This window comes from Mangifera indica, chromosome 10 (genome assembly GCF_011075055.1).
Source record: "Mangifera indica cultivar Alphonso chromosome 10, CATAS_Mindica_2.1, whole genome shotgun sequence".
NCBI classification, from domain to species: domain Eukaryota; kingdom Viridiplantae; phylum Streptophyta; class Magnoliopsida; order Sapindales; family Anacardiaceae; genus Mangifera; species Mangifera indica.
Genome location: NC_058146.1, coordinates 13,359,837 through 13,412,905, shown reverse-complemented (window position 1 = coordinate 13,412,905; position 53,069 = coordinate 13,359,837). Strand labels below are relative to the sequence as shown.

At 31.2% G+C, this 53,069-nt stretch overlaps 1 protein-coding gene, 1 long non-coding RNA gene, 1 other non-coding gene and 1 pseudogene across 4 annotated transcripts; all 4 read right to left on the bottom strand.

Moving 5' to 3' along the window:
* Positions 1-6,094: 6,094 nt before the first annotated feature.
* On the bottom strand, positions 6,095-6,196 carry LOC123228489. The gene has a single exon (XR_006504715.1). It is a non-coding gene; the product is annotated as a U6 spliceosomal RNA (small nuclear RNA).
* Positions 6,197-9,394: 3,198 nt separating this feature from the next.
* On the bottom strand, positions 9,395-10,805 carry LOC123227483. The gene is made up of 2 exons (XR_006504482.1): positions 10,299-10,805; positions 9,395-9,722 (listed from the first exon to the last, which is right to left on the bottom strand). It is a non-coding gene; the product is annotated as an uncharacterized LOC123227483 (long non-coding RNA).
* Positions 10,806-13,674: 2,869 nt separating this feature from the next.
* Positions 13,675-13,768, bottom strand: LOC123228490 (annotated as a pseudogene).
* A 7,212-nt stretch (positions 13,769-20,980) lies between these two features.
* LOC123227015 (ADP-ribosylation factor GTPase-activating protein AGD12-like) lies at positions 20,981-34,679 on the bottom strand. 2 transcript variants are annotated; one of them, XM_044651624.1, is made up of 10 exons: positions 34,554-34,655; positions 34,242-34,276; positions 33,871-33,957; positions 31,880-31,961; positions 31,032-31,107; positions 23,927-24,090; positions 23,448-23,583; positions 23,002-23,118; positions 22,050-22,145; positions 20,981-21,533 (listed from the first exon to the last, which is right to left on the bottom strand). In XM_044651624.1, exons 3-10 carry the CDS (start codon positions 33,893-33,895, stop codon positions 21,252-21,254), a joined length of 978 nt encoding a protein of 325 aa, XP_044507559.1. In that variant the 5' UTR covers positions 33,896-33,957; positions 34,242-34,276; positions 34,554-34,655; the 3' UTR covers positions 20,981-21,251. The 2 variants fall into 2 exon arrangements, with proteins under 2 accessions (XP_044507559.1, XP_044507558.1); XM_044651623.1 differs by lacking the exon at positions 34,242-34,276 and having other exon boundaries at positions 34,554-34,679.
* Between the last annotated feature and the right edge of the window lie 18,390 nt (positions 34,680-53,069).

The window sequence follows — 53,069 nt, the reverse complement described above, 5'->3', positions numbered from 1 at the left end:
GCAACTAACAATAATCCTCCAAAAAAATGTCTTTGGACTTCGCTCTAACGTTTTAAACCTTATGGTTGTCGGATGCTATAGCTCTGATGTACCACGTGAGGAAAAATTCCTCACGCTCTACAGTAGAGGATGGAATGGTCCAAATTTGTCACTTCCTGTTTGGTTTGATTGGATTTAATATGGGGTATGAACGAACGAACCCTTCTGGAGACCCTACAATGAGCAATCCGCACTAATTGAAAAATCACATAAAATTGTTAATTCAATATTTAATTTTAATTAACGAATACAATTAAATCGTTAATGTTACCTTATCGATGTACGACAGAGGAGGTTTAGCGAGGGAATCCACCATTCTTGTCAAGTCAACCGTCTGTATCCCCGAGATGGACTAAGAAAGTAATTTTATATTATCAGTGATAAATATATATATGAAAATATACAAATTATAATAGATATATTTTATCTTCCTCTCTATGTGAAATAACCTTTAATAACTCGTCCCTCTGTGAACTAATGTCAACGACCCTTTTACTGAAGTTGGGGATCCCAACAATTAACCACAACTGCTCATCTTAAAAAGAAAAAAAACATTTTAAATATACATAATAATATTAATAGCAAATTGATCAATAACATTTTATATAAAATATAATAACAACAATAATTTACAAACCTCAAGTAGGGGATGTGATGTAACCGAAGTGCCAACTGAAACCCCCTTATGATCAGTACCCTATACAAATATATAAAATAAATTGATGAATAACAGTTCAAAAAAATATAGTAACAACGATAAATAACAAACCTTGGATGAAGGAGATAATGTAACCGAAGAGCTAATTGATACCCTCTCATATCAGTACCTTATACGAATAATAATAATAATAATAATTTGATCAATAACATTTTATATAAAATATAATAACAATATTTTATATAAAATATCATTAAAACAATTAATTACAAACCTCAAATGGGAACATGATGGAATCGAAAGGTTAATAGATGAGACCCTCCTAACACTATCGTAAGTACCCTATACGAAATTAATATACAAGTTAGAGAAACAGGTAAATAAAACTTATAAGAGAAATAAATGAGATGTAGCTTGGTCACCTGATCAATTAGAGCTGTTCATGTATGCATGACGATATCTTCCAAACAAGTCTTACAATCCTCTAATCGAGACATTTGAGAAAAATCTGCTCCCACAAGATAGACATCTTATCTCGTAAACAGGATATCTCACTTAATATCATATTATCCCAACAAGACAATGTAGTATCTAATAAAGATAGATAGGTGATGCAATGAGTGGACACTCATGTGTGGGGTAATCGATAGCATGCTTCTGAACCTAAAGAAGATGTGTAGTCTCAGCGGCTAAGGTCTCAACAACAAGACATATGGTATGCTCTATGATAGGGGGTTGAATAAGTTTATTAGGTGTCTTAGGACTAACAGTTTGTATATCAATAGGTGGCATCACTGGAGATGTTTTATTTCCTACTAAATGTGGCGTCGAAAAAGATGAGGAGGAATACAGTTCCAACATACCTATGTACACAAAAATGTTGGCATACCGTGCTCTAGCCTCCTCAATCGATGACAATTGAGCAAGAAAGTAATATCATCATATTCATTCAGATATATAATTCAACTTATTTGCAATAATCATAGTATCAATTAACTAATTAATTAACAATTACATATCTTATCATCAGTGAAACACAGTTCCCATATGACTCCAACTAGAATCATCTCACATATGTCCCCTGAACATCCATAGAGATACATGGACATCAACCAAGTCCATCCAATTATACAGGGTGTCGATCGTTTCATTTTTCCAATACTGCAATGTAAATATTAATGATTAAATTTAATTAAAATTTTTCCTTGCCAATCAATATAGATAATTAACAAATATACATTTATCTAGAATGCAAGGGGGAATTCGTAGATGTCATATTTATGCATGTTAGGCATTTGGCCGAAGCAAATTTTGTCACTCACTTGAGACATTAACTAGGATGTCATTTCCCACACCGGAACACCCCACGGATAGGAATCAAACCTATCCAAGTGATTAACCAACTAGAGATATTATGCAAATATCTTCTTTTGTCGATCATTCCCTAGTAACACCATATGCAAACAATACAATATGGTCATTTTGACAGCGTTAATGTCATCATCCCCATGGCCTAGTCAAGAAAACATGCTCTACACCTTGATACTGCACCTTCTGACATCCCCAAAAATAAGTAACTCTAATCCTATGTTCGAATTTGTGTAGAATATATGATGAAAGTGTAATAATCTGACTGAATGATAACCTAATCATAAGTGCAAACTCGAATCAACTGAATCTCACGTCAACCCCATTTATCTTGAATCAAAACTCATCTCTGTCTAAGCCTCGATATAACTGTCATAGCAGAAATGCGTGCATCAACACTCCACTAAACCTGGTGTCTAGTAATTGAAGGATATGCGCAAAGCACATCCTCTCAAACAACTATAGCTACTCTAATGTCAATGTAGATCTAATCTTTGATACTGTGGTTCGTTGGACACAACATGTCACCATTACTCAAAAGTGTCATGACTTATCCGGTATTCTTAATTCCTCAACACCACATTTTCTTTTATGAGAAATATTCTGTTAAATAATTAAAATTTATCAAAATTTAATAAAAAACAAATATAAAAACAGAAATAAAAATGATAAATATAGTAAAAAACCGACCTAAAATTTGAAAACTACATGTTGAGAGATCCTAAAATGACAAAAACTGAAAAATCGAACGAAAATTCAAACATTACATGTGAAAAGACCCTTGATTTAAAAAAAAAACCAAAAACTGTAGTAAAATTGAAACTACACGTCCAAAAACTTTATAATGACAAATATCAAAAAACAAAACTAAAATTTGAAAACTACACACTAAAATATCCTAAAATATCAAAAACTAAAAAATCGTTCGAAAATTACAAGTCAAAATACTCTAGAATGACAAAAATAAAAAAACAGACTTGAATTTTGAAAACTAAATTTTGAAATATCCTTGAATGATAAAAACCAAAAAATCAATCTGAAATTCGAAAATACATGTCCAAATATCTTAGAATGACAACAATACAAAACAGGACTAAAATTTAAAAACTACATGTCTAGAAAACTTAAAATTACAAATATCAGAAAACAAAACTCAAATTCGAAAACTACACGTTAAAATTTTCTACAATGTCAAAAATAGAAAAATCACTTAGAAATTCAAAAATTACAAATCAAAATATCGTAGAATGACAAAAAATAAAAAAAGGGACCTGAATTTTAAAAACTAGACGTTGAAATACCTTCAAATGATAAAAACAAAAAAAATCGATTTGAAATTTGAAAAGTACATATCGAAATGCCTTAGAATAACAACATTCAAAAAATGACTAAAATTTGAAAACTATACATCCAAAAGCCTTAGAATGACAAATACCAAAAAATGAAATTGAAATTCGAAAATTACACGTTAAAATACTTTTGAATGTCAAAAACTTAAAAATCACTCAAAAATTCGAAAAATACGAGTTGAAATACCCTAAAATGACAAAAATTAAAAAAACAAATCTAAATTTCGAAAACTAAATGTTAAGATTCTTTGGAATAGAAAAACCTAAAAAATCAATCTGAAATTTGAAAAGTATATGTTGAAATACCCTAGAATGACAACAAACGAAATATTGGATTAAAATTTGGAAACTATACGTCCAAAAACCTTAAAATGATAAATATCAAAAAACAAAACTAAAATTCAAAAACGATACATTGAAATACCCTAGATTGTCAAAAACTGAAAAATCGCTCGAAAATTTAAAAATTACAAGTTGAAATATCCTAGAATGACAAAAATAAAAAAGGACCTGAATTTTGAAAATTAAATGTTGAAATACCCTAAAATAATAAAAATTGAAAAATAGATTTGAAATTCAAAAGCTACATATCAAATAACCCAAGTATGAGAGCTATTGAAAAACCAATATAAAATTCGAAAACTATATTTTGAAAAACCCTATAATAATAAAAATTAAAAAACAGAGTTGAAATTTGAAAACATCTCCAAAAATTCTAAAATGAAAATATCAAAAAATGGATTGAAAATTCTAAAACTATACGTTCAATTATGTTATAATGACAAATACCGAAAAGTTGATCTGAAAATCAAAAAATGCATGTCAAAAACCCTAGAAATCACAAAAATCGAAAAATAGATGTGATATTCGAAAACTATATGTCCAAAAACTCAAGATTTAGAAAAATATCAATTTGCCTCCTTAACATTTTCATTCTCTCTCATAGGTCCTAAATGTTTAGAACAATATCAATTTGCCCCAAACATTTTCTCATTCTCCCACATGTCCAAAATGTTGAAAAAATTACTATTTCTCCCCCACGAGGGTTCCTATTGGTCTAACTGTTTAAAAAATCAACATTTCCCCCCTCCCCCATGGTTCCCTCCTGTCGTTCCGTGGGAAATTGTTTCAAATCTTGCAATTTCCCCTTCCCCCATGGTTCCCGCATATATCTCCTAGCATACCTGCTGTTTAAAAACTCGCATTTGCCCCCCTCTCTCATGTCATCGATTCAATCCAAGGGATATTTCTCAAACTCGAGATCCCCAAGTTGACTTTCAACTTCAAAATCGATCGATTATTTAATCAAAACAATAGTTTTTGGCTACCGTTTTAATAAAAAATGATTGTATAATAATCATAAACTAATTCATCTAAAACAACTAAGAATCAATTATTTAAATCGAAGAACATTAACTAAAATCGCCTAAATGTTACTCTAATCTATCAAATCTAAACATAAAAATAATTTAAACAAGGTAAGAGATAATTTACTCACCTTTTTGGTCATTTTCATCATCATAAAATGTCAACAATTCGATCAAAATTTCAAAGTTGCCATGCCATGGGAGACCTCTGGAAATGTATGTGGGAATTCAATTTTTGTGAACAGTGAGTTGGGAAAATTTTGGATGAGAATTTAATTTTTTTAGGTTTATATATAAACGTAGTTGGGTAATTTCAGAGAAATAAGGTATATTTTTTAAGTACAATAAAATGAGATAATTTCACTTAAACCCCTTATGGTTAAGTGTTTATTTTAATATCTCTTTATAATTATATGATTATTTTTTTAATTTTTAATTATTTAATTATATAATAATATATTATTATTATTTATACGTAAAATTAAAGTCTTTTGAAAAGAATTTAGTAGAGGTTGAAAGAGCGGTACTGTTATGTGGATATTGAATCTTGTCTGTTAGGTAGACGTACTTGTGATAGAATTTGATTGGAGGATTCGATTTCTACTTATCTTTCCCCAATTATTTGCCGACAATTGAATGAAGGTTGAGGTACGGATCTATTTCCCACCCAAGGTTTGGGAAAATCACAATGTCCACCAAAAATCTAACTAAATTAGTCAAAAAGGGCCCTGAGCCCTGTCACAGTTACAAACAGGTAAATGAAATTTAATTATTTTGAAATTATGATATTACCCTTACCTGCAGTCACCAACAATTAGATCAGACTTTATTATCATAAAAGTAGTATTATGTACATCACTTTTATGTATAATTTTATATATAAATAATAATATATCATCATATAATTAAATATAAAATAATACTCAATTATATAATAATATATCATTATTTGTATATAAAATTATATACATAATTTTATTATTATCATAATCGTATAAAAAAGATGTGTATCTTAAGGGATCGCACTAGCCAAGGCGTTATCTCATTAGATATAGTCATACTATATCTGAAAAGGTGCAATTGACAACCCATACCACTGGAATAACATTAAATAGGTGATTCAATTTCTAAATACCGCAACAGCTTCTGCAAATTGGCTACGCAAAAAATTCATGAGAAATAAGCACATTAAATCAACAATCAATATTCATAAACCCAGCAAAGACAGTGCAAAAATTCAAACTTAAGTAAGAGAAATTTATACCCATAACAGCCACCGATTAGAAGAGAAAATCCAACCGCGGAAATTAAAAAAAAATTTGGACCATTTCTCAACTCGTGCGTGTCATCCTTGCGTGGGGGTCATGCTAATCCTTTCTGTATCGTTCCAATTTTATTGAATGTCTCCAAGAGACATTCTCTTGCTGCATCGCCTTTGTTTATAAACCATTGCACTGTTTCTTAACTGAACAACGTGGGATAGTTCGTTTCCAACTAAATGACTCATTCATTTTTCATGTAATGTGACCTTTTGACTTTTAAATGAATGGCCAAAAGACTTGTTCTCATCCAAGGTATAGTAAAATTCTAAAATATTATTTTTCAATTTTCAAAAACTCAAATATCTATCCATGAGACAAAATTCTTTTAAAAATATCAATTAAGATTAAAGGTAATATTGTTATTTACTAAAAAAATTTTAAAAATTAAAGTTTTATCATATTTGAAAAATCTCGTAATTTCCCCTTACTCAAAGTTTAAAAAGTAATAATTTCCCCCCTCAAGTTTTTTAGTCTTCTCTCTAATAACAATCTACTATCTCCAATTGTCGATCATCCTCCATCCACCTTATCTCCCCTCCCAATTTTTCTCCCTTTGCTCTTCGGTGACTTTTCAGACGAAAATCATATGGAAATCCACGTGTTTTAAAACACCGATATGTGTTTTCAAGAGTCAGAATGTTGTATTACATGTTTCTACCTGTCATAAGACCCATAGAATATATTCCATGTGCAGATTCGTGCATCACATAGTTGCCACATGCCGGAAAATGGGTTTCACACGTCGAAAATAGTGTCTCACGCGTTGTCACCAAAACACAGTACTATGCACCAAAACACGCCAAGTTGACATCACACATGCTTTCACACCCCAAAACGATGACGCATATGCCTCCACATGTTGAAACAATGCATGCACAGACATTCAAGCACTAGGGATGAGCCACAAGTGCCAACACGCGTCTAGAGAAGTTTCTCATATGGGAGAAGTATCTCACGCGCCTCCACGTGCTCACAATCGCCAGAAGACCTCTATTTACCATTGATCGTTGTTGACCTATCAACAATGATGGGTCAAACTTTGACCAATTGACTCAGGTGATTGTTGGCTGGTTTGGGTCAACCCAATTGACCACAAGTTGATCTATTGACCAACTAGTTTGGACAACCCATTGACTAAACGGGTCGGGCAATGGGTTTTCCCAATCTGATTGCAACCAGACTCAATGAAGAACCCTAGATCTTTGACTGTTCAAATCGTCGTCTTTTGATCATCTTTCGATGACAAGACTATAGGGCTTTTGAAGCTCTTTCGACAACGAGTCTCCTCATATCAACTTCTAATGCCAATGTCACCGAAATCCAGCGAAACAACGAGAAGAAAGTCACATCATGGGTCATGATTTTTGGCTTTAAATTCATCGATTCCAACGTTATTTTTGAGCAATTTTCAATCCCAATCATGTAACACAATTCCAAGATTTATTCTAACATGTTTCCAAGCATAATTTCATGCAATTTGGCCAAATTTAATTCGTCTCCAAAATCCGAATTTGAATAAATATTCATGTAAAAATCAATATTCAGATTATACAATTCACAACATCTAGAATTTAATTCACAGAAAGCATGATATATAAACAACCTAAGTTCTAATACCAATGTTGGAAAACATTTAAACATACCAAATCGAATTCTGTAAATTCTATAAATAGAGATGTGTACACGTATTCAATTTTTGTTCAACTGGTTTGTTCGATTATGCTTTGAGAGTCTGACGTAAGTCATTTCCACAACCTCATTTGCCTGAGTATTGCAATCTTTCAGGGACATGGTCTCTGTATTTTCTGTGCTTTTTTTTCTGGAAGAAGAAGAAGACTTTCTCCTTATGAAAAATGAATTAGGTTTCCCCTCTATTGGGTGCAGTTTTGGACATATATATGGTAGTCCAACTGCCACCCAACTACCATGTAATTGCCCTTTGGTAGTTTTAATGAAACCGGGTCACGTCGACCCGTCATAGGTAAACTCAGACCCAATATGAATAATAGATCAAAAATAAGAAAACTTGTACCTAAAGTGAAGCATATAATAACAGCACCCTCAGGTGCCTAGGAATAATTCAGTGGTGGAGATGTTAGACAGTGCTCCCTAATCATATCAGTAGTTAAAACTGGCAAAATGAAGAAAACAACAATGACATTATTAGAAGTAAATTGCTGAAAGGTTAGTTATTATATTAATTGAATACTTAGGTAAATATATGATCTATAGATTGCTGGAAACTACATACTGCTCCATGTTTTCATGAAATCAGAGCAAGGGGAGCCCAGAGACCCGTGCCACTGCAGAGAAGGCATGTCACTACTCTGCTGTTCCGAGTACCAATGATTACAACTCTCATCAGTAACCAGCATTACTGGTCTTATAGTTGTCATTGCCAACCTTACTTCTTTGAAACTTTGCAAGTTGATGAGGAGCTGATATTAGATATACAGTAACATACAAGGTTATTCTTATGCAAATTTCACTTTTGTACCATCTCATATCATGTTAGACAAATACAATGTGTAATAATATATGCATTTCTCTAATGGCCAGTTTAACTTCACAGAAGTTTGACATGCTTCTGACTTTATATTTACTCTATTTAATTCAGTTAGCCAAACCTAGATATCATTTCCTGTTTCCTAGCTTAAATGAATTTCATTTCATCCTCATCTAAATAAATTAAAATGTTGTGATGAATATGTCACATAAGTATGCCATGTACAATTCCAGAAAAGAGTTTTAAATGGATTTGGACCATATAATTATGGCATAAATAAGATTATGTATATGTTAATAATAAATACAAACGCTATAACATGGAAGCTTTATTAAACAAAATTCAAATATTAAAATATGCACAAATATACTGACTTAAAAGTTTATCAGATTCTCCTTGCTAAATTGAACAAAGCTTCTTGTTCTGAATATTTGGATGGAATTTTCTTTCTGGGTTCCCAAAAATGGAATTCTCTTGAAATTGGGTCAGTAACATACATTAATCCCTATAGTTCAACCGTTAAATTGGTTGGCACTTGCTCCATACATATGCTTATTAATTGGCAAGAAACCTCTAAACTTAATTCTGCGCAGATTCAGCATTTTTTTCATTTTAAGAACTGTAACTACACAGAAAATATTAGAATTACTAAGTCAATCTGTAAATCAAGGAATCAAACTGCAATAAACAGATTAATTTTTGAACCATGCACTTTCTGAAATGTGAAATGAAAAATTACTGAATTCAAGCCTCATAAAAATATTCTAAGTTCAGTGCTATGGATCTAACTTAACAGGTAGGATATTATATAGAATAGCAGTTGAAAAAAACTGGCTAATTCTAATTGTCCCAAGGAATCCAGGAAAAATATTTTCTAAACAAATTCTACAGGGAGAAAAAAAAAAAAAAAAAACCTCTAGGAAATAGGCAATCAAGAAAATTTTCAAATATTTACATATAACTCCCCAGGTTCTAAATATCACTGCCATAGGAGCAAACTAATACTTACCCATCAATAATTTAAAGGAGCAGCTATGCATTCAATGTATGCAACAGCAAGTAACCACTCCAAATACAAGTCACTGGAAAACCACAGTTTATGTTCATCAGCAACTGTCAACAAAATGAGAAAATTATTAGGCAATCATTACCATAAAATGAAAGGGCAACCACTGAAGTGACAAACTGATGAGCTTAAAAGAAGTAGATCTGATCAATATATTATTGCGTTCATCAGCAATTAGGAACAAAATGAGAAAATTATTAGGCAATCATTACCATAAAATGAAAGGGCAGCCACTGAAGTGACAAACTGATAAGCTTGAAATAAATAGATCTGATCAATATATTATTGCTTATGCTTCAAAATTTATTCACTCCAATGAAGATGATTTATGGTGAATTTGGAAAATTCTAGAACACAATAAAAGCTAAATATAAAAAGAAAAATACAGGCTTCCAAATTAGCAAAAGCACTTTGAATTCTGTTCTGAAATATTTTGCTCCAGGAACACAGGACTTTGGAAAGAAATGGCCATAATAACAAATGTTTAAAGATCTTTAATGAAAAAATAATAATAATAAAGGCATTTGAAATTGTTTCAGAGAAGCAATTAATATACTTTTTTTCCTCTCAAAGCACTCTCAAATGTTAGTATATTATATAAACATTTAAATTAGAAAACGCACCATGAAAAAACACTTCCAAAAGGCAGCTCTAGTCCTTGATCTCCTCCTGAGAACGCAGAACTTATTAAATGTCCTTTAAACATTACTCTATCAACTTAAACCTCGAGTTTCGATTTCCAAAACGGAAAACTTTTTACACTAGTTCACCATTGTGAAACTTCTGATCATTCTACTTTATCGTTTCAGAAAAGAGCTATTTCCAAAAACATGTTTCTGGAAATTGAGTCGCTAGAATTGGACGTGGACCCGTTAAAAGCGGAGACAGCTACAATGTCACCGGAGCGGAGGCCTAGCCGAAGGAGTCCACGCGACAAACTCAACACGCCATGAACGAACTGCTCACCGGTTCCGCGGCGGTTGCCGAAGACGGTAACGACGGAATTCCGCTTGCGGGGGCAAGGCCACTTAAACAGTTGCAAATGTGAGCCTGAGAGTAATTAACGGAGGTAAATCAGGAAATTAGGAATTTTTTTTAAAGAAAAGAAGTGTAGAATTTTGGTGTTGTTTTTTTTTTTCTAAATAATAAATTCATGTTAACAATTTTCATCTATAATTTTATACGGAAATAATAATATATTTCTTTTATATTTTATAATTGAGAAAATTAATTAAAATAGGTAGTCAATTCATCACTTAATTCTTTTTTGGCAATAATTACTAATTTTTACCTTTTTAAGTAAATGATATTTTTCATTCCAAAAATACTCTTCATCTTATTTCTCTCCGTTTACAATAACTCTTACAGCAGCTTTCACAGATTAATCTCTTATATTTCAGAGGATATGCGTTAAATTTAATTTTTCTATAATAAATAAGATTTGTAGATGAAAATAAGATATAATAATAGATACTTACATACTTTTACACATTTATAAAATGATTGATATAACTAATATAGGATGTGTGGGTTGTGTCGAATGAAAAAGGGTGCGTGTCTCTTTGGAACGATTGGAAACGATGCGAAAATGAGTGAAAGGGTGGGCGTATCCTCAAAACGGTACATTTTTTTGAACAAGTACAAAAGTGTAAAGAGGTACGTGAAACTATGAAGGGGTGCGAAAAAATATGAAGAAGTACGTAAAAATATAAATGGGTACGTAAAATTGTGAAGGAGTGCCGAAAAATGTGAAATAGTGCATACCAATAATATATATTATATATATTACTAATATAATATATATTTATATATATATAATATATTATATTATTAATATAATATATATTTATAATATATATCCCGCACCCATTTTATATTTTACGTATTCATTTGTATTTTCACACACCACTTTACATTTTCATACACCATTTTACATTTTCACGTATCCCTTTGTATTTTCAAGTATCCGTTTGTATTTTTACACATCCGATTATATTTTCATACACCCGTTTTGTATTTTCAAATATCCGTTTGTATTTTTACACACCCGTTTGTATTTTCATGCACCCGTTTTGTATTTTCATGCATCTTGGAAAGAATAACGCACCGTCCATGCACCCATGGATAGAATGGCGCACCTTTTAGGGTGCGTCATAACCTGAAAGGATGCGTGAAAGGTTGTATGAAAGTGTAAAGGGGTGAGTGAAAATATAATGGACGCGTGAAAATACAAACGGGTGCGTGAAAATACAAATGGGGTTTAAAAATAAAAACGGATAGGTGAAAATACAAACGGGTGCAAAAAATATAAAACGGGTGCCTAAAAATATAAATGGGTGCATGAAAATGTGAAGAGATGCATGAAAATACAAACAGGTGTATGAAAATATAAAACAGGTGCGTAAAAATACAAATAAGTGCATGAAAATACAAAAGATACATGAAAATATAAAAGGGTGTATGAAAATATAAAGAGATGTGTAAAAATACAAATAAATGTATAAAATATAAAAAATGTGCGTGAATTATAAAAATGGTGCGAAAATTATAAAAGGGGTGCAGAGATTATTATCTCCCACACCTTTTATAATATATATTATTCATATATATTATATTAATAATATAATATATTATATATATATAAATATATATTATATTATATATATTATAATATATAATATAATATATTATAATTTTTTTTCAGCATTTTGCACATTTTCACATCCTTTCAAAAAAATACACACTCATTTGCACATTTTCACATCATTTTAAAAAAATACGCACCTCTAGCATCTGTGTACAACCCACACACACTCTCTGTGTAGCTATGTTCATCATTTTTCTAAAGGTATTTAAATATCAACTATTACATCAAAAATTAATTTGTTTTTTATATGTAAATCTTAATAATTATGAAAAAACTAAACTTAATCTGTCTACTCTCAAAAATAAAATATTTTTTGATAAAAACTAATCTGGATAAGAAAAAACCGGATAAAGGATATTATTAGAATAAAAAATTAGGTGTACTTAAAAAGGTAAAACCATAAAAATTTTGTCAAAAAAAGTTTATACAACAAATTTTATACCTATTTTAATTAATTTTTTTATAATTGTATGATTCTTTTTATTTTTAATTATTTAATTATATAATAATATATTATTATTTATATATATAATTATATACACGATTACTTATACGAAAGGAATTTTGTACTGCATCTTATCTGTTAGACAGCGATGTGATCCAGTCACATTCTTGTGACAGAATTTGATTGGACGATTTGATTTCTACTTATCTTTTCCCAATCACGCCGCACCCAAGGTTTGGGAAAATTACAATGTCCACCAAAAATCTAACTAAATTAGTCAAAAAGGGCCCTGAGCCCTGACACAGCTACAAACAGATAAATGGACATATTAATCTTAACTATTTAATTATTTTAAAATTATAATATTAGCTTGATTGAGATCACCAATAATTTGATCAGACTCATAATAATAATAATAATATTATTATGTATATAATTTTTATATATAATTTATATATAAATAATAATATATCATTATATAATAAGATAATTAAAAATTAAAAATAAAATAACATTCAATCATATAATAATATATTATTATTTATATATATAATTATATATATAATTTTATTAATATTATAATCGCATAAAAACATATCAACCTTGATAAATCACACTAGCCAAGGTACTACCTTAATAGATTTAATCACATTACATCTGAAAAGGTGCAAGTTGACAACCAATACCACTGGAATAACATTAGATAGGTGATTCTATTTCTTAATACGGCAGCAACTTCTACGTATTGGCTATTAGAAAAATTCATGAGAAATAAGTAGATTGAATCAACAATCAATATTCCCAAACCCAGCAAAGACAGTTCAAAAATTCAAACCCAGGTAAGAGAAATTTTTACCCAGAAGAGCCACCGATTAGAAGAGAAAATTCAAACCCAAAAAGAAGAAAAAAAAATTTAGACCATTTCTCAATTTGTGTGTGTTATCCGTCATACTAATCTTCTCTGTATCGTTCCAAATTTATCGGATGAATCCGAAAGAGACATTCTCTTGCTGCTTGTCTTTGTTTATAAGCCATTGCACTGTCACTAAATTGCAAGTCTTCCGCTGTCCCACATCACTCAAGAGAAAGCAAACTAAAGCTAACTGGCTAAGCAATAAAAACGGCGTCGTTCTAAAACCTTACTCGTTAATCACATATATTATTTTCATTGAACTCAACGTAGACTTAAAGCACTCACTAAGAAGAAAACAACGGAGATGGTTTACTCTTCGTCAAGAACCGTCTCCATGATAATCAGTTTCCACGTACCGTTGATCACGATCCTGATAATCAAATCAGCTGTGGCGAGAGAGCTACGGCCGTCCGAACACGGCCTGGAGTACCAGAGTCCACCACCGGAGACGGCGGCGGGAACACCACCGGAGATGCTGTCCTTTTTCAAAGGATCGTCGTCGCCGTCAACGAGTAATTCTTCGAGCAGTGTCGCATTGCCAAGAGCTATGAATTCAAACGATACGTCATGGTGGAACGCCGACGTACATGATGGTGGTGGAGGTAGGGACCACGTGAGGCACGTGATGTTGGTGGTCAGCTTAGTGTGTGGAGTCACAGGTCTGGCTTTGTTAATTGCTTGCACTTTCATTTATGTTTTGAAGTATCAAAATCGTCAATCATCAGCATCATCATGCGCCAATAACAATTTTAATACTAATAATAACAACAATAATAAAATTCAATAATGATTATTCATAGAAATTGAAGTTGTTTTGTTAAGATCTGATTCTTTTAAAGTTTGTATTTTGGTTTGTATTTTTTATTTCATTTTATCTTGTGTTTTTCTTTCTTCTACATTTTGAAATTTGAATCCTTGTAAGGATTGCTTGTAACTTTTTTTTTGAATTTGAGGAATGGAACGATTTTTTCTTTTTTTTTTTTTGAAAGAATTTTCATAGCACAAACGTTTTAAATGAGTTTATCATGTGGAATAATCATATTTTGTAATGAATTATCTGATGAACTTAATTAGCGCTGGTTTCGAATCTAGTTGAATCGAACAAGGTTGAGCTCAATATCAAATTAAATAAAAAACAGTCAGTTTAAGATTAATAAACGAAGACTCAAATTTAAATGAAAATACTTTAATTTTAAAATTGATCTAAAATAGTTTAAACTCAAATATTTGAATTGACTTGAATTTAGCTCATTTATGAAAATAAGTCTAATAATTAGATTCAACATTAGCTTATTTGATCTGAATTTAAATTCAATTTAAAACAATTTAGATTGAATCTAACCCTAAATATAGTATCCTATTACTTCTTAAATTGTGGTTGGCACAGGGAACTTTTCTTGTATTGTTAGGTATAGAATAAGAAAGAAGTTAGTGTTGGAGCTAACTAGATGGGCACAGGGAACTTTTCTTGTATTGTTAGGTATAGAAGAAGACAGAAGTTAGTGTTGGAGCTAACTAGATGGACGAATTGTCGGCTGGTATGATTAGAGCAGCTCAATGTTTGCATATAAATGAAGGCAGATGGACGAGATTAGGTAGTCGAGATTGAATATTGATACAATTTATGCACGATAGTCAACAATATCACAAGATTTTAGTTAGCTACCTAGTGTTGGGATTATTTAACCTTTTGAAATTATGTAGCTCCTCTGTGTGAGGTCCACCTTAATTTCCCTACCTTGGGAGTTTGGATGCCTTCAATTTCTCAGAAAGGATTCAAAGGGAAGATAATATTATTTATCTTTAAAAAATTTTAGGAATAGGGTCCACCATCTGAGTGTATTTAATGAGTTTAGGCTAGCTAACAACCAAAGCAAATTGCTTTTATTTTTGTAAATGGGTGCTGGGTAGAGTGATTTTTGCAACGGCAGCTATGGTTTCAAAGTGCTAACAATGTCGATAACAAATTGGTTCGAAAGCCTCCTTTGGCAAGACGATTAGTGGCACTAAATAAGCCAGTATGTACACTGGTAAATGTCTTTTCTGATTATCGTTTTGTCTTCTTATTTTTGTAGGTAAGAACCTTGTTGTACAAAGGAATCGCGTCTTTTAAGGGTTAAACTCTCAGATTCCGTACCCCTATATCGCATGAGTATTTGTTAGACAACCTGTACGCTAGATCTAAAAATAAAATTTAGAATAGTTAATAGGGAAAAGAACTGTTTTCCACCCAAATTTTAAGTTATTCTCAAACCTATATTCACGGAAGATAAAAAACTCTTTCTCCCACCCGTGGCCAAACTACCATCCAAAATTTCAGTTAGAGACAGGGATAAAATTGTTATTTTACTTATAAACTTTGAAACTTTAAATTTTATCATTCCCCCTTCATGTTTTAAAAACTAACACCTCAACTCATTCTCAAAGTTTAGATTTCACCTCTAGGATTTGCTTTCTTCTCTGGCCACCATCGATGATCGATGCATTCCATCGATCTCTCATCTCTGACTACAAAAGACGATCTTTCGTCACCCAGATTTGAAAGAATAGACGAAGGACGACACTTCATCGTCCTTTGTCATCACGTTTGGACGACAAGACAAGTGACAAAGGACAACGAAGCGTTGTCTTTCGTCGTCTAGGTGGTGCGACGAAGACATCTTTATCTCTTCATCGCACCGTGCGACAAGAAGATAAAGATCTCTTCATCGCACCACCTTGTTGCACCAAGAGAAGGAGGAGGTCGAAGACGACGTCGAAAGATGAAGTTGAAAAATGGAGGTGAAACTACTATTTTTGAAAGTTATGAGGGGCGACGAGTTTTTAAAAAATATGGAAACCCTAGGTTAGGAGTGAAAATGTTATTTTTTAAAATTTGAAAACTTTAGGTAAAGGTGAAATGTTAGTTTCTAAAACCTAGGGGGCGGAGAGTAATAAACTTTATAATTTTTTAATATAAATAGTAAAATAACTATTTTACCCCTTCCTTTAACAGAAAAAATTAACAGAAGTTTGGCTATGAATAAGAGAAGGAGTTTTTCATCTTTCATGAGTATGGGTTTGAGAATGACATAAAATTTAGATGGGAAATAGTTCTTTTCCCTAATTAATATTAGGATAATATAAATAAATTTTAAATAAATATAAATATAAATATTTATTTTAATAAAAATTTATTTGCTATAATAGTTGTACTCAATGTGATTTTAATTTTTTAAAATATTATAAAATAATTTCATTATTTATACCATTTAATGCATCATTTTCTATATAAATTGGTTAAATTCGAATCAGTTTCATTAGATTTTATAAATTGGTTTAGCTCAAATTTATTTAGTTGAAATTGAAGTCAAATTCAAATAGGAAGATTCTTTATATAAACAATACTATTTAATATATCATTATCTATATAAATGTAAACTGTATTCTTTTAACACACATTTATATACTAATATATGAGAAAGTTTTCTTAATAAGCACTTAGATGTACAACTGTTTTTTTAATTTATTTTGTTATTTTTTTACTTTTATATTGTATATATTTTTATATTTATTTCACATATTTATATTATGTTTTAGAAAATTATGATTTAATTAATTTTATTAAATAATATATATTTAGAAGTGAATGATTTTAATATGTTCAAATCTTAATCTAAATTAGACTAAAATGTTTTTGTTTTAATTTTGATTTAGTTTGGTTCGAAAAATTCTAAAACTATTTTTTATCAATTTGATTTGAAAAAGTCGTTAAAAACAACCTTGTCGTGATTTTATTTTTATAGTGTATTTTAAAAATTATTTTATTAAAATTTTTGATAAAAATATATTGAAATTTTTAACACTTTTATTTTGAATTAAAAAAGTGGGAGTAGAACACTTCTTTTCAAAATGCAAAGAGAACATATTATATTATATTATACAATTAAAATTCAAACTAATATAAAAGATAAATTTTAATTTTTTTATACTTAAAACTAATGTTAAGGGTAAATTTTGACTTAAAACTAATACAATTACGGTTAATATCATACAATAAAAATAGTGGGCACACTTTGAAATTTTTTTTAAAGTCATGAGGGCCCGCCTGCGTCCGCCAGTGAATACCAATATAATAGTGTCAGTGTCTCCGTATTGTTTTCACGTGGCATGCTTGTGAATATAGATTAGATCATCTTATGTGACAGACCTTTTAAAATATATATATATATATATATATACACATATATATACATACATATTAAATGAAAATATTTTAAACAATAGTTAAATAGACAGTTAACATAATTAAATAATTTTAAATAATTAATAAAATAATATTTAATTATAAAAAGATATATTTATATCTAATTATATTTAGAAGTGTATATATATAATTTTATTATTAAAAAAAGTTAAATTTTAAAAAAACTTAAACATTTATCAATCTGTTAATTTTTGTAATTATTATCAAAGTTAAATTGTTATTTATTAAACTAAAAATTTATTATATGTCCTTCCACTAGGTGTAAAAATTTAACTATTCTCCCCCCGTCAACCCTACCCCAACTTAAAGTTTGAAAAATAATAAATTTCTCTCAAGGGTTTTCTTTTCCTTCTTCGATGAGCGTCTCGATTTCAACCGACAACCAATCTTCACTATATCTTTCTTTCCCTCTGATGAATAGGCAACAACCTACAATTTTATCAAAGGAAGACGCTTCAAGCAGATGAAGACGATTTGTCTTCGTCTGATGAAACCACATGTTGTTACCTAATCACCGAAGGGAAAGAAAGATACAGTGAAAGTTGGTTGTTGACTGAAACCGAGATGGTCACCTAAAAAGGGAAAGAAAACCCTAAGAGGAAATTTATCACTTATGAAACCTTGGGTGAGGGAAATAGTTGGCTTTTTAAATCTATAGGGAAAATATGATGAATTTTTAATTTTTTTTATATTTTTATTAAATAACGATTTCACCTCTATCAATAACAATAAAAATTAATAGATAAGTTGTAATATCAGGATGGGAATAAGTCCTTTGGGCTTAAAAAAATAAGTACCTTGAATTCTATGCCATTATGAAAAGGTAATGTACCATGGCTTTGTCTACATAATCCATAGACATTACTTATGCATTTGCTCTTTTGTTGTGCTTCGCAGCAAAATCTAGCATTTTCTTGTGTCTTCTTCATCCCTCCTATCATTATCATAATTCCTGCCATCATTTTTCTATCTGCCTAAAATACTTCTAAGATCAAATCTATGAAAAATAGATTTAAGCATGCCTAAAAATTCTCTTGCAGCAACAACTGGGTTGGCTTCCCCGGATTTGGTGCACCCAATATTATTAGGTTCTCATTGACCCTTAAAAAATCAATTAATGGCTCAAAAGGATCAAGTTAAGTTGATAAGCATTTTAAGTGTTTTCGATCTTGACCGATCTAATCCAATTAAAACACTGTTAATTTCCCTTTTTATAAAGAAGTTTTTTTTTAAATTTTTTAAGTAAAATATTTATAAAATATATTATTATGTTATTTCGAAGCGTTTTTCAAGTGATAAATGATGCCAATTAATCGCTTTTGATTCATGTTATGTCTAACTAGAAAAGAATTAACTTTCGGTTGGTGGCGATGTACTAATGGCAGTCACATCTACACTAAATGTCTTTGCAAATTTAACAGCAACACGCCCTAATTCACCCAGACCAACCCATGTGCATTCCTGCATCGTCAAGTGCTTAGAAGGTCATGGCACTAAAAACCGTAATTACTGCACAGTGCAACAGGGCAAGCAAGGTAGGGGTGGATCTTATCCGAACTGACTTGAACTGAATTCACAATTTGACTTGTATGAGTCGATCTCAAATTGAAATTCTAATTTGGTTTGAAATCAACTTTTTTATTTATCTGATAATATTGTTCATTTTATCAACGATACAATTTATCCTTTTAATGATATTGTTTATCTGATTTATAATCTTTTAATAATATTATACTCTAATTTGAATAAACTTTAAATAGGTGTTATGAGTTCGATCTAAGTTTTTGTTCACTGTAAAATCAACTTGATCTGAATTGAGTCAACCCTAAAGTAACTCCGCAACTCCCTCTAATGGCAAAATTTTAGGGACATTGCACAACAAAATCTTACCCATTTGGCTGATCATTCTATATTGGTAAGGGATTAAGCACAATTCATTTCAATTTTTCAAAGATAAAAATGTGATCAAGAATTCTTGAAGAGTTGGAAGTTGCCCATGTCGAATTATATCAGTAAATTTTGTATCTTCTCCTGCATCATTTATCTTAACTGAAAAGAAGTTTAAATCATAATGATTATGCCAAAGGACAAGATTAATTATACTGTTTTTATTTTGTTTTTAGAAATGAATCAAGATTATATTCTAATAGTAACTAATAGAGATAAAAAATTATTTATCTTCTAGTATAAAACTAGCAAAATAATAAATTTTAACAATAAAATTATGTGTACCCATTTTTGGTATACAATTTATATACACAGATGAGATATTATCATGTGATTGAATATTTTTTTATCATATGATGATACATGTTTTAAAATCATCTAATTTCATAATGACACATCACTGTGTACATGAATTATGTATAAAAAATGGGTACACATAGCATTGCTCAAATTTTAATATCTTATACCTTGAACGGATCATCGGTGTGGATTTTTTTTTTTTCGGTATCAACAAATTAAATGATAAATTGATGATGAGAAATAAAAATAAAAAAATAAAAAATATTAAAATACATAATAATAAGTTATTATATTATTAGATATTATTTTATCTTTAATTTTCAATTATTTAATCATATGATAATATATATTATTTATATACAAAATTATACACATGATACTACTTATACACATGATTTCTGCGGATGCCCGATTAGATTTTGGGCCAATTTTTCCCAAGCACATGGTTTCATAAACCTCCATTAATTTGTTGCCGTATTAGTTAAATCTACAGTTAACCTGTTGAGAGCCTCCATCCTTACTATTATTGGATACACTTGACTTATAATCACTTCTCCAAAAAGATATATCAATTGATCTATATCAATAATTTTACCAATACAAACTGATATATATTGGATTATATAATATGCTCATCATATTGTATATGATTTCGATAAGTCTTAAAATGTGTATTATTTTTCATTTATATTATATCATATAATACATATTATATGTTGTGCAATACTAATACCCGTAACACAGATGCACTCGCAATTTGCAGAAAAGAGCCCAGATATCTGTCAAAGCCCAGATATCCAGTACTCATGCAAAACTGTTTAACTAGCGTTGAGAAGAAAAATATGTACAAACTGTATCAACAAACTGTTCTGTTTGTCACCAGAGCTAGAACATCAAACAAATGGACATACAGGCATCAAACAAGCAAATTCCAGTACACGGGCGAACTTAAACTTGAAAGTTAAATGAATAAATACAATAGAAAAGGTCAAAAGTATGGTGCCATTTCATAAGAATGAATCAATAACAGGACTTATTAAAATGGGGTACAAAATCATCAAACATATTTATATATTACCTATTGGGCAAGAGGCATCCACTCGAGTTCTAGCTCCATTTCTCCAGATTCCACATTCTGGAGCTTCAGTAATATATTCTGCTTCACCTTCCCATCGACAATGTTAATGATGCTGTCTTCAATGAGTGCATTGTCGTCTGATTTCAACCATTTTCCGATCTGCATATTTGAAAACAATTCTGGGTTGCCATATGCCAAGGCTGATGTTAGCAAAGGCTGGATATCAAGCTCTGCTTCCCCCATTATGTCGTCCGCCGAAAATGTGTCGTGATCAAACACTCTCTTCAATTTGCAAATTCAGAAGGTTAAAAAACAGCAATGAAAGATATAGCCTTCTTCACAAAGATTTTATTCTATGATAAATGAATTCCTTTAGCTTCTGTCCATGCGATGAAAAATAAATCATCCCAACAACAGTTATCGGATTTATAATGGAAATGTCCCTTGCACAATTTATTTTCCTCTAAGCCCCTTGCGAAATGAATAATTTAAATGGCTCATCTTCTTGTCGAAACATCTTGGAAATTGGTCCACTTCCATTTTTATTTAAGCAATGCTATGAAAGTTTTAACTATCTAACTGAGTACTCAGATGATGTGTCATCATATGATTAAATATTATTTTATCCGTAATTCAAAATTATTTAATCACATCATAACACATCACCTAAATACTCAATTGAGTATGCATAGTATTTTTTTTATTTACCATACAATGGTAGTGCATTTACAGGGCATAAAAAGGATTATTTTCATCATTGAATAAATACAGCTGTAATGATATAGATAAGCAGCTCACCAACTTTACAGGTCCATAATCCTGAGGAACTGAGAGCATGAGTTCCTCATTCCAAACTGGATTTAAGTTGCTCGCCATTACAGTCGTCTGAACAGTCTAATAACAAAAATTCCAGTATTGTCACCACACAAGAAAAATAAAATAAAAACTATTAAAATATGAATCAAATAGCAATCATCCAAGAAATAATCAACACAAAAGAATGGACACAACAAAATGAAGATATATATGTTTGAATACGAATCGAACCGAGCCAAGTCTAAACATCCCTCGACTAAAGTTCAGCTCAAATGAAAAAAGGGGCAGCTTTGAGTCGGTTCAAGTTTGTCGAGCCAAAGTTAAAGGTAGTTTGAGTTCAACTCAATCCCTAAGTTTGAAGTTTGAAGCTTGAAGCTCGGCTCAGGTTCATAACTCGGATTCATAGCTTGGATATATGGTTCATTAACAAAATAACATCAATTTACTCAATAATGGGCAAAATGACATAGTTTGAAAATAATGGAATCGAGTCGCAAGCCAAACTCAAACCACTTTGAACCATCCGTCCATCTTGCAACTCAAACTAAGCTGAACATCCTCCAACTTGAGTTCAACTCCATTTCATAAATGAAACAACCCTTCCAGCTCCAATTCAACTTAAATGAACTTAATTTGAACTAAACTAAACCAAATCAACTCAATTCAGGTCTAACCCTAGATATATGTGTTCACCATGGTGGTAGAACATACACATGGAACAACGACAAAAGGAAAATAAATAATACAAGCGGCCTAAAAAGGTGAAGTTCTAGCAGTGTTATGGTGAATCCTCAAAATGAGTACTTTTATCCATACTTTTTTGACAAATACATGCAACCTAACGTTCTAAAGAGACAGAAGGTCTGAAGTTTGTATACAACCCAAAGCTTCAGTCCCAAGCATAATGAACTTAAACACAGAGAGAGAAGCTAACCTGCTGTCCAAGATTCAGAACAACATAAGGATCGCTCGACATCATATCTCTGATAGCTAAATTTATGCCTTTTATCACTTTGACTTTCAATAAGCCGATAAACTCTATCATACCTACCTGTTACAATGATTCGAAGTTAATCGTGGTACCACCATATAACTAATGACAACATCAGGACAGTCACATTGTTACTACGAACAAATTATGAAACATGAGCCAGTGTCCTATAGAAAATTAGTGTACAGAATATTGTACAAGGAATAATATAGGATTAGAACACATGAATGTGCATGTATACACCAACATGTACAATAAATTATCATTATAGATAAATGGTTCATGTATGGCTGTATTTCACCTAAAAAATTTGCCTTCCAAGACTGTTAACAATATGATGATTTATTTTGAAGAACAGGCGGGAAATAATTAAAGGCACAAAACTTAACTGTTTCATTCTGTGACGAATTACTTCGAAGGCTATCTAAAATTTTCCGGGAAAAACTGGTTTTGAGTGAAGCATTAGTCTTTGCCGATGAAATCCGCAAGCTAGGTTTTAGAAATTCTTGAAGTTCATACTTTGACCTACATAGAAAATCGAAGTTACATAATTAAATACTTCAACACTGAAGCTATTCCGAATAAGTCAGACCAGGTACAATTTGACCAATGCATGATCTGAAATCACAATGCCAGTTAGTCATACAAGTTTAGTAGCAAAAATTAGGAGTGCAAATGGTAAATGTTTGTATAATAGATTTCTAGGTAAGTTTAAAGAAAAACTATGAATAGTTTCATATAAGTTTCCAGCCGAATTGTGATCCATGATTTGGAAGAGGTCTGAACTAAGTTAAATAAAACATACATACAGAATTAGAGCTACAAATATGCACATTCATCGATGTAAAGCTTTAAAGAATTGACTAACCTGATAAACTTTGCACGTGCCTCGTGGCTGGAAGTAGGTCCAGGCTTTATAACTCCATCTGGTATATGAGCCTCATAAATTGAATTAGCTGAGGCATTTCCTCCAACTTCAATCATGGCTTCAATTTCTTCCTCAGACCACTCATCTAATGTCACAGACAAAACCTGGGGGTGGAAGGACAAGAACAAATGAAATTCAAGCTGGTAAACAAAACTGTCATTCACCACTGAGCAGATAACCCTGGGAAAATCCACTCTATTGATACTCGGAGTCAAAGGCAAAAAAAAATGTAAGACAGGCCAGCCAGAAGCATGACTATAAATACAGTTTGGTAGAAAAAAATTAAATTATTCCATTTTTTAACTTCTTAAAATGTGTTTTACAAGTCAATTATTAAATCTCAATCATCAAAATAATTACCATAAAAATCAACCAATTGATCAGAGTTAAAAATAATGCTTTTATGAGGTGAAGCTGTGATATACAAAAATTTAGATAACTACCTAAATCGACAAGGTACTCAGAAAAACTTGGCAAAGCATGAAAAAGGAGTTGATAAAAAAAATGTAATCATGTATTTAATGGGAAAAACAATATTAAATCAAGAACATAAATGATTTTTTTATCTTCATCCAGATCCCTATATCTATCCGTAATTTTAGTTAACCTCAAAGACTTCCAAAAGAAGGATATTAATAGAACACCAAAATTTTATTCTGAACAATATCAAAGATCACTTTGATATATAAGGAGATGAGGCGCACTACACTTTGTGTTCTTTAAATATTGTTATTTTATTTCCCTTGAAAAAAACAGTTTGATTCATCAATCACATAGATGTAGCAAACATGCAAACATGTTATGACATATTACATGCACAAGCCACTAAATTAAAACTATTTTAAATCATCAACCAGATGGTGATTACAGATATATAAAGACTTCCCCAGTATGCTAATCCACATAGCAACAGGGGCGGAGGGAGCGGGGTCAAGCAGGGTCACTTGACCCCCTTTGACTCATCAAAAAAATTAATTTTATATGTATACACTCACACACCATTTTACCACTTTATATTATATGCATGATATATTATGCTATCAAGTGTATTTTCAATTATTGAATAAGCAAATAAGTAGAGTTGAATTTGAGTTGAGCTTGTTTAAACTCGAAAAAAAGTTTGATTCGAACAAGCCCAAAACAAGTTCGATTCAAATGAATTTAAGCTCGAGCTCAAGTTCAAATTTGAAAATTAAAAATTTTTTAGTTTGAACTCGAGCTCAAGATTAGGGAGGTGTTTGACTCACTAAGTTCACAAGCCTAAAAAAATTGATACAAATCAATTAAAACAATATTGTTTTGACCAGTATGCATCAAAACAATGTAATTTTAGTTATTTTTTGCTTGATTATAGTATCGAGCTGAGCTCAAAGCTTGACTTGATTCCATTTGAGCTCTTTTTCTTTCAAGTGAGCCGAACTTGAACAACTTTAAGGGGAGTTTGGTGAGCTAAAGCTTAAGTTTAACTCCCCCAAAATCAAGTCGAGCTCAAGTTTAGCTTAACTCGAATCTAACTCTATAAACAAATAATAGAGTCAAACTATGTGAGAGAGAGTCATTTGTGTTTCTTACTTACTTACCCCTTTCCCCTTGTTGTAGAATCTATAAATTAGTAAATAAGGCTTAATTATAGGAATCAAATATAGGAATCAAATATTCATATTCCTAATACGGAATACCTAATATGTATATAAATGTATCTCTGTAACAGTAAAGATTAAGGAAAATAAACTATTAATTTCAGTATTTTACATGGTATCAGAGCACGGTTTGCCCTAGTGTGCGAATTCGGAAATTTCTTCTAGCCTGAGTGAGCAATTTCGTAGCCCTTGAGAGCAATTTCGTAGTTTATTGGTGTAGACTGACCATTAGTTTTCACCGCCGTCCTAGAAAGGAGCGCGCTTCGTCGATCGTCAGTTGTCTAGAATCCGGCCACCGGAAGCTCAGCGCGTGACCCACACGCGCCGCCTGTTCCTTCTGAAAACGAACACTCAGTTCTCCTTGTTTTGTGTCGTGTTGATTCTCACCGCCAGCACAGAGAGACTCAGACGACGCCGATCATTCAGATCGCTAATCTTCCGTCACAGTTCTCCGTCGGACGCGTCGTCGACGTCGCCAGAACAGTCGCCGTCGACGAATCTCTCTCTCTGACTAGGTTTCCGCTTCCTTTTCACTGTTCTGTGTCGCTTGTGCAGTGTTTTCAGATCTTAGTTACTGCAGAAATCAATTTGTGCAAGGGTTTTTTCGCTATTGATTTTATTCGGCTGTGTTGAGTACTATTATGGCAGATATTAAACCGATAACCATGGCAGAGATGGTTCCTGTAATGTCAAAAATCACTGAACATAAGCTTAATGGTTCTAATTATCTGGAATGGAGTAAAATGGTTCGATTGTATCTGTTGAGTCTAGAGAAAGATGATCACCTTACGCAAGCTCCTCCTGTGGATGGTACTAGACAAGCATGGCTGCGAGATGATGCTCGATTATTTTTACAGATCCGGAATTCTATTGAAAGTGAGGTAGTAAGTTTAATTAATCACTGTGAATTGGTTAAGGAGCTAATGGAATATTTAGATTTTTTGTATTCTGGAAGAGGTAATCTTTCTCGTATATATGAGGTGTGCAAAGCTTTCTATCGTGCAGAAAAACAAGACAGGACTATCACTTCTTATTTCATGGATTTCAAACGGACTTATGAAGAACTTAATATGTTGTTACCTTTTAGTCCAGATGTAAAGGTTCAACAAGTTCAGCGAGAACAAATGGCCATCATGAGCTTCCTAGCGGGTCTTCCATCTGAGTTCGAAACTGCCAAGTCTCAAATTCTTGCGAGTCCTGAGATTTCATCTTTGCATGACACTTTTACTAGGGTACTTCGCACAGAAAGCACCCCATCATTTCAGAATAATAACGCTCTTGTTAGTCGAAGTGCTGAAACTGGACGTCCATATCATAGAACTGGTAATAGAGGAGGGAGCAGTGGTAACCATGACAGGGCGATTGATCGGAGTCAAGAATCTGGAGGGATTGTGTGCTATTATTGCCATGAGCCAGGCCATACAAAGCGCACTTGTAGAAAATTGCTAAATCGTGCTTCAAAATCTCAATCAGCACATGTTGCAGCAACTAACACTGCTACCAGTTCATTGTCTGGAGAGGCTATTATGATTTCTACAGAAGAATATGCCAAGTTCTCTCAGTACCAAGACTCACTAAAGTCTTCATCGACTTCTATCACTGCCAGTGCTGAGTCAGGTAAATCAAATACATGTCTTGTTTCCTCCTCCTCCAAATGGGTCATTGATTCTGGTGCTACAGATCACATGACAGGTAATCCTAGTGTCTTTTCAACCTTTCAGTCATTTACATCCCCTTCTAGTGTTACTTTAGCAGACGGATCAATGTCATCTGTTCTTGGTTCTGGCACTGTTAATCCAACTCCATCAATTTCATTGTCATCTGTTTTGAGTTTACCACAGTTTTCATTTAATTTACTCTCTGTGAGTAAACTCACTCGTGCTCTTAATTGTTGTGTCTCATTTTTCCCTAATCATTGTTTATTTCAGGATCTTACGACGAAGCAGATTATTGGTAGAGGACATGAATCTGGGGGTCTTTATATCCTAGATATGCAAACACCAAGGTCTACTACCTGTTCTAGTGTTTTGACCCCATTCGAAGCTCACTGTCGGTTGGGACATCCTTCTCTACCAGTGTTGAAGACTTTATGTCCACAGTTTCGTCATATATCTTCATTTAATTGCGAGTCATGTCAGTTTGCCAAACATCATCGTCTGTCTTCAGGGTCTAGAGTCAATAAACGAGCTAACTCTCCTTTTGAGTTAGTTCATTCAGATGTTTGGGGTCATTGTCCTATGGTTTCTAAAGTTGGATTTAAATACTTTGTTACTTTTGTTGATGATTATTCTCGTATGACTTGGCTTTACTTAATGAAAAATCGTTCTGAAGTGTTTTCGCATTTTTGTGTCTTTCATGCTGAAATAAAAACACAATTCAATGTTTTTATTCAGACTTTACGTAGTGATAATGCCAAGGAATACTTTTCTGAATCCTTTCAGTCATATTTGAAAAATAATGGCATTCTTCATCAATCTTCTTATGCTGCCACCCCATCTCAAAATGGAGTAGCTGAAAGAAAAAATAGACATCTGCTTGAAACAGCTCGACCACTCTTGTTTCAAATGCAAGTTCCCAAACAGTTTTGGGCTGATGCTGTTTCAACATCTTGTTTTTTGATTAATCGCATGCCATCTTCAGTTCTTCAAGGTCAGACTCCTTATAATGTTCTTTTTCCAAATAAATCTTTATTCCCTATTGAACCTAAAATATTTGGCAGTACTTGTTTTGTTCGTGATATTCATCCTGATGTCACCAAACTAGACCCCAAGTCTTTAAAATGTGTGTTTCTTGGCTACTCTCGTCTTCAAAAGGGTTATAGGTGCTTTTGTCTGACCTTAAACAAATATCTGGTGTCTGCTGATGTTATCTTTTTGGAGAATATTCCTTTCTTCTCCACTTCTCCTGCTTACACCATTCCGAGGGAGGATGATGATTTGTTGGTGTATACTGTTACCTCATCTCGCCCTATAACTGTTAGTTCTTCAGAACCTTCTTTACCTGAAGAATCAAACCCTGTCAGACCACCCATTACACAAGTCTATTCCCGACATCAACAAACCCCAGATGCATGTCCTGAACCAGTCTCTTCGTCAGATCCAGTTTCTACTGACATTGATCTACCAATCGCCCTTCGCAAAGGTAAAAGACAGTGTACTTATCCTATTTCTTCTTTTGTTTCTTATGGTCATTTATCCCCTATTTCATGTTCCTTTGTTGCATCACTTGATTCTATTTCTATTCCTACTACCACTCATGAAGTTATATCTCATCCTGGTTGGCGTAGGGCTATGATAGATGAAATGCATGCTTTAGCTGATAATGGTACTTGGGACTTGGTCAATCTCCCTATAGGCAAGAAAGCCATTGGATGCAAATGGGTGTTTATAGTTAAGGTTAATCCGGATGGATCAGTGACTCGTCTTAAGGCTCGTCTGGTTGCTAAAGGATATGCACAAACTTATGGGGTGGATTACTCTGATACTTTCTCACCTGTTGCTAAGCTAACATCTGTTCGTTTATTTATTTCTCTGGCAGCTACTTATAATTGGCCTTTACACCAGCTAGATATCAAGAATGCATTCTTGCATGGTGATCTTCAAGAGGAAGTATATATGGAGCAACCACCTGGGTTTGTTGCTCAGGGGGAGTATGGAAAGGTTTGTCGTCTTCGCAAATCCCTGTATGGTTTGAAACAAAGTCCTCGTGCTTGGTTTGGGAAATTTAGTGAGGTTGTTCAAAAGTTTGGCATGATAAAAAGCAAATGTGATCATTCAGTTTTCTATAGACAGTCTGAAGCTGGTAGTATTCTTTTAGTTGTTTATGTTGATGATATCATCATTACTGGAAGCGATACTGTGGGGATTTCCTCTCTCAAATCATTCCTTCATACTCAGTTTCAAACAAAAGATTTAGGAGGGTTGAAATATTTCTTGGGTATTAAAGTGACGAGAAGTAAGAAAGGTATCTTTCTATCTCAGAGAAAATATGTGCTTGATTTATTGACTGAGACAGGTAAATTGGCAGCTAAACCATGTAGCACTCCGATGACTCCTAATCTCCAACTTACAAAAGATGGTGAACCGTTTGAAGAACCTGAGAAGTATAGAAGATTGGTGGGAAAGTTAAATTATCTTACAGTGACTCGTCCTGACATTGCATACTCTATCAGTGTTGTAAGTCAATTCATGTCATCTCCGACGGTTGATCATTGGGTAACTTTAGAGCAAATTCTATGCTACTTGAAAGGGGCTCCTGGACGTGGCATACTGTATGGAAATCATGGTCACACTAATATTGAATGTTTCTCAGATGCAGATTGGGCAGGTTCCAAGATAGATAGAAGGTCTACCACTGGTTATTGTGTTTTCGTGGGAGGGAATTTGGTATCATGGAAGAGCAAGAAGCAAAATGTTGTGTCCCGATCTAGTGCAGAATCAGAATATAGAGCTATGGCTCAGTCCGTGTGTGAAATAATGTGGGTATATCAACTTTTGACTGAAGTGGGTTTCCAGATATCGTTACCAGCGCAATTATGGTGCGATAATCAAGCTGCTCTTCATATTGCCTCTAATCTTGTGTTTCATGAACGAACTAAACATATTGAGATTGACTGTCATTTCGTTCGAGAGAAGATTCAGCAGAATTTTATTTCTACAGGATATGTGAAGACTGGAGAACAGTTAGGAGATATTTTCACTAAGGCTATAAATGGGGTTCGAATTGATTATCTTTGTAACAAGCTGGGCATGATTAATATTTATGCTCCAGCTTGAGGGGGAGTGTTGCAGAATCTGTAAATTAGTAAATAAGGCTTAATTATAGGAATCAAATATAGGAATTAAATATTCATATTCCTAATACGGAATACCTAATATGTATATAAATGTATCTCTGTAACAGTAAAGATTAAGGAAAATAAACTATTAATTTCAGTATTTTACACCCCTAAACATTATCAACCCTCTTCCAATATAAATATTTATGTTAATATTTGTGAGCTGCACTGTGTATATTAATATAAATATTTGTGTTTATTTTAATTTAAAATATATTTATGTTTCTATAACATTGAACCCCTTAAATATCATTTATGGGTCTGCCACTGCATAGCATAGGCTTATTGAACAAGCATTTTACTTTATAACTAAACCTTTCTGGCTCCACTCTGTTACATCAATATTTAAAAGGAAAGAACTAAGTTTGCTAGTTAAATACCCAAACATAATGATAACTTCGAAAATAATTATAGCAAAAATGAGATACATAGAGTCCTTTTTTTCAGAGTACACTTAATCCACATCTGTACTATGAGAATACATGCAAATCATCATACATGTTACTACCCCTATGAAACAATGCTTTCTCTGTTCAAGGAAATCTTAATAGAAGCAAGCAAGAGTTACCTTAGAAACATGTGTACCGAGGCTTCGGTGCACACCGCAACATTTTAAGCATATAAAGACTCCAATATTTGCCGACCTGCAAATGCATAGGTCAATTGATTTCTCCACACTTTACCGGAACATATGAAAGCAAATAACATGAATTTACGGTTACTTATGCTTCTTTATGACATAGTCACTTCACGGGCTCAGCAACTATTATAAAATCATTCTGAACATGTCCATTAGTTGATTTTGGAAGAAAATGTTCCAGAAGACACCATCTCAATGTATTATGGAAAAAGTTTTCTACTTATCAATGGTGTCATTAAGTCACAAAATTAGGTGTAGCTTACACCTCCCATGCCCCTCCCTGATGCTGTTTAAAACTCAATGGAATCATTCATAATAACATTTATAAGACATTTAAATCTGATATCATGAAAAATGGGAATCATCTTCAAGGAAGTTATCAGTATGCAATCTTAGACAATTTACTCACACAAGCTTCACTGTATCAACCATTATATTCTGAGACATATTTGAAACTAGTTTATCCTGACCATAAGAAGTAGTCGACTTAATACTATATGTCTAATAATTTTTTTCTTTTTGTAAGTAAAAGTATACAACAAAGCAACGCAACCTCCAAGAAAAGGCCAGAAGAATAACCTAAGCTCGACCTTCCAAAGGAAGAACAACAAGAAACACCATATAAATTTACCATATAAATCTCATCTGTTAGGTAATAAATTAAGCTACTCGCTATATACTATTAACACTTAATGCCATCAACAATTTTAAGTGTACTAGACAATCTCAAAACTGAATACTATATACTATAATTGAACTGAAGATTTATAACTTACGCCCATTTAGGATCTGGAGCACCACAATCAGCACAGATGCGGTTATCACTTTGATGCAGTAAATCCCTTAACCTTCTTTTACCTGTATAGAAAGAAGCACATAAAAAAATGTTTTAAGTACATTTAAAAGAATGAAAAAACTACTTTGTTTGCAGTCTTTCACTAGAACTATTTACAATCTCAGTTATGAAAAAGCATCAGCTATAAAGAATGAGTAAACAGACTATGTTATCCAATTTCATGCTTTTCCTCAAACCATAGAACATTGACATTTTCTTCTCTTGTGTATCCCCCCAAACCACATACTATTTAATATTTAAACTTTGTGTATTCTTTTCCTTTCCACGACCTAAACCTTTAATAAGAATTTCCTTAGGCAACTATCACCATAGTTTTCAAAAACCAGCCTGGGCCAGCTGGTCGGACCGTCTCACCCACAAGGAAAAATAGAAAGAATTTGTTGAAAAACAGTTTTGGGAATTAGATTGGATTGGACTGTGGTCCAACCGCCCGATTTGCAGTTTGACCTGGTCAAACCCTGTATCAACAGACAAAAAAACATTCTTGGGTCTTGAGCCTAAGACCATAACCATCAATTTAGAGCATGACACCATCAACCTAAGGTTTTTTTTTTTGTTTATGTTAAAACAATTCAGATTATATATTTAATGATTAACTACACAAAATTGTTTTAAATTTTTTTTAATATTTATTAAAACTGTTAACCAGTTCGACCACTGGTTAAACGGTCCAATCACCACCGGTTGATCCGAACTGCCCCCTTACTGGGTTTACATTCCATCTAGCTCTGAAAACATTGACTACTCTAGGGATGACTATTATGAAAGTGGCAAAAGTTGGAAAAGGATTTGAATAAGGATATACAATGAGTAGTTTCCAGTTCACATAATCTACAGAATCCTATTATTGCTTATAATAAAACAACTTATAAGAATCAAGAAAAAATTTCTTCAAAAAGTGCCACATATACAGTAATTGTTCCAAGAAAGCAAATCATAAATTTAATGCCTCAACAATTCTGCATTCCATGCAGCCTACAAGTAGATTACATGGATGATTAAATGCAAACCTCTTACAATTATAAAATAAAGGCCAAAGGACTATTTTCCACCCAAAGTATGTTATTTTCCCAAGTTTCTTCCCTTCAACTTTGAAAATCCCAAATACATACTCATGACTTGTTAAAATTAACGATAATAAGGGTAAAATAGTCATTTTATCTATAATATTAAAAATAAACTAAAATATAATCTATATTTGCCCCCCTAAACTTTAAGAACTAAAAGTTTCTCTAACCTAAGTTTTTTTAAAAATCACAGTTTCCCCTTAAGGTTTAGTTTTCAATATCTGACGTTGTTACTGACAGCCTCTCCCTCTCAAAGTTTTCTCTTCTTTTAACGATCTCTCTCCACCCATTTGGACGTCTGATCGATGTCGAAAGAGGCGTGGAAGACAAAAAGCTTCGTCGGGGAAGATGAAACCAAACGAAGAAGAAGTTCTCGTCTTCATTTGGGAAGACGAAGAGTTTTGTCTTCCTCGATGAAGCTCTTTGTCTTCCACGTCTTCTCCGACACTGATCGAACGTCCAAATGGGTGGAGAGAGACTATCGGAGGGAGAGGCCGCCGGCAACGGCGTCGAAGATTTGGAAACTAAACCCTAGAGGGAAATTGTCATTTTTTAAAATTTAGGTTGGGGGAAACCTTTAGTTTTTAAAGTTTAAGAGGGCAAACAGAGATTATATTTTAGTTTATTTTTAATATTATAAATAAAATGACTATTTTACCCCTATTATCGTTAATTTTAACCAGTCATAAGTAGGTATTTAGGATTTTCAAAGTTAAATGGGAGAAACTTGGAAAAGTAGCATACTTTGGGTGGGAAATAGTCCTTTGGCCTAAAATAAAATATAAACAAATAAATCAAATAAAACTATTAGATCACTGTTATCACTTGAATAGAATAAAAATACCTGAATTAGCTTTCCCACGATCCATTTGATTAATAGCTGTAATTTGGAACCACAGTCATCCAACAAATACGACACTCACCAAGAAGTCTGCAAAAAAGTGACCCCAAAAAATATACAAAAAAAAAAAAAGCTCAGCAAAAGGGATGCTAAAGCCTAAACAATCAACACCTCCATAAAAAATAAAACAACTTTTGAAAAGTTAAACACTTTAGACAAAATCATCAACTCACTTTGACCCTTTTCTTTTACCCGGGAACAAAATCAACCCCATTCAAAGTTACACAAATTAAACTGTTTGACATGATTAAAACAATTCAATCCAATTCAAAAGGCACAGGTAGGTGCATGATATCATTGAAAATGAAACCTACCATCATAACATCAAATTTTCATCTGATTTTGATATCTGTCAGCCCAAAACATAATATTAGAAGGGAAAAAACCCGGATGACTAAATTACAAAACAATGATAAAAACAAGTCATAACAACAAGCCAGCCTCAAATCATAACAAGAGAAATGATTTTTACAATACATGTTGACAAACATTGAGATTAAAAAACGTGTTGAAGCTATTTCCATGGATGCAGAACTGTGAAATAAACAAATGCAATCATGCAAAGATGAATAACAAAGCAAAATAAGATTTTTAAGAGGGTGACAATGAAAGAAAGATCTGATAACCTGAAAAATGAAATGAGTTAGAACAAATCCTGACAGCGAATAGAGAGGGATGGTGAGAGGGAGAGGTAGTTTAATTGGAGAAGCGAAAAACAAGTTCTATAAATAAATAGATAAATGAGAAAGAAATATTATGACCTTATTACGATATAATATAATTATAATTATCTTAACTCAAGATTAAGCTCAGGATATAAACGGCTAATTCAAAATTTTGCTTAAAAAATTATATTTTAACTCTATATTTTAAAAATAACATTTAAAATTCTATAACTTAGGTTAAAAATTAAAAAATAAGGTTGAAAGGATGTAAGTGTAAATTTTATAACTTTTACAAGTTCATTGATATTTTACTTCATAGTTTATGAACTTACTAATCTAACAAATATCAAACTTAAGCTTAGGGATCGTAATAAGGAGGGGTGAGAAGGAGATCTCAATCCCCATAAAGAATATCAATCCTCATCCTCATTACGGGGATGAAAATAATTTTCTGTCCCCTCCTCACGAAGAAAAATCTTCTTTTCATCCCCTCCCCGTCCCTATGGAAAAAAATCATCTCCTTATACCTGTAAGAAAAAACCTCCTCTTTATACTCTCTAAACACAATATAAGTATATTAAATAACAAAATTAAGCAAAATTAAAATCAACTAACTATTTCAAATGTCACAAATATAATTTATTAACCACTTTAATATGCACAATAAAAACCTAAATAAATTTTAAAAACATAAATAATCTAAAACTATAAATATATATTAGCATTTTAAGTAAATGTATTAATATAAAGGGACGGGGACGGGAGCAGGGTAGGGAAGGGGCGAGCAGAAAGGGGACACATGTATCCATGTCTCTGATTGTGGGGATTTTTTTCATCCTCGTCCTCATCCCTTTTTCCTATTTCTGTCAAAAAATTTTCTTTCCGTTAAGATCGAAAAAGGCTAAAACTCTTAAAATCGGATCAAAATTGCTATCCCCACTCAATCTTAACTCGAGAGTTGAACTCTAATGAATCAAGCTAAAGCCAAACTTGACTTTAATTGAGTTGAGTCACTTAGCTCGATTTATTTTGTACCCCTTTCTTGATTAATATAATATATACTAATAAATAATAAATACAAACACATGTATAAATATAAATATAAATATATTATTATATGATGAATTATTATTTTATTTTTAATATAAAATTATTAAATAATATTTATGACACAAACATTTGTACTTATGTATTCTAATGCTTAACTTTCGAATAATAAAGAATGATAAAATGGTGTTAAGATAATTAATGTTTAATATTCTTTTCAAATATTATTTTTTCAATTTTCATAAATTTAGATAACCAATTAAAGATATAAAAATTTAAAGGAGCATATATTAGACCAAAGGGAATTCAAGTTTTTTTTTTTTTTAATGATAAAGTAATGAACCTTTTGAATTGACTTGTATTTGTTCAGGCTTTATGATACACTATGTTAAGTAATAAGAGATTATAGTATTATAATAAATTTTTAGTATTAAGCTAACATGATAAATAATATATGAGTTTTTTAGGTATTTTTTAGGTATTAAAAAATTATTAAAGTAATTTTAATTTTGTTATGAGTAATAATATATACATATTTTTTATATATAATTTAAGTACATATATAATGTGTCATTATATGGTCGAATATAATTTTATTTTTAATTTAAAATTATTTAATTATATGATAATATATTATCTAAATATTTAAATTATATATAAAAAATATGTATATATAATTTTACTTCTACTTAATAAAATTTTAGGGCGAAAACTTCATCAAATTTAATTAAAATTACATGTAACCTCTAGCCTCATTGTGAGTATCTTACCCTTGCTCAAGCATATGTTAAAGAAATATATATTTTATTTAAGTGAAAATTACATACACCACGCCACTAGGATTGGATATGATCTGAGCAAGCTCAGCTCATCTTAATTTAGTTTGATTTGAATTTAAGCTGAATCTGAATCAAAAGATTTGTTTCATTTTTTAAAATTAACTGAACTTAAGTCAAGAGATGTTTAACTTAATTTGACTCGAGTTCATAACTTAAATCAGTAATTGAAATTCATGACTTGATTTGATTCGAAGTCATGGTTTAAATAAACTTGAATTTATAGTTTGAATTGGTTATTTGAATTTATGGCTCGATTCAGTTATAATTTATAATTTTGAATATTATTTGAATAAAATAACGTCGTTTTATTAATAAACTATGAGTTTAAACCAAACAACCTATGAAATCGAGCTGAACTCAAATCGAATTATTTTTTAATTGAACCGAACTTAAATCACCTTTAATTTTAGATCAATGAATTTGAACCGAACTATTTTTATTCGATTTGAACTCAAGTTAAAGGGTATTCAGATTTGGTTCAGTTTGTATCCACCCCCGACCAACCACTTGTCAACCACAACCAGCGACCACTGTACAAAGAAGGTAAAGATAGTTGGATCTCGTCTGTCATGTAAAAAAGACGATGAGGGTTGGAGCTCGCCATCTTTTGCTTCCAGATTAATCAACACCTACGTCGTTGCCCTTGCGTTGTCAGTTGTGGTCTGGGCATTTGTCCTACAGTTTTTTGCCGTCAATGGGTAGCTTTATGCCATTTTCAAACAACTCTGGGGGATTTTCTGATATTTTTCAATTGATGGTAGGTGGTTTTTTGTCCAACCCATAGCTTTTGTTTTACTCTAATTTCCTCCCTGCCATTTCTTCTTCTGCACCATTTTGGATTTGTTGCGGTTTCCCCGGTCCCAACTAGGGTTGGATTCGAGCCAAGCCGAGCTTGAGCTCGCTTGAGCTAGAGCTCGGCTAAGACCGGTTCGAATTTAATTCAGCTCATTTTTCGTTATCAAAACGACGTTATTTTAATACATATTGATCAAAACGACGTCGTTTTGTATCAAAAATTTTAATTAAAAAATCTAACGAGTAGCTCAAGCTCAATCGAGCTCGACTAAAGCCGGCTCGTTTCGTGCTTGATCGAGCCGAGCTCGAGCTGATTCGACTCGAATCCAGCCCTAGTCCCAACTCCTTTAATTTAGTTCAACCTAATTAAGCACATTTAACTAAATAAATATTTTAATATTATTTTATTACTATCAACCAACATATTTATACATGTTATTGAGATAGCTTAAAATAAAAATTAAATCACTCAATTATGTAATAATAATAATATATTAATATTTTTTATATAATAATTTGTATTTGTAATATTAACCTAAGTGTGTAATATTTTTTATATAATAATTATATAATAATTATGTAAATTTGTAGTATTAATATTTTTTATATAATAATTAAATCACTCAATTATGTAATAAAACTTTTTTCATACCCATTTATTTCATAGAATAAAAAAAAAAACCTTTTCAATTTTATATAAAATGTTAATTTTTATTTATGAGAAAACATTAAAATTTAAACTTCGTTAAATCAAATTTTCAAGTTTCTTTAAACTGTTAAAATTTCTAAAACATCCTTATATTTTTTTAAGATTAATGATTGTAGATCTCTCGTATATTGAAGCATTTTTTGGTCGAGTAATGCTACATGTATATTTTTTTATACATAAATTAGATACATAGATGATATATTATCATATGATTAGGTGTTACAATATATTTAATTTAAAATTATTCAATCACATGATAACACATCATATGTGTACTTAAATTATGTATATATAGTTTTATTATTTTTCATTATTCAGGACTAAAAACATTTACATTAGACATGATAAAGGAGTTAAGCTAGCCTATGGCCTAGCCAAAGCCCTTATTTTTAGCATGGGCCATAAAAACACAAACCATTATTGTAGTGGGCTGTGTTAGACCCATAGGGTATGCAAATCATACGATGGGCCTAGAAACAAGGTTCACAGGTCGGCTCAGTATAACCTACTACTATAGCAGGTTAGTCAAAAAATTAAAGTAATTAAATCATAAAAAATTATAAAATTTTAATTTAGTAATAATTAAATTTAAAAAATTATATTTTTTAGTAAAAGAAAACATTAAAAAAGTTGTAGTATGATGATAAATAAAAACTAGACTTATTTATAAGAAATAAATTATAGTGGGTGAAAAAAGTTATTGGAGTATAGATTTCCAATGTGAGACACTTACAAAACTTTCTTTACCTATTATAAATAAAAGTTTAAGTATCAAGTTTCAATTAAATTTATGTTTTGATTGTCCCACATAAATGAAATTGATCCTAAAAAGTCTAGGCCTATTATAAATATGGGTCTAGGCCTGACATGATCCATAGACATAGTAGGTTGCGTCGAAACCAGTTTAACACAATCCACTGTCACTTCTATCTTACACAATTTTTGTGTCAAACAACTAACAATTTTTCTTAAAAGAATTAGTCTATCATAAATTATATCCTTAAAGTTTTGCTCAATGCTTTATGTACTTATAGTGACTAAAACAGACTAATGTTTCATAGCATGATTGAATAATTTTGGATCAAAAATAAAATAAAAAAATTAGATAATCTATTCACATGATTACACATATGTTATTATTACCTTTTAATACTAGGTCTAGATTCGAATTAAATCGAACTTGAGTCTAAACTCAAGCTTGGAGCTTGATGAATAACTTGAGCTTGGCTCAATACTATACTATCAAGCTTAAGTCGAGCTTCATTAAGGTCGAGCCCGAGACGAAGCTTGTTAAGTGAAACAATAACATTTCACACTAATTTCACCAATAAATCGACATTGTTTTATTGACTAATTATATTTTTTTTACAAAATGACAATGTCTTAGTGCTACATCAAATGACGTCAGTTTGAAGCAAAATTGAGCACTATGCAAACAACTCATTTCTACTTAAGACAAGCTTGGGTTCAAGTTTGAACTCAATTCATCTAAATTCTTAGACTTAAGCTTGAGCTCACAAATAATATACATACAAGTTTGAGCTAGTTTTATTCGAATTCATCCCTAATTAATACTTTTCCATTAGTATATATATGATATTAGTTGATAACCTCTACTTCCATTAACCCTATTACTTTAATAGTGAGGTAATCATGTTAATTCTTGCATCCTCCTTAATAAAAAAAGTTCAAGCACAAATTTATTTATTAAAAAAATAATAAATTTATATTTTAAAAAAAGATTCAACCTAGCATAACTCCGATTAGGCCAAAATTTTTTCAAGTGAAATCCAAGTAGGCCAAAATTTTCCATTTTCTACTTTTCAAAGCTTTAGATTTTTTATTTTAATATCTACTTTAGGGTTTAGAGAAGCCAAGATAACTTGTATACTTTTTATCGTTAGTTATATATAACAAAGTTATAATTGGAGTGAAACGTTGAAGGTTAACCATTTTAAAGTAGGCTAAATCACTTTGTCCCACCCAAGGTTTAGTAAATTGCTAAACTTTCAACTGTTAACTTTTAAAAGGTCAAAATACTTTGTCCCACCCAATGTTTAGTGAAATGATAACTTTCACCCATAGATTTTGAAAAACCAAATACCTATCTATGGACTGTTAAAATTAATGATTTACGTTAGAAAAAATTGATAAAATATACAATTTATATAGTAATAAAAATGAACTTTTAATATATATTAAATTACCAAAAAAAACTTTTGAGCAATATTATATATATCCAATTTGGATATACACTTATGTGTGTTATTATATAATTAAGTATTACTTTATCATTAATTTAAAATCATTTAATCATATGATGATATATACGAACTGTATATCCATTTGTGTATTCAAAGTAAATGCATATAGTTTTATTGAAAATGAGCAATATTAAACATACCCACTTTAAGTACACATTTATGTGTATTCTTATATGATTAGATATTATTTTATACTTAATTCAAAATCACTTAATTATGTGATGACATATATAAGTGTATACCTAAAATAGATACATATAATTTTATTGCTTAAAAAATGGCTAGTCATTTCAAAGTTAAACCAATTGTGGTTTTCATCTTATTTGAAGTCAAAATGATGTTTAGATTTTTTTTTTTTTGGGTTATTAAAGACTGTTTTCATAACGTGCGTGGGTGACTTCTTCATCGAAAAACTACGGGCTAAAGGTTGCTTGGAATCACACTAATCTGGTGTGATTATTGTTGGAATTGAACCAAAACAAAGTGTTATTTAGTTTTAATAACCATTACAAAGTAATAAGAACATTTTTTGTCTTCTCGATGCATCTACGATAAATTTAACAAATATCTCTAATAAAATATGACAAAAGGGGAGAATATATAGTGTTGGAGTTCAATAGTAGAAATTTGTTCGGGTTAAAAATGAGTGAAAACTAATGTGTGAACAAGTGCATGTGTGTGTGTGCATTTATGTATATTGTCACAGGTCAAAATTGTATTTAGACTTGTTTAAAAGTGGATATCATTTACTTTAAATAAAATGAAATACCAAAATAAGCATTATATTTACTTAGATGGTTTCATTTGATTTTATCATTAGAAATGATTGTGTGTGGTCACTAGATTTAAGGTTTGATCTGTTTGACAAGATTGATTTACTCATAAGTAAATTATTCAATTTGAATAAAATTTCTAGTTATAAAAATAAAAATGTGTGTGCAATATACGCGTGTGTATGCATATGTGTTGTGCATGAGTGTGTGTGAGCTTGTGTGTACTCGCTTAAAAAAATTATATTAAGAGTTGGTTAAAAAAGGAATACCATTTATTTTAGGCCAAACGACTATTTCCCACCCAAGGTTTGATGTTTTCTCAAAAGTCCCCCATTTAACTATGGAAACACCAAATACCCACCCATGGCCAGTTAGATTTAACAAAACCCTAATGCCTGAAAATTTTATCTCTTTTTGCCCCCCTAAACTTTAAAAACTAAAAATTTTTCCTCAACCTAGGTTTTAAAAAACTACAGTTTCACCCATGGCCGGGGAAGACGAAGTTCTTCGTCTCCCAAGGCGTCTCCGACGCTGATCGAGCCTCCAAATGGGAGGAAAGCATTCGTCGGAAGGAGAGGCTGCTTCGGGAGGGAGAGTTCGTCGGCAATGGAGCCGGAACGGTCGTCGGAGATTTCAAAACCAAACCCTAGGGTGAAATTGCCATTTTTTAAAACTTAGGCTGGGGGAAAATTTTAGTTTTTAAAGTTTAGGGGGGCAAAATTAGATTTTATTTTAGTTTATTTTTAATATTATAGCAAAAATGATGATTTTACCCCTACCACTGTTAGAGTTTTGTTAAATCTAACCGACCATGAGTGGGTGTTTAGTGTTTCCATAGTTAAAGGGTGGAAACTTGAGAAAACATCAAACCTTGGGTGGGAAAAAGTCGTTTGGCCTTTATTTTAAATAAAAGATATTATCAAAATAAGTTTATATTTATTAGATGGTTTCATATGATTTTAACATAAATAAGCATGTGCTTGTGTGCATGTGTACTTACTTAAAATTGTATTTATAGTTCCAAAATAAGCATTATATTATTTAAATGGTTTCATTTGACTCTAAGATTAAAAGGATGTGAATTATGTGGATTTTATAAATAGTAAAGGCCAAAGGACTATTTCCCACTCAAGTTTTAATGTAAAAATAGATATATATCTATTTATAGGGTTTTAAAAACTCAAATACTCACTCATAAAAATTTTTATTAAAAATTTTAATTAAGGTTAGAGATAAAATTATTATTTAAAAAAAAAAATTAAAGTTTTATCGTATTTTACTCTCCTAAGTTTAAAAATTTCATAATTCTCTCTCGTCCAAAATTTTTAAATTTTAAAAAGTGATCATTTCACCCCTAGATTCCTAGATTTTCTTTCCTGCGATGGCGACCTCTGGAAACTTATTTTGATAATATATTTTATTTAAAATAAATGGTATTCTTTTTTAAACAACTCTTAATATAATTTTTTTCAAGCTAGTACACAAGCCCCCACTCACATACACAACACATATGCATACACATGCATATACTGTATATATTTTTTTTTGTAATGAAAAATCTTATTTAAGCTAAATTATTCATTCGAGATCGAATCAAGAGCTGAATTATGTGTATAAAGAAAATTGGATTTTATGTTATTTTTAGACTTTTTTTGAAACCTGGATAAGACTATTTGATCCAATCAATCCCGATCCACTGCCACGTCACAATAGTCAGACTATTACGATGACTTCAACATAAAAATTTTCAAATAGACGCGGTTATTAAATTTGTTTTGAATGTTATTATAATATTTATCATGTAAACTATTCTATCAAATCAAATTTGACATAAACCAACTCTTGATTTGGTTAAACTCCACTCAGTTTTAAAATATTATTTTTGAGATTAATTCTTTGATAATATATCTTTTATTATTTATATTATTTTATTTAATTATAATAAAAAATTTTGATAATATTTTATTACTAATTGTGATATGAAAAATAATATAAGACATAATCTTATTATCGATTTCATATTAGGTATTAAAAGATTATCAAGAAAATTTTTATTTTGTTATATATTTATATTTATTTATTAATTTTTCAGGACAAAAATACTTTATTTTCAATTAATATAATAAGTAATATGAAAAATATTTTAGAATAACTATATCTAAAGACATTTAAGTAAAATAACATTATATTACACCCAATCAAATACAATAATTATTTATATCTATCAATTTTTATTAAATATAATATTATTTTATATCTAATAATTTTATAAATAATCTATCTATGTATAATTTTTTATTTTTAATAATAAGATATTATTTAAATTAAACGTTCTCATAGTTAATAATTGTATTTTTAAAAAAATTGTGATGTTAATTATCTAAAATTTTAAATTTGTACCAGAAGAGATTATATCCATATTTCTCGAACCAAACTTGCTGCTTCATGGGAAAACAATAAGGATATTATCTAGTACAAGTAAACAATCAGTGTAGTTGGAATTAAAATAAGGCCAAATGACTTGATCTCACCCAAGGTAAAGTAGCCTCCCCTAACTTTGGAAATTTTAAATACTCATTTATGAGTAAAGTTTTATTAAAAAACTCAGATAAAATTAAGAATAATTTCATCATTTAACAAAAAATTTTAAAAATATAAAAGTTATTAAATTTTCCTCTTAAATTTTAAAAACTAATAATTTTACCCTTGTTTAAAGTTTTAAACTTTGAAAAGTAACATTTTTTCCCCTAAAACTTAAGGTTTTCTTCCTCTCTACTCCAGTCACTGGTGACGATACTTTCAGCTCTAATCCTTAGAGAAAAGTCTATTCATCTCTCCCTAAGCCACGTCACTTAGAAATCCAAACAAAAATCACTTGAAAATCTAAATGAAAATTGCCTGAAAATCTAGACGATTTTTGTCTAAACATTGTCGTCCAGACGACGCTCAAACGATTCATCTAGAAATTCAACTTTTGGCAGTCTGATGGTGAGAAGACTTTGACGGCAACGTTTAGGGTGGATTTGACAGTCGTCAAAGATAGAGATGGTGGTCGGAGAGGGTTTTGGAGGGGGGAAAATGTGATTTTTTAAAATTGAAAAACTTTATACAAAGGTAAAATGTTAGTTTTTAAAACCTAGAGGAAATGAAATTAATTATATAGTTTTTTATTATTATTAAAAAAGACGATTTTGTGCTTAATTTTAACTGAGTTTTTAAACATAATTTTGTTTATGGGTGAATGTTTGGATTTTTGAAAGTTGGAGGGAATCATTTTGGTATTTCACTATACTTTGGGTCGAAACAAATCATTTAGCTTAAAAAAATAAAGGCACATGAGCGGTACAATATATGGATACGAACCAAACCAAATATGAATGCCTTCTAAATCAATTTTGACTATAATAAAAAATAATTTAATTTGAGTTTATCGAATTAAAATTAAGAGTAGCTTGAGTTCAATTTAAATAAACTTAGTTTAGCTTGATTCGATTTGAGTTTAACTCAAGTTTTTTATTTAAATTTGTGATTTGAATTCGTAATTTATTAACAAAATGATTTTTTTAATCCAAATAATTAGAAAAATGATATCGTTTTGATAATTATTGAACATAACTCAAATCCAATCGTGAATCAAGTTCAAACCTAATCTCTTAAATTACAAGTTAAACCAAATCGAATTTTCTCTAATTTGAGTTTAACTTAATTTAAAAATAAATTAATTTTTTTAATTTAAATTTAATTTAAATTCAAACTAAAAAAATTTAAGATAAAATAAGTTAAACTGAGTTTTAAAATCGAACTAGCTCAGTTTGGCTCAACCCTATGGTGGTAGAAGCGCTGTGGGATTAGTCGGCGGATAGGTGAAAGTTATGGGCTTCGGCAGACCTCACAGGGTCAAAATTGATGATGATGAGTCTACTTACACTACAAAACGAAACAAACAGATATGGGCTCCAATTCCTTCCAAAAATTTGGAAAACTTTTTATTAATTCTGTATTAAACATAGAGTAATATTATGTGTAATTTTTTTTTTTTATTTTGCTTATGCGCTAGTTCTCTACTAGCGTAAGATGAATACTATAATGCTGATATCACCACCCATGTTATACGATTATAATTGAGAGACATGATCATAACTCTAATACCAAAAGATATGAACCTTAAAAAAACCATACCTCAAAAGCTATATATTAAAATGGGAGAGTTCAAGACTATATAAACTTCACACTAGTTATCCATACTTTTTTAATGTGAGATCTAAGTCTCATATCTTATATTCGAGATTTTAATACAAAAAGTTAAAGTGGTATAGAAAAGATAGATTTTTCGACCTGTTTTTGCAGTATCAATTGCCTGCAAAATTGAAATTTTATATTTTTGACGAAGCTATGGTGCTGGCCTACATGTTAAACAGAGGGTTTTAATTGCGCAATGCAAGGAAGGCCTCTGATGCTACTACTATCCATGTTGATCTGTGGATGCTCTGCTACTATCCATGTAAATCTGGAATTTTAAACCAAAGCTGCAGTATTTGGAAATCAATTCACCACATTAATTTCACCCTCAAATGAAACTAAGATAAACAAATGAAACAGGTATCTAATTTTAAGATAAACTAATGAAAGAGGTATCTAATTTACAGTTTGGTTATTATATAGTGAAGGGTAAATTGATAATTAACATTTAGTTACAAGATAACGTATTAAATTAATAATTTGAACAAGAAAGTATTTTGGTCATTTCACTAAAAAAAGGGTAAAAAAGTTATTTAAACTTAAAACTAATAAAAATCATTTACAGAATTGAATGATAAGTGAAATTTTAGGCTTTTGAATAGATGCAGGTGTGAGTTTTGGATTGCAACAAACCTTGGGTGACAGTAAGTCCTTTGGCCTTTAATTTTTAGCAATAGTATCTATACACTAACAATGAATAAACAGTATAAACGTTAATATGACATTATATAGCCAGAAGATAAAAGAGCCAAACATGTATTGAGCTATTGAGTTAAAGTTTCAATTCGAGTTTATTTCGTTTAAGCTAAATGTATATTAAGTCTGAATCAATTTGATTTGAATTTACTCTTAAATTGCTAGGTTCAAATAGCTTTTAACAACTTTCCCTCTTGCCAAAATTCTTTGTTTTTTTTATTTTTTTGGACAGACATCCGCCCTTGTTTTCTTGTAAAGTCTATGTTGTATAGATTAAGATTAGTCTTGATTTTTCTCTTGAATTTTATCGTGGTGAAAACCTCGATAAACCTCTAAGAGAAGACGAGTAAGATTTTTGGTTCCTGCAGGCTTAGTCTGTTTGTAGCTTTGTGCTAGGGATGACAATTTGTGTCCGATTTTAAGGGTCCCAACCCTCCTCGACCCTAATGGGGAGGGGATTCTCTGATAAAAACAAGAAAAGGGGCAAAGATAAAGATGAAAAAAATCCCCACAATCGGGGATAGGTCGGCGACGGGGATACATATGTCCCCGCCCCGCCCACCCCTCCCCCCCACCCAAAATCTAATATATTAATATAATAATTTCTAATATATTTTAATTAGTTTAATATTTTTAATTACAAATTCGTTAGTATTTCCTATATAAGCTGCTTTTAAATTAATTTTGCTTTTAAAATTGATTATTGCAGGTTAGTTTTTAAAATGTTGTTTTGTATCAACATGAAGAATTAATGATGATATCAACATGAAGAGCTACCAATGAAGAGATTGATTATTGTATATTGTTAAATTTTGTGAAAACTTTGTATTTAAACTAAAATAACAATAAATATTTTGTAACTTTTGTAGCAAGTGATATTTTGGAAAAGTATGATTTATTTTATTTATTAAAATATATGAATGAATTAAAATTTATATTTACGGATATGGGGAAGAGATTTTTTTCCGTGAGGACAGGAAGAGGATTTTCCTTCACGGGAAGGGGACAGGGATTCTTTGTTATTCCTATAACAAGGACGTGCTGGGAACAAAGATTGATATCTCCTACGGGGACGAGGACGGGGATTGATATCCCCTCCCCACCCCTCCCCATTGCCATCCCTACTTTGTGCCGGCCTTTCTTTGGTTTGGCCAAGGTTTAGTTGGTCTCCAGTTGGTTTTTATTAACACGCACGTTGCTTACCAAAAACCAAACAACCAGCCCCTCTTGCGCTTCTTTGGATTTTAACTTGCGTTGCAACGGATTGGACTTCAATGTGTTGAAGTTGTGGATTCATGACCCATTGGCCTAATAGGCCTTTTTCTTTTCAATAAACATTAGTCATTAGCCCCTCAAATACCTTAATCTAAGCGTGCTAGGTCATGAGACACAACTTTCTGGCCAATTCCATATCAAGGAAATGAATTTAAATTTCAATAAATCTTTGTATACCCTACTCAAATAATATATTATTATATAATTAAATAATTTTAAATTAAAAATAAAATAACATATAATCACATATGATACATCATCTGGGTATAAATTAAATACTCAAAACTAAATATATATAGTATTTTTCAATTTTATAGAGGATTTTAAATCACAAATGAGATTTAAATCTTATACCTATTTCTAATAAGAATTTAATGCCTTGATGATTTCAATCTTATGCTTAGAGGTGTGCATGATCTTATTTAGTGTGGTTTAAAAATTTTTTTAAACTAAACAAAAAAAAAAAAGAAAAAAAATTCTAAATCGAACCAATCTATTGTAAGTTTCAAACTAAACTTAAAAAAAAAAGTTTAGTTTAGTTTAGATTACGATTTCAATATATTAAAAATCATTCATTTCCAAATATTTGCAATTTAATAAATAATATGTTGGGAATAATTAAACATGCTAGGATCAAATTCTGTGAAATCTGTAAATAAAGATTTTTTGTACCCGTTTCAATTTTCGATGAAGCGTCTTCGAATATTGCGTAAGGTGTTGACGTTAGTCTATTTCCACGACACCATTTGCCCATGTATTGCTTTTCATTTTAGGAGACAGGATCTGTGCATTTGTGTTAGATGGAGAATTCTTCCCTTTACAAAAATAGCGTAATCATTTGAGGACGTAGTTTGGACAATTTATATAAGTCCAACTGCCCTCCAACTTCCTCTTATAACTACCCTTAGTAGTAATATTAAACCAGGTTGGGTCGACCCGTCATTGGTGAACCCGTATCAAATATCTCCCACTCACACATTAGGGAAGATTTGAACCAAATGCTTAGCCACAGAAATCTTATACAACAATACGTTTCATATTTGCAAATATGTCGTGCGACCTCGCGAGCAACCTGTACTTAAGAGCTAAATACTACACATCTGTTAGGAATAACATAACTGCTTCAACCCGAATAAAACAAAATAAAGCATTAGGCTCACAACACCCTAGACTTACTCGATAACACTAACTCCCTTTAATCCATCATTTATCATTGTGTTATTTTCTTATAGATCCATGATTAGAAGACATAGTAAAGAGTCAAAGGGTACCAACATGAGGTAATCCTCATAAAGTCTCACACAGTGAGAAAGTAGGGATTCATCCTTTCACTACTTTAACTGGTCATCTTACTTATGCACACATTGTATTAATCATGTGCTACAGTGTGCATTTTCTCAAATGTCATTCACAATACTGTACAGATCTTAGTTCAGTCGCTACTCCCAGTGTCTAACCTGAGTTCTTAATCCTCTTAACACTTGCAGATATTTATCTATATTAAGAATGTTGACTCAAGGAATCATTATGCTCTTATTTTGATGATAACAAACTAATATGTCCCTTAGCATATTAACTAATGATTTTACTTAAGTGTGAGTTTAGATTACAAGAATTTATGGAATGCTCTTGAAAGAGTTTCAAGATGGAAATAAAAGACAAGGGTCAAGTGAAGAATTCTTGAAGATTTAAAGTAAAACTCAAGTTTAGGTAGACATGTTTATAATTTGGAGCATTTGTTTTGATTAGAATATTTATTTGCATGGGATAGCTCACTTGAAAACTCATTTTCATATCTTTCACATTTTGGGTTAAAATGTCGTTTTTCAAACTTGTTGGGTTAACCCAATTTTTTTCTAAAGTTTATTAATTCATTTAAAATGAATTTTGTAATGGCTAGTGCCACGTAGGCATCACGAGAGTGCCATATCACATCCGGTTGACCGAATTGTGCATTTTCTGGAAAACTAAAACGGTTATTCTTTGTGCACAATGATAACTTTCTTTATTTTCCCCTATATAAACTCAATCAAATTCGTTCGAAAAGAACTTTTGCCACTAAGAACTTTCACATATTTGAGAGCAAATTAGTTTTGAGCTATTTACTTGCAAATTCTTTTCTCTAATCAAAACTTTTGCTCATACACTTTGTAATTTCATTTGCATTGGATTATACTAAGCTTTAACTTTCATATACACTCTTTGAGAGAGATCATATTTCAATTTCGTACTAAAATTCGTACTATAAAAGAATGAGGTTTACTCTTTAAGAGATTAGAAAATTTCTAGTGAGAGAAATTGAGTTTTAACATTTGTAAATGTTAATAGCACCTTGGAAGCTATTTTGGTTGTGAAAAAAAACTTGGTTTAGGTTTTGGTCAACTAAGGATTAGTGGAGTACTCCAAGGGAGAAAGCTTGGAGGAGTAGATGTACGCCGGGTTGAGCTGAATCACCATACATCGCATGTTTGATTTTCCCTTCCCTTAAACTCATACTTTATGTTATGTTATTTTGATTATATTGATTATTTGGAATATTTTAATTATTCTCATAAATTGGATTAAAAATAGGCAACATTCATTGATTTGAATAAATTGCTTTAATTCTCAAATTTGGTAAAGAATGTTTAGAATTGTCTAATTCGCCCCCTCTCTTAGGTCATTCAATCCTACAAAGAACTCACATATGATATTCACAAGTTATTTGGATGTGGAAAATCCAAATCGGTCATTTTCAAATGTATCTATTCATGACCTTATCTTGATCAGTCATCAAGGCGACATTTTTATTTCAATAAATCTTTTCTTAAGAAATGTGTCTCCCATTGGTATGCTCTCTCAGCATCACATTTCTCAGGAATAATGTCTCATCTTTGCTCGCTTTCTCAACGCCAAAGGCGATTGCTCGTGTGAGTGAGACAATCTCTAACTTGTGTGACATTACAATCTTGTTGAGCTAAAAATGATGTGTATGCAGTGAAAACCCAAGAATTTTTGGACAAAAGTTCAAAACATAAAATAAACTTAAATTTATGGTTTTCGATGTTATGTCACCAGTACAATATATATATATATAAGCTTAACATTTATCAATCATAGTCTACGCAATCCAAGAAATTTAACATGTGTAAGAAATACTTTTCTTGAAAAAATCTTGGTCAAAGGATCAGTGATTATACAATGTGTAGAATTATATTGTACGTTCATTTTTCTCTTGAAAATGAAGTCTCTTATAACATTGTGTCTAGTGTCGATACGTTTGGTTATCTTATAAAAATTCAAAATATTTTATTTCAATAGACAACTATTACTTTGGTAATATCGTCTTGTTTACTTAGATTCACAAAGAATCTTCTTAACCAAACAATTTCTTGCACAGTTACTAAACAAGCTATATACTAAGCTTTCGATGTGGATACGGCTGCGCATCTTTGTTTCTTGTAACTCCAAAATATGGGCCCTTTTGGAGTAAGAAAGCATAGCATAATTTAATTTGCGTTGGTCTAAACTCTTTCTCCAACTGGCATCTCAATAGCCACTCAAACGCAAGTTCAATCCTTAATTATATAATCAATCATCCACAGAGCCTTTTAAAAATAATATCAAAATTCTACATACAACCTTTCAGTGCTTTTTTCAATATTTACTTATATCGACTAACCAACCCAATAACAAAAATAAATATCTAGACATGTACACACCATAACATACATACTACATTTGATGGCATCTGAATAGGTAACCTTTGACATTTCTCTGCTTCTATCTTAAGTTTTGGGACATATCTGTTTTAGCTTAATAATTCATCATTTGATACAGAAATATCAACAGATTTATAGTATACCATATTGAATTGTTCTAGAATCTTTTGAATATTATGCTCTTATAACAGAGTTAAAAGTTTCTTTAAACATTTTCTCTAGATATAAATTCACAATATGTAATCTGTTTTCCCACATCTTGTAAATCAAAAATATGGACAACCATCCTTTGATGATTATCACTTACTTCAAATCATTTCTAGCTATCTATTCATTATCACACACATTCATAGAATTACAAATTTATCATCAGACTTTGTCACATAGACATGATAGCCTTAATTAATCATTTCAAAGTTATAAGGTATTAACATTTATGAAATTTCAAGTACCAATATCTGGATGACAATTTTAGGTCATTTAATGTCTTTGAAGCTTGCACACTCTATGCTTCAGACCTATTCACGCATATTTCTTTGTCAAGTTTTCCACTAAGAAAAATTGTCTTGACATTCATCTGGTGTAATTCTAAATTCAAATGTGTTATTATAGTTAGAATCAAACATATTGAAGTAAATCTTATAAATAACGAAAATATCCTTCTACACAATTTATACATTCTCATTAGGTATAGTTTTTCGCTATTAAGCGAAATTATATTTATTTATTGAGTCATCCACCTTACAACTAATTTAGGAAATCTATTCATTCCCAATGAATTTTCAATCTAGTGGTAAGTCAACCAAAACCTAGAATTGGTTTGTTTTCTTTGTATTTTATCTCTTCTTCCAATGCATTTCAAATTTTTCTTATTAAGGGATGAGACAATTATTTCAGATTCTTCATCATCTTGGAGAGTGGTTATGAAAACCTCGTTTTCACATTAAAACGTCACCTAAATATTTTTGGACGTCCATTTTAATGCAATTAAGAATTAATGCTCCTACTATCCGAAATAGATTAAAGTTTAATCTTAATACTCTCATTAGGTTGAGATGAATAAAGCAAGCATTTAAGGATCATTACTCCCACTATCCAAAATAGGTTGGAGCGCAATTGCATTTACTTCCATTATTTAGAACAAGTATAGGTCTTATATCTCAAGACTCAACTAATTGTCGCTAAGATATACCCATCCTTATTCTTTTCTAATCTCATTCAAATGAAACCTTTTATCAATATCATCCATATTAAGAAAAATATCATCTATGAATATAGTATCTCTAATCCAAGTTCAATTAATTTTCCAACGGAATCCTCCCTTATAACACATATCCTTTGGAGTGCTCAGTGTATCTGATAAAGATACATTCATGTCTTCTTAGTCCTAATTGTTCAAACTTATGGAAAAAACTATGGATAAACATTGCTAACCACTAAGATTGCAATCAATTAACTCAGGTTCTCTATCTGACCATAACTCATAGGGAGTGGAAACAACTAGATTAGTAGGCAATCAATTAAGTACATAAGCAACAATAAACATCATATCATCACAAAGTAACTTGACGCTTTGCTTGCGCTGTCATTGACTTAACCATTTTCAATGGAGTTCAATTACTCTTTTTCGCTACACTAGTTTGTTGCGAAGTTTTGGAATTACTATTTACCATGCTATTTTTTTTCATTACTCAGTTTCTTGAACTTTTTGGATAAATGCTCAAGATCACGATGAGTTCATAAAACTCTTATCTATTTCGTTTAATTGATTCTCAACCTCAATTATATATAGTGTCTAAAGCAGTCTACTACTTCTGACTTATGGGAGATCAAGGAGACAAGACCGAATCGAGCATTGTTATTATCACTAGTAATGAAATATAAGATACATTTTCAAACTTTACATTCATAGGAAAACATATACTTAAGTATATAAATTGCAAAGGAAGTCAAGCTTTTACAGCTTTGTTGAAATGACTTTCTAGAAGTTTTTCCAACTAAGCAATGCTCACATATGGACAGTTATATTTATGTGAAAGTTCCAAATCAACTTTCATAGGTCAATTTATTCAACCCATCTTGGCCAACATGTCTTAATTCAATATGTCATATATTTATATTCATATCCATACATATAGG

What these genes read in the sequence shown, in the direction of transcription:
- LOC123227015 (XM_044651623.1), bottom strand. Translation starts at nt 33,895, where the DNA reads ATGGATCGTGGGAAAGCTAATTCAG. An exon ending in GCTCCAGATCCTAAATGGGC is followed by an intron (nt 31,108 to 31,879) that starts GTAAGTTATAAA and finishes ATGCATTTGCAG; the next exon opens with GTCGGCAAATATTGGAGTCT. An exon ending in ATTCGTCACAGAATGAAACA is followed by an intron (nt 23,119 to 23,447) that starts GTTAAGTTTTGT and finishes TCATTGTAACAG; the next exon opens with GTAGGTATGATAGAGTTTAT.